General features: G+C 42.7%; 1 long non-coding RNA gene across 2 annotated transcripts; it reads left to right on the top strand.

Annotated features, from left to right (window-relative positions):
• The first annotated feature begins 31,681 nt into the window (after positions 1–31,681).
• LOC147370102 (uncharacterized) lies at positions 31,682–68,173 on the top strand. Of its 2 annotated transcripts, XR_015168446.1 has the most exons (4): positions 31,682–39,448; positions 41,007–41,410; positions 48,468–48,590; positions 60,081–68,173. It is a non-coding gene; the product is annotated as an uncharacterized LOC147370102 (long non-coding RNA). The 2 variants fall into 2 exon arrangements; XR_015168445.1 differs by lacking the exon at positions 60,081–68,173 and having other exon boundaries at positions 48,468–48,722.
• Positions 68,174–72,089: the final 3,916 nt, after the last annotated feature.

Here is a 72,089-nt window from a genome sequence, read left to right as displayed (position 1 = left end):
GTCTAGGTTGGTCATAACTTTCCTTCCAATGAGTAAGTATCTTTTAATTTCATGGCTGCAATCACCATCTGCAGTGATTTTGGGGATTCTTTACTGCTAGGTAAATAGGTGACCAGGGAAGGCTTTTATTACTTAGGTAAAATATACCAGCTCTAGGAAAATAGATCTGATTTCCTATTAATACAGAAAAATAATGTTGTATATGTGAGCATATAGTGGTAATATGGCAAGTAATATGCTCACTGTCTCATTTAAATTTTAATTCTCACATCAAAATGTCAGCTAAATCATGGTATGTTACTTCTATTTTTACATTTGAGAAATTAAATTATTGGCTCAAAATTGCACATTTTATAAGTAGAACAGTCTAGACTTGATCTTAAGTCTGTCCGATTCTAAATTGTACATCTGATCTGAAGCAGAATGACTGAGAGATGACAGATGAGAGGAGAATAGTTCTAAACAGGTGGTCAGTATTTAACATAGATCACAGCACAGGGTTAAGGGAAGCAGGTCATAGGCACATAAAGCAATTCCCCTTTGTAGAGATGCATGCCAGGGACTTGAGGTCAGGGCTAGTGTGTGTGTGTGTGTGTGTGTGTGTATGTGTACCTGCTTCCACTCCCACCAAGTTCACAACTCAGTGGTTTTTACAAAAGGCTGTCTGGTAAATATGCACTGATTAAACATTAGTGTCGCTGAATGTAGGGAGTTTGGGAAGAGGCTGACACTTGATTGGGAGTGCACACGTAACTCATCAGTGGCTTTAGAGCATCTAGAGAGGCAGGTCCGGGGGCAGCCATCTGGTCAGAGGAAGGAGTCTGTTTTGAACCGGCACTTGCATGGAAAGAACATGGTTGACTGCATTGACCTGGACTGATATAGGGGCTGCTGGAAATCAAGAAGGGTGCGCATGTTCCGAGCCCATTGTCCCTCGCTAGTGACCAAAAAGGAAGAGCAATGGGAGAATGACAGGGCGTGAGGGGTAGGGTGGACGGCCTCACGACAGCATGGAGACAGCTTTCGGATGAGCAATAAGGAGGTCAGACTGATGCTGGAAGAAGGATGCAGTGGATATTGTGAGGGAGATGGACAGGCGTGACAAGGTCTGGACAGACCACTGGTATTGTCTTTGGGGATGCGGTGAAGGAGGAAGCAGAGCACACCATGGTTGGTTGGCAGTGAGGATCACACCGCTGGAGGGTGGCCTGGGGTACTGGGTCTGACAAGGACTCTCACAGAGACGGATAGCAGCCCTGCACAGCACAGAGATCTGAGAAGTGCTGGGGTGAAGACACAGCTAAAGGGAAATCTGGCAAAGCATACATCAGTCCTGAGTGGATGAAGCAGCACCTGTGGGAAGTATGTTATCTTGTTTTCTCAAAGAAATACCCAGAGTTCCAAACAAGAACAAGGAGAGATGAGAAAGCCTTCCTCGGTGATCAGTGCAAAGAAATAGAGGAAAACAATACAATGGGAAAGACTAGAGATCTCTTTAAGAAAATTAGAGATACCAAGGGAACATTTCATGCAAAGATGGGCTCGATAAAGGACAGAAATGGTATGGACCTAACAGAAGCAGAAGATATTAACAAGAGGTGGCAAGAATACACAGAAGAACTGTACAAAAAAGATCTTCATGACCCAGATAATCACAATGATGTGATCACTCACCTAGAGACAGACATCCTGGAATGTGAAGTCAAGTGGGCCTTAGGAAGCATCACTACAAACAAAGCTAGTGGAGGTGATGGAATTCCAGTTGAGCTATTTCAAATCCTAAAAGATGATGCTGTAAAAGTGCTGCACTCAATATGCCAGCAAATTTGGAAAATTCAGCCGTGGCCACAGGACTGGAAAATATCAGTTTTTATTCCAATCCCAAAGAATGTTCAAACTACCACACAATTGCACTCATTTCACACGCTAGCAAAGTAATGCTCAAAATTCGCCAAGCCAAGCTTCAACAGTACGTGAACCATGAACTTCCAGATGTTCAAACTGGATTTAGAAAAGTCAGGGGAACCAGAGATCAAATTGCCAACATTCATTGGATTATTGAAAAGGCAAGAGAATTCCAGAAAAACATCTACTTCTGCTTTATTGACTGTCCCAAAGCCTTTAACTGTGTAAAGCACAACAAACTATGGAAAATTCTGAAAGAGACGGGAATACCAGACCACCTGACCTGTCTCCTCAGAAACCTGTATGCAGGTCAAGAAGCAATAGTTAGAACCAAACATGGGAAAACTGACTGGTTCCAAATTGGGAAAGAAGTACATCAAGGCTGTATATTGTCACCCTGCTTATTTAACTTATATGCAGAGTATATCATGCGAAATGCCAAGCTGGATGAAGCACAAGCTGAAATCAAGATTGCTGGGAGAAATATCAATAACCTCAGATACGCACATGACACCACCCTTATGGCAGAAAGTGAAGAGGAACTAAAGAGCCTCTTGATGAAAGTGAAAGAGGAGAGTGAAAAAGCTGGCTTAAAACTCAACATTTGAAAAACCAAGATCATGGCATCTGGTCCCATCACTTCATGGCAAATAGATGGGGAAAAAATGGAAACAGTGAGAGACTTTATTTGGAGGGGGCTCCAAAATCACTGCAGATGATGACTGCAGCTATGAAATTAAAAGATGCTTGCTCCTTGGAAGAAAAGCTATGACCAACCTAGACAGAGTATTAAAAAGCAGATACATTAGTTTGCCAACAAGGGTCCATCTAGTCAAAGCTATGGTTTTTCCAGTAGTCAAGTATAAATGTGAGAGTTGGACTATCAAGAAAGCTGAGCACCAAAGAACTGATGTTTTTGAGCTGTGGTGTTTGAAAGACTCTTGAAAGTCCCTTGGATTGCAAGGAGACCAATCTAGTCCATCCTAAAAGAAATCAGTCCTAAATATTCATTGGAAGGACTGATGCTGAAGCTGAAGCTCCAGTACTTTGGCCACCTGATGCGAAGAACTGACTCATTTGAGAAGACCCTGATGCTGGGAAAGATTGAGGGCAGGAGGAGAAGAGGATGACAGAGGATGAAACGGTTGGATGGCATCACCGACTCAATGGACATGAGTTTGGGTAGACTCTGGGAGTTGGTGATGGACAGGGAGGCCCGGGGTCGCAAAGAGTCGGACATGACTGAGCGACTGAACTGCTACTATTATTGTTCTCAATGAGATTGAGACAGAAAGAACTTAATCTTTTCTTTTCTTTATGCCCCATTATTTTCTTAACAAAATTTATCCTAACCCCCTTCCCTCAAAACAGTGTTTAAATCAATCAGTACAAACATTTCAGATTTTCTGTGAATTCGTTATCTCCCCAAAAGATTAAGGATGTTTTCTGTAATTCAAAAACAAACAAACAAAAAAGCTTATTTTACTAAAGTTTTGAAACAAGTTTGGAGCAAAGTTAAGAAACAGGAGGTGAGACGCTCTTAAGGGTTATTCTCATTTGCATGTCACCATTGTTCAGTTTACAAGAATTCAGCTTTACACCTTCCTCAGGAAGTATCTTTATTCCTGCCGACAGTAGAATTAATGGCTGTGCTCAGAAGAAAATCAACTGTCAAAAAAGTTTAATTCTTATAGTAATTGTCTTCCCTTTCTTTGTGCTGTGTAAGTGTTTTTTTTGTTTTTTTTCTTTTCTTTTCTGCATTAAATGATGTATTATTCAGGGTTCTTCATGGCAGACCACAGGAGCTGCTAGATTAAGCAGAATGGGATTGATTAAAGGACGTAGGTAGTTCACAGAATTTTTGGAGGGCTAAAGAAACAGTCTTTAGTCTGAGCCTGAAGAAATACACCCCATGTTGACTTTGCTGTATGACTGAGGGAACTCAAAGCGGGGGTCGATCACAGCCTAGAAGTGTGGGATGGGGAGGGCGGTGGGAGGGAGGTTCCGGTGGGAGGAGACATGAATACACCTATGGCTGAGTCATGCTCATGTTTGGTAGAAACCAACACAATACTATTAAGCAATTAGCCTTCAGTTTAAAAGAAATTAGTTAATTAAAAAAATACAGTTAATTAAAAAGAAGGTCTTTTCCAACGAGTCAGTTCTTCGCATCAGGTGGCCAAAGGATTGGAGCTTCAGCTTCAGCATTGGTCCTTCCAGTGAATATTCAGGACTGAATTCCTTTAAGATTGACAGTCCAACAGACTCTCAAGAGTTCCCAACACCACAGTTCAAAAGCATCAATTCTTCGGCACTGAGCCTTCTTTATGGTCCGAACTGCAGGGTGGGCACTGAGACGCTGCTGCTTCTGCCACACCAGAGCCACTGCTGTTACTGCCAACACCAGAGCCACGCAGCTTCTGTTGCTGTTTTATCATTTGTTTGCATACTTATTTATTCATGACCCACAGAGCTATGTGGGTACGTAGATATGGCCTTTCCGTTACGTGGACATTCTGAGACTATCATGTCTTGTATTTTTTACAACCTCAGTAAGCATGCAGCTCACAACCAAACCTAACCAAGGTAAGTGGTATGTGGCATCTGGGCTCAGGGATGTGAAGTGACCTGTGCTGTCTCGTCTGGATCGAGAAGCAGGGCCAGCCATGACTGTGGCAGGAGCTGCAGCTTCTGCTCCAGTCTCCAACCCCAGCTTCCCCGGGCACCCCAGGACCTGAAGGCAACCTTCCTGGGACGTCTGGGGTCCGTGACTCACAGAAGGCACTGTGTTAGAAGGCGGCATGACAGCTTTATGCCACAATAGCTTTGAAATAAGGATTAAGAACAATACACACCCATTCCTTCTCAAGGGAGAATAAGGCTTATTTTTAGAATAAGTTACTGTTTACTACAGTAAAATCCATTTCCTGAGGGGTAAAAGTCAAAATAATTAACATAAATCCGAAAGAAAAACAATGTCATGAAAGCTAACCCAGAAGGTGTCGCTTGTTTCAGCCACTTAACCTCCATATCATTAGGCTAAATGAACGATTAATGACCCATCCCAAACAAAATCACAGTTATAACTTTGGTTCACATAAAAGAGTCTATTTTTAACTGACTATACATTTATAGAGTACTTCTTAAGAACATATGGTCTGTATCTTTAAGGAACTTTATCTCTTTGGAGGGAAATAAGACTAACAAAAAAGAAAATCTTAGCAAAGAAGAAGTGATTGTAGTTCAATTACTGGGAGAGCCCGAGTGGTAAGCAACAGGCAAAACTTGACATTATACGGCATATTTGGGTTGGAAATCAGATTGCAATGTACTGAATTCAGTTTCTCAAAGACTAGCATTTTCTCTCTTAGGAAAGCATGTTCATAAAGCAGAGTCATTCAGAGAAGACTTTTTTGAATATTTATGGATTGTACTCATGGTACAAATAAATTTCCAAGGTTGGAAAAAAAGAGGGGTAGAAGGAAAGAGAGACCACTCATTTGTTACCCTCACTACGGCTGCCATCTTCATAATGACAGCAGCAACTACCAGAAACCTCAGCAAATACGTTCTTCAAACAGGGACTTTGATCCCAAGTACCATTTATAAGTGAGAAGTCTCTACCTGGTGGCCTGACATCATAGGAATGTTTTGTATCTCTAAAGGAAGACACATGGTCCTTTTTCAAAGACATAAAACAGCAATGCAGGTATAAATATGCTTGCTTTTGCAGGTGGGCATTTTTTCGTGTTGTACGTGTGTTGCAAATTGTGTCTAGTAAAGAACATGAATTATACTAAAGAAAAACTGACACGACCTCTTGATTATGCAAAGTCTTTGCGTTTTCAAATAACTTTCCACTGATTTAAGTGTCTTTTTATTTCCATTTTTGTCAATTTTCTTAAAGAGACGTCTCTATGTTCTATGAGGACATTTTCATAAGTGCTTATTCTGGCTTCACAGATACTCTAGTGTCTTACTGCTACTATAACAAATTACAAAAAGTGTAGTGTCTTGAAACAACACAGATTTATTATGCTACACTTCTGGAAGTCAGAAGACCAAAATCAGTCTCAAGGGGCTAGAATCACTGAATTAGAATATAGATATCTTAAGCAGGGTGGGGGAGATATTCAGCCTACCACAATGGGAACCACCAATTATTTCTGAACTGGGTGTTTTTCTTACAGAAGTTTGTTACATACCTTAGTAACAATTTTAGTGTTAATTTTTTAGTGTCAGCCTAAGTTGCTTAGTTGCTAAGTCGTGTCCAACTCTTCGCAACCCCGTGGACTGCAGCCCGCCAGGCCTCTCTGTCCATGAAAGTTTTCAGGCAAGAACGCTGGAGCGGGTTGCTATTTCTCACTCCAGGGAATCGTCCCAAAGCAGGGATCAAACCTGCATCTCTTATACCTGCTGCACTGTATGCAGGTTCTTATCACCAGCGCCATCTGCAAAGCCCCTACTCTAGCAGTGGTCGTGGGCAGGAAACAAGGGAGAGGTGGGACAAAAGCAAATGAGCAAATGGGGTCTAATTAAACTGAAAAGCTTTCCACAGCAAAGGAAACTATCAAGAAAACAAAAAGATAACCCACAGAATGGTAGAAAATATCTGCAAATGATGGAACTGACAAGTGGTTAATATTCAAAATTCACAAATGGTTCATACAACTCAATATTAAAAAAAAAACCAAGTTATTCAATCAAAAATCAGGCAGAAGAGTTGAACATTTTTCCACACAAGACAGACAGATGGCCAACAGGCTCAAGAAAGACGCTCAACATTCTAATTACTAGAGAATGTGAATCAAAGCCACAATGAGGTATCACTGCATACCTATATCAGAATGTCAAAAAGTCTACGAATAATAAGTGCTGGGGAGGATCTGGGGGAAAGGGAACCCTTCCTGCATTGTTGGTGGGAATGTAAATCTATGCAATCACTGCAGAAATCACTATGGAGTTTTCTTAAAAAACTAAAAAGAATCACCACATTATCCAGCAGTTCTACTTCTAGGTTTACATCCAGAAAATACAGAAACACTAATTCAAAAAGATACTTGCACCCAATGCTTATGGCGGCATTAATTATAATAACTAAAATGTGGAAACCACCCAAGTGCCCATCAACAGACAACTGGCCTAAGAAGATGCGGTGTGGGTGTGGTGTGAGCACGTGTATATTACACATATGCACGTATAGATACTGTGTGCATATAGAGTTGTAGTACATAAGTACATATATGCATATGGGTGGTGTATATACACATCTATGTGGATGTGGTGTGTGTGTATGTACCTGTGTGTACATGTATATGCAGTATAGATACAAAGATGTAGTATATGTGTATGTAGACGTGTGTATATGTGCACCTGTGTGTGTATATATGTATGTGTGGTATATATACAGATGCAGCATATGTACATATACGTGTGTAGTATATATATGTATATGTGGGGTATGTGTATATATACACATATATATACATAGATCAGATCAGATCAGTCCCTCAGTCGCGTCCGACTCTTTGGCGACCCCATGAACCGCAGCACGCCAGACCTCCCTGTCCAACACCAACTCCCGGAGTTCACTGAGACTCACGTCCATCGAGTCAGTGATGCCATCCAGCCATCTCATCCCCTGTCGTCCCCTTCTCCTCCTACCCCCAATCCCTCCCAGCATCAGAGTCCTTTCCAATGAGTCAACTCTTCGCATGAGGTGGCCAAAGTACTGAAGTTTCAGCTTCAGCATCATTCCTTCCAAAGAACACCCAGGACTGATCTCCTTTAGAATGGACTGGTTGGATCTCCTTGCAGTCAAAGGGACTCTCAAGAGTCTTCTCTAACACCACAGTTCAAAAGCATCAATTCTTTGGCGCTCAGCCTTCTTCACAGTCCAACTCTCACATCCATACATGACCACGGGAAAAACCATAGCCTTGACTAGACGAATCTTTGTTGGCAAAGTAATGTCTCTGCTTTTGAATATGCTATCTAGGTTGGTCATAACTTTCCTTCCAAGGAGTAAGTGTCTTTTAATTTCATGGCTGCAGTCACCATCTGCAGTGACTTTGGAGCCCAGAAAAATAAAGTCTGACACTGTTTCCACTGTTTCCCCATCTATTTCCCATGAAGTGATGGGACTGGATGCCATGATCTTCGTTTTCTGAATGTTGAGCTTTAAGCCAACTCTTTCACTCTCCTCTTTCACTTTCATCAAGAGGCTTTTTAGTTCCTTTTCACTTTCTTCCATAAGGGTGGTGTCATCTGCATATCTGAGGTTATTGATATTTCTCCTGGCAATCTTGATTCCAGCTTGTGTTTCTTCTAGTCCAGCGTTTCTCATGATGTACTCTGCATATAAGTTAAATAAACAGGGTGACAGTATACAGCCTTAAAGTACTCCTTTTCCCATTTGGAACCAGTCTGTTGTTCCATGTCCAGTTCTAACTGTTGCTTCCTGACCTGCATACAGATTTCTCAAGAGGCAGGTCAGGTGGTCTGGTATTCCCATCTCTTTCAGAATTTTCCAAGTTTATTGTGATCCACACAGTCAAAGGCTTTGGCATAGTCAATAAAGCAGAAATAGATGTTTTTCTGGAACTCTCTTGCTTTTTCCATGATCCAGCAGATGTTGGCAATTTGATCTCTGGTTCCTCTGCCTTTTCTAAAACCAGCTTGAACATCAGGAAGTTCACGGTTCACATATTGCTGAACCCTGGCTTGGAGAATTTTGAGCATTACTTTACTAGCATGTGAGATGAGAGCAATTGTGTAGTAGTTTGAGCATTCTTTGGCATTGCCTTTCTTTGGGATTGGAATGAAAACTGACCTTTTCCAGTCCTGTGGCCACTGCTGAGTTTTCCAAATTTGCTGGCATATTGAGTGCAGCACTTTCACAGCATCATCTTTCAGGATTTGGAACAGCTCAACTGGAATTCCGTCACCTCCACTAGCTTTGTTCCTAATAATGCTTTCTAAGGCCCACTTGACTTCACATTCCAGGATGTCTGGCTCTAGGTCAGTGATCACACCATCGTGATTATCTGGGTCATGAAGATCTTTTTTGTACAGTGCTTCTGTGTATTCTTGCCATCTCTTCTTAATATCTTCTGCTTCTGTTAGGTCCATACCATTTCTGTCCTTTATCGAGCCCATCTTTGCATGAAGTGTTCCTTTGGTATCTCTGATTTTCTTGAAGAGATCTCTAGTCTTTCCCATTCTGTTGTTTTCCTCTATTTCTTTGCATTGATCGCTGAAGAAGGCTTTCTTATCTCTTCTTGCTATTCTTTGGAACTCTGCATTCAGATGTTTATATCTTTCCTTTTCTCCTTTGCTTTTCACTTCTCTTCTTTTCACAGCTATTGTAAGGCCTCCCCAGACAGCCATTTTGCTTTTTTGCATTTCTTTTCCAAGGGGATGGTCTTGATCCCTGTCTCCTGTACAATGTCACGACTCTCATTCCATAGTTCATCAGGCACTCTATCTATCAGATCTAGGCCCTTAAATGTATTTCTCACTTCCACTGTATAATCATAAGGGATTTGATTTAGGTCATACCTGAATGGTCTAGTGGTTTTCCCTACTTTCTTCAATTTCAGTCTGAATTTGGCAATAAGGAGTTCATCGTCTGAGCCACAGTCAGCTCCTGGTCTTGTTTTTGCTGACTGTATAGAGCTTCTCCATCTTTGGCTGATTTCAATCTGATTTCGGTGTTCACCATCTGGTGATGTCCATGTATAGAGTCTTCTCTTGTGTTGTTGGAAGAGGGTGTTTGTTATGACCAGTGCATTTTCTTGGCAAAACTCCATTAGTCTTTGCCCTGCTTCATTCCGTATTCCAAGGCCAAATTTGCCTGTTACTCCAGGTGTTTCTTGACTTCCTACTTTTGCATTCCAGTCCCCTATAATGAAAAGGACATTTTTGGGGGGTGTTAGTTCTAAAAGGTCTTGTAGGTCTTCATAGAACCATTCAACTTCCATTCAACTTCAGTAGAACCGTTCAATATATACATATATACACATATACAAAAATATGAATGTAGTATATATATGTACACATATAGATGTGGTTGTATATATAGATATGTGATTGTGTGTGTATACACACACAATGGAATATTATCTAGCCATTTTCAGCAATGTGGATGGACCTAGAGAGTAGCATGGTTAGTGAAATAAGTCAGAGAAAGACAAATACTGTAAGATCTCACATACAGAATCTTAAAAATAATACAAATGAACCTAACACAAAAGAGAAACTGACTCACAGAGACAGAAACCAAGCTCACAGCCACCAAAGGGTGAGGGAGGGGAGGAGGGCCATACTAGGGGTTTGGGAAAAACAGAAAAAAACTCTATGGTTGAATCTATGTCCATACATAAACAGATAAGCAACAAGGACTTATTGTGTAGCACAGGAATTATATCCAATATCTTATCCTATAATGGAATCTGAAAAATAAAAAAACCCGAATCATTATGTTGTATACCTGACTAAAAAACATTGTATATCAACTACACTTTAGTTATAAAAATACAGGGACAGGTACTGATGTTAGCTGAAGCTGGGGAATAAGGTAACTTGAAAATGGTTTTAATAAGATGCTTGGAGATAATTTGTGAATTTCATTTACTAGACTGCACCTGGTCCCTTTTCTGTAAAAACTGACAGTCTGTGGAAATCCCCAGCCTCTCCTATGGTGAACTATGCTCACCCGAGGTGGCAAGTTATTGAGAAGAGAAGAGACTATCAATAATAGTTTTATATTTTTAAAACAATAATTTCCTCTTGGTTCAGACAGAAGCAACATGCTGTGCAAAATTATATATCATGTAGAAACAGCTGAGAAGCCAACATATATCACTATCAATGCTGCTTCTATGAAAGCAAAAAAATCACCATATCCAACAATAATTTTTACTTTAATAGAGAGAAAAGGGGACACAAAAGGAAAACGAACTTATTCTTATAAATGATTGGTTTAACACACAGTGAACAAACTGATGTATAAATTGGCTTTGATGAATGCTTGTGTTAAATGTAGTTATTTATTATGAGTTCCATTACATAAATTGGTTTCAAAATTATAACAAATGTTCTTTATTAATCTTACCTTCTCTGTGGCTAGAGAATGACTCAAGGCAATTATCTGTCATGGACTTCAGCGTCATTAGTGCTGATGTACTGAGGAGGGCAGACAAATTCTAATAATGCACAGACAAGAGAAGCGTGTCTTTTCTTTGCTTCTTACATGAGAGGCATTTTTCTCAGTACAGTTTTCTTCAACTCTAGTGAAACCACTCAAGTCGTTAGATTCTGGTATTTTTGCAGTAACAGCAGCTGTAGATGTAAGAAATATCTTCCATATTATGTTCTTTATGGTATGGCATTTGAGATTTAAGCAGATGGCATAGATTCTGGTCTTAAGGAACTTAGAATTTATCCACGATGGCACCAGTGTGCTCAGGCCACATTCAGCTACATGGCAGAGCTCGGAGCGCTTGCTCTGTGGTCCAGTGACAGGTCGCAGAGCTGTCTTATTGCTTCCCTCTTCAGCTTGGGATATATAAATAACTGGAAGATAGTAACCTTCTGGGAAAGAAAAGAAGCTATTTCTTCCAAGATCTCTTTTATGGCCCAATATTCAATAAAAACAGAAGCAAAGAGTTAAAGAGTTAACCCAGCAGATGACCTCGAGCCACCTTTTAGTTGTCAGAGGCCATTTTTTCCTGTTATGAGCATTTTCTGTTCCCTGATTGTCTTTTTCCTCTCCCCTGTAGACATGTTCTTGCCTTTTCAGCTCTTCTTACATTTCTAAGAGAGGAAAAACCAGAAGGAAAGAAGAATAATTCATTCTGCTAACTACGTATCTCTGACTGAAGACTGAAGGTGGGGTTCAGTGGCGCAGCTAAAGAGGTGCCTATAAGTCATGATAATATAAAAGAGTGTAACAAAAATAGGCAGGCAGATTCATAGTCTGGAGAAGTCACAGTCAGTTGGTATGCCTGCATTTTTCATTTTTGGATATATGGTGAGTGCCATATTGAATACACGTGTGAGCCCCCGAGGTGGGAGCTGGGTGCTAAAGGGTGAGGGAACGAGAGAGGGAGAAGTCTACAGTAGCAGACACACTCACTGGCAGGCTGGCACCTGAAAACGTGCTGCGTCGTGATGCCACTCATTCAAAATTGATATGAGTGCCTATAAAACTTGTAAGTTAGCACTAGTTTCAGCAGTGAGAGGATATCCAGCAAATTAAACGCACGTGAAGCTATCTGATCTGATTTTTTTCTCTCCAGTGCATATTTGTTTAGGTTGCCAAGTGCTTGTCTGGGGTCTCTTCTGTATTGCGGTGCTGCCGGGTATGTGGCCTCTTCTCCTCAATTCACTTCATGGTGCAAGGTGGTTGTGTCAGCTGCAGATTTCACGCCTGCATCTGAGTCAGCAGAACACGGAACAGGATGCAGAAGGGCGGGTTCCCTGACACTTTAGAAATGTTTGCTGGAAGCGTTAGCTGTAGGAGAGGCCAGGAAATGGAGCCTTGGTTCCAGCAGCTTACATGCCCAGCTAACGACTGTGTGTTCTGCTACTGCTCGGGATGTAGCAGTAGAATGTCATAAGGAGCATCACTCCTGCACTTAATAATAGCAGCAGCCATGGCAGAAATGCCAAACAATCCAAAAACTCATAACTTTTCCTGAGCCCAGGAGAGAACCGATCATCACCAATTAACCTAGAACCTGACAAAAGCACATCTAAGAAGAATTAGGACATGAGAACTTGCTCTCCTGGGAGAGATGCTATCACAGGTAAGAATTCAACTTAATATTTTAATAAAGCACTAAAGACCAGCTTTGGGCTGACAAAAGAATGTGAACCCCAGGACACAAACACAGAAGACCTTACACCCATCTCAGGTTTATCTGCCAAGAAGCAGGTACTAACGCAAAAGATCAGCAACAATCCTAAAAATGTCTTCCTTGTGTTGCAGGCTTGAAGCAGCGACAGCACTGGAGGGGAGCACAGACCATTCTCCCCTTCCATTTCACAGAAGGTTTAAATCCTTGGAGGGAGGGAAGCAAAACCTGATGCCCTGAAAGTGAAAGTGTTAGTCGCTCAGTCGTGTCTGATTCTTTGTGATCCGATGGACCGCAGCCCGCCAGGCTCTTCTTCTGTCCATGCAATTCTCCAGGCCAGAATACTGGAGTGGGTTGCCATTTCCTTCTCCAGGGGATCTTCCTGACTCAGGGATCAAACTCAGGTCTCCCACATTGCAGGTGAATTCTTTATCTTCTGAGCCACCAAGGAAGCCTATGATGCTCTTGCTGCTGCTGCTGCAAAGTCGAGTCAGTTGTGTCCAACTCTGTGCGACCCCATGGACGGCAGTCCACCACGCTCCTCTGTCCCTGGGATTCTCCAGGCAAGAACAACTCACTGATTCTGAGAGAAAGGAACAAAACCTTTTCCATCAGAATAAAGAGTCCAGATCTACGGCTGGGAGTGGGGTAGAATCACCAAGCCCATGACTCAGGAACAGAGTGCCTAAGACTGAGACACACAGGACAACAGGAAATGTCACCCCTTCTGCCAGGCTAGTTGGCATCAAGTAACAAGTGACAGTGCTTGACTGCTTGCAGAGGGGCCAGAACATGCAGAGGTCTTCCACGAGACACAGAACAAAGGGAAGACGTAAGGTTGAAGATGCAGCTGACATTGAAGAAAAGCCCTCTGGTAAACCAGCCCACATGCTAGGCAGAAGTAACACTAGATGATTTGAAGTCTATCTTATACTGAGTGATCATAGCAACTACTCCAAACTCCAGTTAAATTCCTAACAATTAGGACCCTACCACTCCCTCCACACAGACAGAGACACACACCACACTAAGCCTAGCAGAAGAGATATGTCTATTTCCAGCCCTAAACATTTTTATTTTTTTAACTTCAGTCTCTACTGTCCTCCACAAGAAGACAAAGGTTGCCTTGTCTTATTTTTTAATTTGTCATAACAGAGAAATGATTCTCTAAAGTAAAAATAATAACAATGCATTGTGTATTTACAGAATACATAAAAGTAAAATATATGACAATCATAGCACAGAAAATGAAAGGAAGAAATTGACAATATACTGGTATAAAAGCTTTTTAATATTGTGGAGTGGTAATAAATTATTTGATATATATTGTAAATTCTCGGAGAAGGCAATGGCACCCCACTCCAGTACTCTTGCCTGGAAAATCCCATGGATGGAGGAGCCTGGTGGGCTCCAGTCCATGGGGTGGCTAAGAGTCGGACACGACTGAGCGACTTCACTTTCACTTTTCACTTTCATGCATTGGAGAAGGAAATGGCAACCCACTCCAGTGTTCTTGCCTGGAGAATCCCAGGGACAGCGGAGCCTGATGGGCTGCTGTCATGGGGTGGCACAGAGTTGGACACAACTGAAGCGACTTAGCAGCAGCAGCAGCAGCAGTAAATTCTAGGGCAACCACCAAAATATTAAAAAGAGGTATAAAGATTAGCTAATTGTGATAAAATAGGAACATTAAAAAATTTTTAAAAAGGCACAAAAGGAAGGAAGGAAAAAGAACAAAGAATAGATGTAACAAAAAACAGCTTAATGGATAGTAGTCTTTAATCCAAACATATCAGTAATTACATTAAATGTAAACTGCCTAAAAACATGAATTAAAAGTTAAAAAATTGTTACAACAGTAAAAAAGCAAGTTACAATTCTATGCTATCTATGGTAAATCAATTTTAGTTATAAAAAATAAAAGCAAAAATGAAGAAAAGATATTACCATGTAAATATTAATCAAAAGAAAGCTAAAGTAATTGTATTAACAGCAGCAGGAGTGCCTGGCCTCACATCTCTGGATTTGCCCTGGTGTCTCTTAGTTTATAGTCTATGGGAACTTGAATAGAATTTGTATCCTACTCTTGTGTGAAAACTGTATAAATCTTAATTACGCCCAATTGGTTCATAATGCTTTTCAGATGCTATATTCTTTCTACTTTTCAGATGCTATATTCTTCTACTTCTCTGTACACTCATGCTATTAATTTCTGAGAGTTTGATATTGAAACTCCAACTAAAAATCTTAATTTATCGACTTAAAACAAACAATTGCCATATACAGTGGAACTATATGTAACTTTGTTCTGTATTTTCCAAGTCTCCTGTGAATGTGTTATACTATTTTCATAATTTAAAAAATAAATAATATTAAAAGATATTTTAAATAGCTTAAAAAGAACTATTACCCAGAACAAAGAGATACATAATATAATGACAAAGAGGTCAATACTTCAAGAACTGCATATATGCCTAATAACAAAGCTACAAAATATATGAGGCAAAATCTGATGAAGTTGAAAGGAGAAAAAGACAAATCCAGAACTATAGTTGAATACATCAGTACTTTTCTTTTTGCAGTTGCTAGAACAAGTAGTCAGGAAGTCAGTAAGGATATAGGAGATCTGAAGAACACTACTAACCAACTTCACCTAGCTGATATTTCTAGAGCGTTTTACCCAATTATAGCAGAATACACATTTTTTTTACAAGCGCACATGGAACATTCCTCAAAATAGACCATGTTCTGCACGGAAAATTTTAAAAAGTGAAATTAGTCAAAGTGTGTTCCGAACTACAAAACAGAATTAACTCGAAATCAACGAGAAAACCATCCAGAAAATCACAAGATATGTGGAGAGTGAACAACTCACCTTTGAATATTAGATATCCCACTGTTATTGAAAGAGAGAAAATGTGATATCAGGGGCAACAAACAACCTTTTCTAGATACAGTCATAGAAATGCAGTAATTGACAGAGTGGCTCCATGTTAGATCGCTGAAACAAAAGCATTTAATGTCATTGTTATGGGCTGAATTTGTATCTCACAAATTCATATGTTGAAGTCACTTAATTTGGAGATGGGGCCTTTGGGAGGCAACTGGGTTTGGATGAGGTCATGAGTGTGGGGCCCACAGGGTGGGCTTAAAAAGGGGGAAGAAAGACTGGAGCTCTCTCCCCATAGTATGAGGACCCAGTGGGAAGGCAGTTGGAAGCAAGCAAGCCAGGAAGCAGGTTCTCACCGAGAACTGAGTCTGCTGGCGCTTTACCCTTGGATTTCCCAGCCTCCAGAATGGGAGAAATAAATGTCTGCTGTTTAAGTCCCTGGGTCTATGGTACTTTGTTAAAGCAGCCTGGATTAACTAAGATGGAAGTTCCTATTACTGAGATGGAGAGAATGGCCACTTAAGTTTTATTCAGTCCATCACACCATGTCCGTGTATTCTTTTAAAAAGGTGCTGGAGTTCTTAACTTTGTCTTGCTCTTTCTGTTCACTGGCTCATTTATCAAGATTTTGACTCCTTCATGTATGCACCACCATAAACAAATGAAAAGATAAGCCACAGAATGGGAGAAAATATTTGCAAATAAAGTGATCAGAAAGGTATTAATCTCCAAAATGTGCAAACAGCTCATGCAGTTCTATGTCAGAAAAACCAGACTACGCAGTCAAAAAATGGGCAGAAGATGCAAACAGACATTTCTCCAAATACAGGCCAAAAGCACATGGAAAGATTCTCAACATCACTGCTTACCAGAGAAATGCAGATCGAGACAATGAGAGATCACTTCCCACACTGGTCGGAAGGGCCATCATCAGAAAGTCTACAAGTAATAAATGCTTGAGAGGATGCGGAGAAAAGGGAACCCTCTTACTCTGTTTGTGGGAATAGAAATGGGTACAGCCACAATGGAGAATAGTGCGGAGGTTCCTCAGAAAACTAGAAATAGAACTATCATATGACCCAGCAATCCCACATTTGGGCATATTATCCGGACAAAACGATAAGCTGAAAAGCCACATGTGCCCCAGTGTTCACCGCAGCTCTATTTACTTACAGCAGCAAGACACGCGGGCCACCTAAGTGCCTGTCAGCGCATGCTGCTCAGCATGCCGGCTCCTCGCGTTTCCGTCCTCCACCCACCAACACTTGGACATTTGCTTTCCGACTGTGCCCCTGCCCAGGCTCCTCAGAGTCCGCCCCAGTAATCCCCGTGCTTCTGTGACAAGTGCAGCACCATCTGCACACTTTCATCTTGACTTAATGTTTAAATATCTTGATCAAGACATGCTCTTCCTCAGAAAAAAACAATTCCTTCTAATTACACCAAGTCAATAGATTCTACGTTTGCCAAGAAAATATACTATGTACAATATTCTTAAATATGCTTGAGCACATAGTTTTAATTTTTTCCCAAAACCTCTAACCAAAATCATTTCATTCTTATTATTTAACGTGAGATCTGAGCGTTCTCCAGCACACACACCTCTTTTCCAATTGATGCTATTACTTATTTGTCACTGAGTAATATTTTTTTGTTCCAATTGGATGATAAGCTGTATAAAGGCATGGATAGTCACATTTTTTCCTGCTCATTTTATTCCCAGTATCTCAATATACTCAATTATCCCCAGTATAATCCCCAGTATTCCCACATTGGTGCAGTAAGTATTGGTTTCATGAATGAATGAATGCAGGATCCATCCCACGGATGTTTCTCTTCACACACACACACACACACTTAATCGTATGGGAATCTCAGACTTCTTTGCTAACAGACATGCCCCAGGCTTTCTCTAGCAGGATTTGAGACAGTTACTACGGTTAGCTCATCATAGCCATCAGATATGCCCATGCTTATTAGCTTCAGGCATACTTGAAAGCTTTGGAACTGTGGTGCTGGAGAAGACTCTTGAGAGTCCCTTGGACATCCAGGAAATCAAACCAGTCCATCCTAAAGGAAATCAATCCTGAATATTCATTGGAAGGACTGATGCTGAAGCTGAAGCTCCAATACTTTGGCCACCTGATGTGAAGAGCTGACTCATTGGAAAAGACCCTGATGTTGCAAAGATTGGGGGCAGGAGGAGAAGGGGACGACAGAGGATGAGATGGTTGGATGGCATCATGAGTTTGAGTAAATTCCGGGAGTTGGTGGTGGACAGGGAGGCCTGGCGTGCTGCAGTCTGTGCTGTTGCAGAGAGTCAGACGTGACTGAGCGACTGAACAACAGCAACATACTTACAGGCAATGCAGCAAGGAAGAAAAAAGTCATTCCTGCCATGATAGTTTATGGCAAAACAGAGGGATAAAAAAAAAAAAAAGCACCTAGTGCTACATGTACACCAGCTAGTAAACAAACCAAAGGTCTAAAGTGCGGTGCATCACCGTGACAGCAGTGTCTTGAAGATATTCCGTGGGCTCTAACTCCTGTCAGAGGCAATGAATGCCCATGGTGTGTGTTGCAGTAACAGCGCTGGGCAGAACTGTGGCCAGTTCTTTAAGACTGTTACCATGCAAATAACTGCTGAATCCTCCCAAAGGTGAGCATTGCCAGTCTTCAAAACCTCTGCTCTAGTCAAAGTCATGGCCTGTGTACTATCACAAAGAACATTATTCCTAAAATATTGCATGATCAAAACACTGGATTTTAAGAGGAATTCAGGGTCCAGCAGATTAGACGGAAGTTTGCTCATAACTAGCTTTTTGTATCCACAGAGTTACTTTGTTTGCCCCAGGGGGTAGGGGTGAGGCACTCACAGGGAAGGTCTCAGTACTCCCTGGGCCATTTACTACCCATTATTTGGTCTTGTCCACGTCAACATTTTCCTTAGAGGCCAAAAAAAAAAAAAAAGACATGCTGGGGTGTAAAAAGAATGTGAGAGAGATAACATCGGACATGTTGGATTCAGCTCAGAATCTCTGTGCAAGATATGTGATCTGGGGCAGGGCTGCAACGCTAAGTCAAGGTTGGCCCATCCCCAGAGAGCAGGAGGAGAAGGCAATGGCACCCCACTCTAGTACTCTTGCCTGGAAAATCCCATGAATGGAGGAGCCTGGAGGGCTGCAGTCCATGGGTTTGCTGAGGGTCAGACACGACTGAGCAACTTCACTTTCACTTTCATGCATTGGAGAAGGAAATGGCAACCCCCTCTAGTGTTCTTGCCTGGAGAATCCCAGGGACGGTGGAGCCCGGTGGGCTGCCGTCTATGGGGTCCCACAGAGTGGGACACGGCTGAAGCGACTTAGCATAGCATAGCAGAGGGCAGGAATAAAGGGTCACTCTGAAAAGCATACGAGGTGGCAGGCTACGATGTCCTCCAAACCTTCTCAAGTGCAGGGCTCAGAGAAAACACTTTTAGCCAAAAATCCTATCATTTCTCCTACTAGGCAGTCCTCTCCTGCAGAAATGGCAATCTACTCCAGCACTCTTGCCTGAAAAATTCCATTGACAGAGGGGTCTGGTGGGCTGCAGTCCATGGCATTGCAAAGATTTGAACATGACTGAGCAACTTTCACTTTCAGTTTCTCCTGTAGAAGGATGACACGTTTAAACCCGACAGTTCTCTTCTTACCTCCTGATGTTTAACAGAGATACAATGGCGTGAAATGTGGAAGTAGCCAGGAAAGCAAGGAAGAGACTAAGCAGTTTAAGACATCAGATCAGATCAGTTGCTCAGTTGTATCCGACTCTTTGCGACCCCATGAATCACAGCACGCCAGGCCTCCCTGTCCATCACCAACTCCCGGAGTTCACTCAGACTCACGTCCATTGAGTCAGTGATGCCATCCAGCCATCTCATCCTCTGTCGTCCCCTTCTCCTCCTGCCCCCAATCCCTCCCGGCATCACAGTCTTTTCCAGTGACTCAACTCTTCACATGAGGTGGCCAAAGTACTGGAGTTTCAGCTTTAGCATCATTCCTTCCAAAGAAATCCCAGGGCTGATCTCCTTCAGAATGGACTGGTTGGATCTCCTTGCAGTCCAAGGGACTCTCAAGAGTCTTCTCCAACACCACACTTCAAAGGCATCAATTCTTCGGCACTCAGCCTTCTTCACAGTCCAATTCTCACATCCATACATGACCATAGCCTTGACTAGATGGACCTTTGTTGGCAAAGTAATGTCTCTGCTTTTGAATATGCCATCTAGGTTGGTCATAACTTTCCTTCCAAGGAGTAAGAGTCTTTTAATTTCATGGCTGCAGTCACCATCTGTAGTGATTTTGGAGCCCAGAAAAAATAAAGTCAGCCACTGTTTCCTCATCTATTTCCCATGAAGTGATGGGACCGGATGCCATGATCTTCGTTTTCTGAATGTTGAGCTTTAAGCCAACTTTTTCACGCTCCTCTTTCACCTTCATCAAGAGGCTTTTTAGTTCCTCTTCACTTTCTGCCATAAGGGGGGTGTCATCTGCATATCTGAGGTTATTGATATTTCTCCCGGCAATCTTGATTCCAGCTTGTGTTTCTTCCAGTCCAGCTTTTCTCATGATGTACTCTGCATAGAAGTTAAATAAGCAGGGTGACAATATACAGCCTTGGCGAACTACTTTTCCTATTTGGAACCAGTCTGTTGTTCCATGTCCAGTTCTAACTGTTGCTTCCTGACCTGCATACAGATTTCTCAAGAGGCAGATCAGGTGGTCTGGTATTCTAATCTCTTTCAGAATTTTCCACAGTTCATTGTGATCCACACAGTCAAAAGCTTTGGCATAGTCAATAAAGCAGAAATAGATGCTTTTCTGGAACTCTCTTGCTTTTTCCATGATCCAGCGGATGTTGGCAATTTGATCTCTGGTTCCTCTGCTTTTTCTAAAACCAGCTTGAACATCTGGAAGTTCACGGTTCACATATTGCTGAAGCCTGGCTTGGAGAATTTTGAGCATTACTTGACTAGCGTGTGAGATGAGTGCAATTGTGCGGTAGTTTGAGCATTCTTTGGCATTGCCTTTCTTTGGGATTCGAATGAAAACTGACCTTTTCCAGTCCTGTGGCCACTGCTGAGTTTTCCAAATTTGCTGGCATATTGAGTGCAGCACTTTCACAGCATCATCTTTCAGGATTTGGAATAGCTCAACTGGAATTCCATCACCTCCACTAGCTTTGTTCATAGTGATGCTTTCTAAGGCCCACTTGACTTCACATTCCAGGATGTCTGGCTCTAGGTGAGTGATCACACCATCGTGATTATCTGGGTCATGAAGATCTTTTCTGTACAGTTCTTCTGTGTATTCTTGCCATCTCTTCTTAATATCTTCTGCTTCTGTTAGGTCCATACCATTTCTGTCCTTTATCGAGCCCATCTTTGCATGAAGTGTTCCTTTGGTATCTCTGATTTTCTTGAAGAGATCCCTAGTCTTTCCCATTCTGTTGTTTTCCTCTATTTCTTTGCATTGATCACTGAGGAAGGCTTTCTTATCTCTTCTTGCTATTCTTTGGAACTCTGCATTCAGATGCTTATATCTTTCCTTTTCTCCTTTGCTTTTCACTTCTCTTCTTTTCACAGCTATTGTAAGGTCTCCCCAGACAGCCATTTTGCTTTTTTGCATTTTTTTTCCATGGGGATGGTCTTGACCCTATCTCCTGTACAATGTCACGACTCTCATTCCATAGTTCATCAGGCACTCTATCTATCAGATCTAGGCCCTTAAATGTATTTCTCACTTCCACTGTATAATCATAAGGGATTTGATTTAGGTCATACCTGAATGGTCTAGTGGTTTTCCCTACTTTCTTCAATTTCAGTCTGAATTTGGCAATAAGGAGTTCATGGTCTGAGCCACAGCCAACTCCTGGTCTTGTTTTTGCTGACTGTATAGAGCTTCTCCATCTTTGGCTGAAACTTCAGCTTCTTCAGCATTACTGGTTGGGGGATAGACTTGGATTACTGTGATATTGAATGGTTTGCCTTGGAAACGAACAGAGATAATTCTGTCATTTTTGAGATTGCATCCAAGTACTGCATTTTGTACTCTTTTGTTGACCATGATGGCTGCTCCATTTCTTCTGAAGGATTCCTGCCAGCAGTAGTAGATATAATGGTCATCTGAGTTAAATTCACCCATTCCAGTCCATTTCAGTTCGCTGATTCCTAGATAGAATGTCGACATTGACTCTTGCCATCTCTTGTTTGACCACTTCCAATTTGCCTTGATTCATGGACATGACATTCCAGGTTCCTATGCAATATTGCTCTTTACAGCATCGGACCTTGCTTTCATCACCAGTCACATCCACGGCTGGGTATTCTTTTTGCTTTGGCTCCATCCCTTCATTCTTTCTGGAGTTATTTCTCCACTGATCTCCAGTAGCATATTGGGCACCTACTGACCTGGGGAGTTTCTCTTTCAGTATCCTATCATTTTGCCTTTTCATACTGTTCATGGGGTTCTCAAGGCAAGAATACTGAAGTGGTTTGCCATTCCCTTCTCCAGTGGACCACATTCTGTCAGTTTAAGACATAGAAAGCTCAGTTGTCTATGGGAACAGCCAGGGAAGAGCAGTCATCTCTTATTTCTTATTGTTTCCCCAAGGACAGCAGATGAGATTTTGCAGGTCAGTCCATCTCTCACAGGATGAATCTGTCTCTGAAGTATACAAATGTACCAGAGTTGTCAGTGGTTTTGGGGGCAGGATCATCTTAGCCGACACTTATTCCATGCTGGATTTGGACAGGTCTGACCTGCGCTTTATCCTATCGGCATTTTATCATGAATTTCACTGTGGCAATGGAAAGGATGAGCCTGAACTTTCCAGCAGTGACAGCCAGTGGCCCATTTATTCCTACTGTCACTCTTCCTGAGCTCCAGGAAAAGCAGGGTAATCTCCATCCCTGACAGATACTAGCATTTTGCAAAGAGTCTGATTCTTGCCCAATTTATAGTACATCCAGTCCTTTGAAAGACTTATTTTAATGCAAGGTCATGTTTGTGTGCAACTGATGTTGAATTTTTATGGCAGCTGAGCTTCATTTCAGAATCCAATGCCATTGTTAAAACAAACTTCACTTTTATTTCAGCACAAAGTTTGCATCCAGAGTTATCAAGTGCCTTGAGTTTGTTTCCAAAGAGAGTGTTTTCAAACTCATTATCCTGTGACCAGGGACTCTGAGCATTCTTTTCAGTCACATATCGGTCTGGTCTCTGATGGTGTTAAGAAAAACACATGATGCATCAAACTGGATCTCACCCTCTGGCAGGTCTTGACCATCTTTTTCTTTTTTTTTTTTTTTTAATGTTTTTGATGTTAAACAGTCTTCTGCTTTGGGATTTTTTCCATCCCCTCCTTTACAGCTCTCTCCATCAAAAGTAAGCTCATGCTACACTTTGTCTCATTCAGTATGACAATAGCCATCCCAAATCACTGCCATCCTTGAATCCCTTGCTGATCTTCACTGCATAGGCCATCCTCTGCTTTTGCCTGCCCCATCCATACTGCCCATGCACTACTTCAACTATTACTGCCTGGAAGTCCTGGCTCTTATTTTTATGTTCCCTTAATAAAACTATTGTTTACATGGTCTTCTCCCACTTTGTGTAAGATCCTCCTTCTATGAAAGTAAAAGCCAAGTAGGGAGGTGAAGAAGGCTACCTGGACTTGCAACTTGTGACTGAGAGATGCAGTGACGCTTGCCCATATGTTCAGTGCTTGGAACCAGAAGACAATGGTCAAAGCCCATCTCAGAGGAGGTTCCAAAAGTTAAATTTGCGATGGGCCGGGCAAAAGTCCCTCAGAGCAAAGGAATCTGACCTAGAGGTCCAAGAAGATGCTGAGCAGTTAGAGTGTAAAAGGGATCAGTTGAAAATCTGATCCAAAAATGGGAACCCAAGGAGAATGAGCAGAGTGTGGGCTGTAGGGTGCGGCTGGGTTTTCATAAGCATATGGAAGGATGACTTCCTAATTCTTATGGATATTTTCATTTATTAATGGAGACCATCTGTAAAATGAAAGGCAGTGGAGTTTTTAACCTACCCTTTCCACTTTAATAGTGAGATAAATGAAATCACTTTGGACTGGTGGGTTTAATCCAGATCTGTAAATATTTAAAGAGGAGGAGGAAGATGAAGAAAAAGAGCATGGCTTTCCCTGCCTTGCCCCCCACGCCCACCCCCAGGCTTAGGAGGAATCCTATAGGCATATGGAAACAAGAAGCATAATTAAAGGAACGTTGCTCTAAGCTATCCAGTCTCTTGTGATTCTTTTCTGTCTCTGTTTTGAACATGATTGTTGATTGATTTGCTGGTGACGTTGCTGTTCTGCTGGCGTGGGGATCGAGGAGAAAAGGAGAGGGTGCGAGACAGCTGAGAGAAAAGAGAAAATGAGGCAGAAAGAGGAGACCACTGAAGACTTCTGAGACAGCTGAGATCTTGCAACCTAATGGCTCTGTGCCAGACTTTTCTTTTGAGCATCCTTACTCACCCTCCAAAGGCAGAGCAGGGCAGCCTATGACTTCTGATGGTGTACACGGGCTGCGTTCCGACCTCTGAATAGACTATCTTTTCAGTGGGACCTTTTCATGACATTCTGAGGATATGTCTAATGATTCCTCAGATGCTTTGCTGCATTCCAAACCACTCTTGTTTGGGGGCAGGGAGGCATATATCTCATTCTCTGAAAAGCAGAACCAGATTGGTTTGTCCTCTGGCAGCTGTTGACACCTGTATGGTAACCCATCAGGCGATGCTGAAAGAGGCTCCCTCCCACCTGCTCCATCCCAGGGAAGTGCTGGGATCACAGAAGGCCTCCAGCCGACTGTGTGCTTGATCTGCAGACCTAAAGAGGGACTAAGCCAGATGCGCTTTCCTTCTGTACAGGGACATATTTGCCAGTCACCTTAACCGAAAAGTGAAAAAACGAAGCAGCAGTCATTTTCATATCCAGTATTCCTTATCTACTTTAATTAAAATGGATATCTATCTAAATTATTCAAAGAAGGTAGCTCTTTGATCATGACTGCTTATTGCCAAAGACTGAAGACAGCAGAACTCAGCCTCCTCAAGTCCTAATTAAAGGTGATACCTTGCATTAGCATGTAACTACTTACTGTGTGTGTTGCTTCACTAGTAAAAGTAGTTTCATTGCTCTTATTTTTCTTGCTTAAAGAGATTGCTCCCGCACAAGCAAACCCATCTCTCCCTTTCCAGAAAAGGCTAGTGGATCTTGTTGCAGTCTGGAGGGTTCCTGAGGCATACACACGGCAGTAATTACTTAGAAACAAAACAGAAACCGCTTCAGAATTCCCCAAGCATTTTAAAACTCTTTCTCATTCTAGTCTTTGCTGAAGACTGATTATTTGAAATTTGACATCACCCACTAATTTCTAAAACAGCTGTATGCCTCTTGCTAGATTTATTATTGTTGCGCAGTCGCTAAGTCATGTCCAACTCTTTGTGACCCCATGGACTGCAACACTCCAGGCTTCCGTCTCCTTCACTAACCCCCTGAGTTTGCTCAAACTCAGATCCATTGAGTCTGTGATGCCATCCAACCATCTCATCCTCTCCGCCCCCTTCTCCTCCTGCCCTCAATCTTTCCCATTACCAAGTTCTTTTCAAATGAGTTGGATCTTCACATCAGGTGGCTAAAGTATTCGAGCTTCAGCATCAGTCCTTCCAATGAATATTCAGGTTTGATTTTCTTTCAGGTGGACTGGTTTGATCTCCTTGCAGTCCAAGGGACTCTCAAGAGTCTTCACCGGCACCACAATTTGAAAGCATCAATTCTTCAGCATTCAGCCTTTTTTATGATTCAACTCTCACATCCATACATGAGTACTGGAAAAACTACAGCTTTGACTATATGGATCTTTGTCGGCAAAGTGATGTCTCTGTTTTGAATATGCTGTCTAGTTTTGTCATAGCTTTCATTCTAAGGAGGAAGTGTCTAATTTTGTGGCTGCAGTCACCATCTGTGGTGATTTTGGAGCCCAAGAAAAGAAAATCTGCCAGTGCTTTTACTTTTCCCCCATCTCTTTGCCATGAAGTGATGGGATAGAATGCCATGATCTTAGTTTTTTGACGGTTGAGTTTTAAGCCAGCTTTTTCACTCTCCTCTTTCACCCTGATCAAGAGGCTCTTTAATTCCTCTTTGCTTTCTGCCATTAGTGTGATATCATCTACATATCTGATGTTGTTGATATTTTCCCCAGCAATCTTGATTCCAGCTTGTGATTCATCCAGCTCAGCATTTCTCAGGATATATTCTGCATATAAGTTAAATAAGCAGGGTGACAATATATAGCCTTGATGTACTCCTTTCCCAATTTTGAACCAGTCTGTTGTTCCATGTCCAGTTCTAACTGTTGTTTCTTGATCTGCATACAGGTCTCTAAGGAGACAGATAAGATGGTCTGGTATTCCCATCTCTTGAAGAATTTTCCAGTTTTTTGTGATCCACGCAGTCAAAGGCTTTCACATAATGAAGCAGAATTAGCTGTTTTTCTGGAATTTCCTTGTTTTATCTATGATCCAATGGATATTGGAAACTTGGTCTCTGATTCCTCTGCCTTTTTTAAATCCAGCTGGTACATCTGGAAGTTCTAAGTTCACATACTGTTGAAGGCTAGTTTGAAGGATTTTGAGAAATAACTTGTTAGCTTGTGAAATTAGCACAATTGTACAGAAGTGCTGGGAAAGATTGAAGGCAGGAGATAAAGGGCAGGATAGAGGATGACATGGTTTGATGGTATCACCAACTCAATGGCCATGAGTTTGAGCAAGCTCTGGGAGTTGGTGATGGACAGGGAAGCCTGAAGTGCTGCAGTCCATGGGGTCGCAGAGAGTCAGATACAACTGAGCGACTGAACTGAATTTGAGCATTCTTTGGTATTGCCCTTCTTTGGGATTGGAATGAAAACTGACTTTTTCCAGTTCTGTGGCCACTGTTGAATCTTCCAAGTTTGCTGGCATATTGAGTGAAGCACTTTAAGAACATCATCTTTTCAGGTTTTAAATAGCTCAACGAGAATCCCATCACCTCCACTAGCTTTGTTCATACTAATGCTTTCTAAGGCCCATTTGACTTCCCACTCTAGGATGTCTGGCTCTAGGTGAGTGACCACATCATCGTGGTTATCAGGTCATTAATAGCTTTTCTATATAGTTCTTCTGTGTATTCTTGCCACCTCTTCTTAATCTCCCCTGGAAAAGGGAATGGCAGACCACTCCAGTGAACCCCAATGAACAGTATGAAGCAGAAGTAGATGTCTTTTTTTTTTTTCCCTAGAATTCCCTTGCTTTCTCTAGGATCCAAAGAATGTTGGCAATTTGATCTCTGGTTCCTTTCTTGCTATCTAGGCGCCACTGAAATTTGTAATTTCTTTCTGAAATAGCAAGTAAGTGGGCGGGAAACAACTTCTGAAAGAATGACATACCTCAGAGACACAACATAAGCCAACTAGAATCAAATGGATCCAGGATTAGCAGACAAGCTAATTTCACCAGACCTTGATCCTCAGTCAGCAAGCTCAATGAAACACTCAGAGGTGCCAGGACAGTTCCAAGGCACTGTCAAAAGACCAAAAAGTAGGCAGTGGCTCAATTCCTGGAAATCTGCACCCCTTCCCCAAACTAGTTGGAACAATCCTTCCACTCATTAGCCAATGAAATTACCCAACCCATAAAAACTTCAAAAGATTGAAGGCAGGAGGAAAAGGAGACAGCAGAGGACAAGATGGTTGGAGGGCATCACTGACTCAATGTGCATGAGTCTGAGCAAGCTCTGGGAGACGGTGAAGAACAGGGAAGCCTGGCGTGCTGCAGTCCACGGGGTCACAAAGAGTCAGACAAGGCTGAGTGACTGAACAACAGCAACAGCCTTCATGGCAATGTATGGCAAAAACCACTACGATATTGTAAAGTGATTAGCCTCCAATTAAAATAAATTAATTAATTAAAAACATATTTAAAACAATAGAAGGCAACAAACAGCAAAAAAAAAGCTAGCCAGGCCACATTCACAGCCCCACTTGTCCTCTGCAATGGCCCACACTCTGTCTGTGGCGGGTGCTTCCCTCCGAATCTGAATAAATCCTCTTCTTACCTTTCAATTTGTCTCTCACTGAATTCTTTCTTGATTAAGACATCAAGAAGCTGAGTTTCATTAAGTCTGGAAACCAGGTACTATGGGTTTCGGCTGGGTTCGAGTCCTGGGCATGTTAGAGTCCCAAACTAGATTTTGGATGGGTTTGAATCCTGGGACATGGGTTCAAGTCCAAATCTGAGGTAAATCCTAACGAATCATTATTTGAGGACTTAAAAAGAGAAAAAAAGTTAAGACTGATTCAGATTTTTTTTATTACTCCCTTACAATTACAAACAAGGAGATCAGCTATCCCACAGCATGATGTAACCTCATGGGAACTGTGATTTGATAGGGTGTATCCAAGGGAAGATGACAGTTGTGAGAAGCAGGAGTTTCTCTAGAAGCTCTTGAAATAGAATCCCATGGTGAGTCAAAGTTCCTGAGATATTACTGAATTATGCAAAGGACTCAGAGAGCAAGAAGTTTTTGTCTCCTTTGTATGCTTTTGTTTGGCCTTGATCTTCCACACACACACACCACACCCACCTCCAAACCTAGACATCAACAGTTCTTTCAGTTCAGTCGCTCAGTCATGTCTGGCTCTTTGCAACCCCGTGGAATGCAGCATGCCAGGCCTCCCTGTCCATCACCAACTCCCAGAGCTTGCTGAAACTCATGTCCATCGAGTCGGTGATGCCATCCAAACATCTCATCCTCTGTCGTCCCCTTCTCCTCCTGCCTTCAATCTTGCCCAGCGCCAGGGTCTTTTCCAATGAGTCAGTTCTTCACATCAGGTGGCCAAAGTATTGGAGTTTCAGCTTCAGCATCAGTCCTTCCAATGAATATTCAGGACTGATTTCCTTTAGGATTGACTGGTTGGATCTCCTTGCAGTCCAAAGGACTCAAGAGTCTTCTCCAACACCACAATTCAAAAGCATAGATTCTTTGGTGCTCAACTTTCTTTTTTTGTTGCTGTTTGTTTTATTTATTTTTTAAGTTTATTTTTATATTGAAGAATAATTGTTTTACAGAGTTTTGTTGTTTTCTGTAAACCTCAACATAAATCAGCCATAGGTATACCTATAACCCCTCCCTTCTGAACCTCCCTCTTATTCCCTCTCCACCCTGGAGGTTGATGCAGAGCCCCTGTTTGAGTTTCCTGAGCCACAGCACAAATCCCCCTGACTATCTGTTTTACATATGGTAATAGAAGTCTCCATGCTACTCTTTCTATGCCTCTCACCCTCGCTTCCCCTCTCCCCATATCCAGAAGTCTATTTTCTATGTCAGTTTCTCCATTGCTGCCCTGTAATTAAATTCTTCAGTATCATTTTTCTAAATGTTGGCGATTTGATCTCTGGTTCCTCTGCCTTTTCTAAATCCAGATTGAACATCTGGAAGTTCACAGTTCACATACTGCTGAAGCCTGGCTTGGAGAATTTTGAACATTACTTTACTAGCACGTGAGATGAGTGCAATTCTGCAGTGGTCTGAGCAGTCTTTGGCATTGCCTTTCTTTGGGATTGGAATGAAAACTGACCTTTTCCAGTCCTGTGGCCACTGCTGAGTTTTCCAAAATTGCTGGCATATTGAGTGCAGCACTTTCACAGCATCATCTTCCAGGATTTGAAATAGCTCAACTGGAATTCCATCACCTCCAATACCTTTGTTTATAGTGATGCTTCCTAAGGCCCACTTGACCTCACATTGCAGGATGTCTGGTTCTAATCAAGTGATCACACAATCTGTGGTTATCTGGGTCATGAAGATCTTTTTTGTATAGTTCTTCTGTGTATTCTTGCCATCTCTTTTTAATATCTTCTGCTTCTGTTAGGTCCATACCATTTCTGTCCTTTATTATGCCCATTTTTGCATGAAATGTTCCCTTGGTATCTCTAATTTTCTTGAAGAGACCTCTAGTCTTTCCCATTCTATTATTTTCCTCTATTTCTTTGCATTGATCACTTAGAAAGGCTTTCTTATCACTCCTTGATATTCTTTGGAACTCTGCCTTCAGATGGGTATATCTTTCCTTTTCTCCTTTGCCTTTAGTGTCTCTTCTTTTCTCAGCTATTTGTAAGGCCTCCTCAGACAATCATTTTGCCTTTTTGCATTTCTTTTTCTTAGGGATGGTCTTGATCACTGCCTCCTGTACAGTGTCATGAATATCCATTCATATTTCTTCAAGCACTCTGTCTATCAGATCTAATCCTTTGAATCTATTTGTCACTTCCACTATATAATCGTAAGAGATTTGATTTAGGTCATACCTAAATGGTCTAGTGGTTTTCCCTACTTTGTTCAATTTCAGTTTGAGTTTGGCAATAAGGAATTCATAATCTGATCCACAGTCAACTCCCGGTCTTGTTTTTGCTGACTGTATAGAGCTTCTCCAACTTTAGCTCCAGAGAATATAATCAACCTGATTTCAGGATTGACCATCTGGTGATGTCTATATGTAGAGTCATCTATTGTGCTATTGGAAGAGGGTGTTTGTTATGACCAGGGCGTTCTCTTGGTGAAACTCTGTTAGCCTTTGCCCTGCTTCATTCTGTACCCCAAGGTCAAATTTGCCTGGTACTCTGAGTGTCTTTTGACTTCCTATTTTTGCATTCTAGTCTCCTGTGATGCAAAAGACATCTTTTTTGGGTGTTAGTTCTAGAAGGTTTGGTAGGTCTTCATAGAACCATTCAACTTCAGCTTCTTCAGCATTACTGGTCAGGGCATAGACTTGGATTACTGTGATATCGAATGGTTTGCCTTGGAAACAAACAGAGATCATTCTGTTGTTTTTGAGATTGCATCCAAGTACTGCATTTCGGACTCTTGTTGACTATGATGGCTACTCCATTTCTTCTAATGGATTCTTGCCCTCAGTAGTAGATATAATGGTCATCTGAGTTAAATTCACCCTTTCCAGTCCATTTTAGTTCACTGATTCCTAAAATGTCGATGTTCACTCTTGCCATCTCCTGTTTGACCACTTCCAATTTGCCTTGATTCATGGACCTAACATTACAGGTTCCTATGCAATATTGCTCTTTACAACATTGGACTTTCCTTCCATCACCAGTCACATCAACAACTGGGTATTGTTTTTGCTTTGGCACCATCTCTTCATTCTTTCTGGAGTTATTTCTCCACTCTTATCAAGTAGCATATTGGGCATCTACAGACCTGGGGAGTTCATCTTTCTGTGTCATATCTTTTTGCCTTTTCATATTGTTCATGGGTTTCTCAAAGCAAGAATACTGAAGTGGTTTGCCATTCCCTTCTCCAGTGGACCACGTTTTGTCAGACCTCTCCACATGACCCATCTTGGGTGGCCCTATATGGCATGGCTCATAGTTTCATTGAGTTAGGCAAGGCTGTGGTCCATGTGATCAATTTGATTAGTTTTCTGTGATTGTGGTTTTCATTCTGTCTGCCCTCTGAAGGATAAGGATAAAATCCTTATGGAAGCTTCCTGATGGGAGAGACTGACTGTGGGGGAAACTGTGAGGAAACTGTGGGGGAAATGCTTCTTTACTTCTTCCCATCATTGTGCTAAGTTGTGTCCAACTCTGTGTGACCCTATGGACTGTAGCCTCTCTGTCCCTGGGATTCTCCAGGCAAGAACACTGGAGTGGGTTGCCATTTTCTCCTCCAGATGATTTTCCCTTCCAGGGACTGAACCTGTGTCTCTTGTCTCCTGCATTGGCAGGCGGGTTCTTTACCACGAGCACCACCTGGCAAGCCCCCCTGCCCGTCATTACTCCTTTTCATATGATAACAGCCTCTACCCTCTGGAAATAGGGAGTGACCATGAACCAGGCCAGAGCAACATCCTTCAGGACAGAATGGTCAGCACAGGACATGTTATCAAAGTAAGCCAAATTGTGGTGCTCCCTGGGAATGTTTTAAATTGTAGCTGCCAGAGAAATGCTCATTTCTTTCCAAATGTGCAGCTAAAAGTGAGCCAAGAATAGTAGAAAAGTATGCTCCTTCTGCTTAGATGAGCTGAAGATAAAAGAGCCACAAAGCAGAGAAAAACATCATAATTGTAACTGAGGTCGGAATTTCAGTTCTTTCAAAGGTCAGCTGCCCCCTCCTCTTTCCATTGTCCAATCCTATGAGCCAGTACAATTCTCCTTTGTTTAAGAAGTTAGTTTTTGCCACTTGCAACCAAAGTTCAGTTCAGTTCAGTTCAGTCTCTCAGTCGTATCTGACTTTTTGTGGCTCCATAGTTTGCAGCAAGCCGGGCTTCCCTGTTCATCACCAACTCCCGGAGCTTGCTTAAGCTCATGTCCATTGAGTTGGTGATGCCATCTCATCCTCTGTCATCCCCTTCTCCTGCCTTCAATCTTTCCCAGAATCAGGGTCTTTACAAATGAGTCAGTTCTTCACAAAAGGTAACCAAAGTATTGGAGTTTCAGCTTCATCAGTCCTTCCAATGAACATTCAGGATTAATTTCCTTTAGGATGGACTGGTTTGATCTCCTTGCTGTCCAAGGGACTTCAAGAGTCTTCTCCAACATCACAATTCAAAAACACCAATTCTTCGGTGCTCAGCTCTCTTTATAGTCCAACTCTCACATCCATACGTGACTACTAGAATAACCATAGCTTTGATGAGACAGACCTTTGTTAGCAAAGTAATGTCTCTGCTTTGTAATATGCTGTCTAGGTTGGTGATAGCTTTTCTTCCAAGGAGCAATCATCTTTTAACTTCATGGTTGCAGTCACCATCTGTAGTAATTTTGGAGCCCAAGAAAATAAAATCTGTCGTGGTTTACATTGTTTCCCTATCTATTTACCATGAAGTGATGGGACCGGATGCCATGATCTTAGTTTTCTGAATGTTGACTTTATGCAAACTTTTTTCACTCTCCTCTTTCACTTTCATGAAGAGGCTCTTTAGTTCTTCACTTTCTGCCATAAGGGTGGTGTCATCTGCGTATCTGAGGTTATTGATATTTCTCCTGGAAATTTTGATTCCAGCTTGTGCTTCACCCAGCCCAGCATTTTGCATGATGTACTCTGCATATAAGTTAAATAAGCAGGGTGACAATATATAGCCTTGACATACTCCTTTCCCAATTTGGAATCGGTCTGTTGTTCCATGTCCGGTTCTAACTGTTGCTTCTCGACCTGCATACAGATTTCTCAGGAGGTATCTCAGGTGGTCTGGTATTCCCATCTCTTTAAGAATTTTCTAGTTTGTTATGATCTACACAGTCAAAGGCTTCAGTGTAGTCAATAAAGCAGAAGTAGATGTTTTTCTGGAACTCTTGTGCTTTTTCGATGGTCCAGCATATGTTGGCAATTTGGTTCCTCTGCCTTTTCTAATCCAGATGAACTGGTGAAAGTTTACAATTCACATGCTGTTGAAAGCTTGCTTGGAGAATTTTGAGCATTACTTTGCTAGTGTGTTAGATGAGTGTTATTGTGCAGTAGTTTGAACATTTTTTGGCATTTGGGATTGGAATGAAAACTGACCTTTTCCAGTCCTATGGCTACTGCTGAGTTTTCCAAATTTGCTGGCATATTGAGTGCAGCACTTTTACAGCATCACCTTTTTGGATTTGAAACACCTGAGCTTTACTGTCTTCTTTTCCTTCTGTACGTCTCTGTTCCACTCTTAACCAATGTTTCCTACAATTCCTAAATAATCAACTCACCCTTGGGTTCTGGTCTTAGAATTTACTTCTAGGAGAATACAACCTAAAATAAGACTCGAGTACCAGAGATAAATAATTTCTAGTCCAGAGAATGTGTTTTGAGTTTTTCAAGATAGACACACTTGAACTTATACTCCATAATCAAGGTATTTTCAGAAGATAAAGGGACAAGAAATTGTTTTATACCAGAAGTAAGCCCTTATTCCTATGGCCAAATGATTTTTGACAGAGAATATCAAGACAATTTGGTTAAAAGAATGATCTTTCCAGCAAGTGATACTTGGTCTACTAGATATCTATATGAGGAAGGACAGAAGAAAAGGAAAGAAATTGTCTTCCTACCACATACAGAAATTTATTCAACATGGGTCATAGATGTATGTGGAAGAATGAAAACTATAAAAACTTTTAGAAGGGAACAAAATTGTAAATCTTTGAGATTTCAGGTTAAGAATTGGCTTCTTAAATATAGCACTAACCTCATGCAAAGAGTTGACTCACTGGAAAAGACCCTGATGCTGGAAGGGATTGGGAGCAGGAGGAAAAGGGGACAACAGAGGATGAGATGGCTGGATGGCATCACTGACTCGATGAACGTGAGTTTGAGTGAGTTGGTGATGGACAGGGAGGCCTGGCGTGCTGCAATTTATGGGGTTGCAAAGAGTTGGACACGACTGAGCGACTGAACTGAGCTGAACTGAACTGAACATCATAAAAAATAAAATTAAAAATAGATAAATTAGACAATCAAAATTTTTAAAAAAGAAACTTGTGCTTTAAAGAACATCATCAAGAAAGTGAAAAGACAGTCTACAGAATGGGAGAAAATACTTGCATATCATATATCTGATAAACTTTTATTCAGAGTTTATAAATAATTTTTCAACCCCCAAATAAGAAAATAAATAAACTCTGCTTAAAAATGGGCAAAGGATTTCATAGCTATTTCCCCAAAACTATATACAAATGTCCAATAAGCATGTGAAAAAATGCTCAAAATTCCAACCAATGTTCAGGGCAGCATTATTTATAATTGTCAAGATGCAGAAACAATCTAACTGCCCATCAATAGACGAGTGGATAAAGAAGATGTGATACACACACACACAGAAGAATACCACTCAACCATAAAAAATAATGAAATTTTGCCATTTGCAATAAAGATATTATGTTAAGTGAAATGGTCAGACAGAGAAAGACAAATACTGTATGATATCACTTATATGTGGAATCTAAAACTAAAACAAACCAGTGAATTCAACAAAAAAAGAAAGGGACCCATAGATACAAAGAACAAGATAGTGGTTATTAATGGGGAACGGGAAAGCAGGACGGCACGAGAGCCGTAGGGGACTGAGATGTGTAAGCTACTGTGTATAAAATAAATACGCTACAGGGATCTACTCATAACACAGGGAATGTAGGCGACACTTTATAACTGTAAGTGGAGTGTAACTTTTAAAATTATGACTCACTGTACTATACATCTGAAACATAATACTGTGCACCAACTGTATCTCAATAAAATATTCCCCAAATCATTAGTCACTAGGGAACTGCAAATCAAAACAACAATGAGACACCTCTTCAAACCCAACAGGATGTCTAAAATTAAGAAGATGAACAATAAGTATGTTGATGAGGATGTGGAGAAATTAAACCCCTATTCATTGTTGGTAGAAATGTAAAATGGCTTGTGGTTTTCCACCAAATTGAAACACAGAGTTATATGCCCCAAGAATTCCATTTTCAGGTATCTACCTAGAAAAACTGTAAAGTCCACGCAAAAGCTTGCACACGCGTGTACACAAACGGCGCACAGAACCATTATCCATAATATTAAACAAATGGGAACGACCTACATGTCTACCGACTGATAAGCAGATAAACAAAATGTGACGTAGGGAACGTTACTTGTTACATGAAAGGAACAGAGTACTGACATCTGCCACGATACGGATACATTTTGAAACACAGTACGTGTAAGAATTTGGACACAAAAGACACATCTTTTGTGACGTGATTTATACGAAACGGGCAGAACTGAGTCAGAAAGCACAGTACTGGTTGTCAGGGACCAGGGTAAGGAAATGCGAGGGCTGCTCACGGGGTTTCCTGCGGGGAGAAGAAGACGTTTTGGAATTAGGTAGTGGTATGGCCACACTACTCTGTGAATAGACTCAAAACCACTGAACTGTACAGTTTTCAAGGGGAGACTTTATTGTGTGTGAATCACACATCAACAAAGTTGTTATTAAAAAATAACAACAACTAAAGAAGTAGCTTGGGCTTTATAATCCCAAAAGCAAATTTTAAGATAGAGTTTTTTCTGTTTTCCTTTTTTAAAATTCATTGGTTTATTTTTTAACACAGCCAGTTCAAAAGAGGAAAAATATTGTTAAGACAGAGCTCTGAGAATTTGTAAAGAAACTGTCTAGATAAATAATTAGCAGCTGATCAATTTTGTTTTTAAATGAGAGAAGCTGTATGAGTAGATTAAATTTCCTGCAGAGACTTCAAAGTAATTCCACAAGGAAAGAGGATCCTAGGTCTGCAGTCATCCTACAGGACCAGAACTAATCTGAGCATGGGAGCGGGCGTGCTCAGTCGTGTCAAGCTAAGCCAGCCCGGCTTCAAGTCCTACTACGCCATTTAGGCTTTATAGACACAACAGAGCTGCTGTCCAGCAACCTGCGTGCCCTCGAGGGGTGCCCGAGGCAGCGTGATCTGGGTGTGACATCCTCTCCACTTTAGCCACCTGGATGACCGGCAGACAAATGGCCGCTCCCTCCCTTTCCACTCCATGCAAATTCCTCGCCGCGGGTAGACTCTGTCAAACGAGGGAAAGCTTCTTGGAAGAGAAACATGTAGGAGCTGCTCTGGCCTCCCTACCAGCAGCTCTGTTAATGGGTGTACCTTGTGCCATGTTGTGCGAAATGTGTGCTTTCTCTTTTTCGAGTAAAATCGATCAGCCTGACTTGTACCAAAGGGCCTGATGCTTTCAATCTGCTAAGGCTGGGCATCTGGGTCACGTGGGAGACGGAAGCACTATCAGAGCAGCTCTCAGGCACGGCGGGCAACGCCCCAGGAAATGGGATCGCAGGCGAGAGTCCAGTCCACTTCTGAACCCGCCCCTGTTTCTTGGCGCTACTTGCGGGGGTAGGCCGCTCTCACCTGGAGGGCCAATGTCCTCCCTGACTCGGCTTGCCATGCCATCAGTCAAAAAGCGAAGCGCAGTCCCTACTGCCCCTGCTCTAATGCGTCAGGCCTGAGGGGAGGGGACAGTGACACGTGCTGACAAGTAGAAAACGGAAAGCCCCTTTTCCCCTTATGTCCAGCATACGAGGAGTGGTTTTGCCTTTCTAGCTCCTAGCCACCCCTCTCCAAGGGAAGACTGATTTACTCATTTTTGCTTTCGCTGAGGTTGTGAGTCAGGAGTGAGAGCTACTATTCTGGCTTTGTCATCTCTTCTTATTTAATGCTCCATCAACTGTCAGACAACAGAAACAAATCTACATATTATTGTGAGTATCAGGAAACTGGAGATTATGAATCCGGGAGGAGGTGATGAGGAATAAGATGAATTAGTTTAACCTATTAAAGCTCAACATTCAGAAAACGAAGATCATGGCATCCGGTCCCATCACTTCATGGCAAATAGATGGGGAAACAGTGGAAACAGTGTCAGACTATTTTTCTGGGCTCCAAAATCACTGCAGATGGTGACTGCAGCCATGAAATTAAAAGACACTTACTCCTTGGAAGGAAAGTTATGACCAACCTAGATAGCATATTCAAAAGCAGAGACATTACTTTGCCAACAAAGGTTTGTCTAATCAAGGCTATGGTTTTTCCAGTGGTCATGTATGGATGTGAGAGTTGGACTGTGAAGAAGGCTGAGTGCCAAAGAATTGATGCTTTTGAGCTGTGGTGTTGGAGAAGACTCTTGAGAGTCCCTTGGACTGTGAGGAGATCCAACCAGTCCATTCTGAAGGAGATCAACCCTGGGATATCTTTGGAAGAAATGATGCTGAAGCTGAAACTCCAGTACTTTGGCCACCTGATGTGAAGAATTGACTCATTGGAAAAGACTCTGATGCCGGGAGGGATTGGGGGCAGGAGGAGAAGGGGACGACAGGGGATGAGATGGCTGGATGGCATCACTGACTCGATGGACATGAGTCTGGGTGAACTCCGGGAGCTGGTGATGGACAGGGAGGCCTGGCGTGCTGCAATTCATGGGGTCGCAAAGAGTCGGACACGACTGAGCGACTGATCTGATCTGATAACTGCACAAAGAAGCACACGGTTTGGAAACTGTGGCTTGGAAAATCCTAACTCCTTTAAAGAATGAATCTGAAATGAACGTTCCATGCTGCATATGGCATTTAGAACCAAGATTAGCCAGTTATGACTACTTGGTGAGATTGGATCTTAATCATATTTATTTATCAACACCCAAAAATGTACATACGACCAAAGTTTCTGAGAAATACGCTCTTAGAGTGTTTGGTTCTGTGTGAAACTGTGTTTCATCACAGCACAGCAGTGTAGATGGCATAGGCTGACTTTCCAATATGACTGGAATGCGACTGTGCTGGTCATATTTCACTAAGCTTTTAGCCGCATACGTGACAGCTGCTGGTGAGGGAGAGTTTAGTGAAAGGTTGTTTTCCAGGGATGGGCTTAGGTAATGAAGGTAGAGAGAGTCTGCCTACGTGTTTTCCAAGCTAGTTTTAGCCTCCCTTTCTACAGAAGCCCTCTGCAATCACGAATGGTTAATGAGCCCAGTTCTTCCTTGACTGAGCATGGTCCACAGCGTGGCCCACCGGCACAGAGAAGCAAGTCAGCTCTGGGCTCTGTTCAGGTTATTAGAAGCATCTCATCTGAGCTTCTACCATATCCTCAAAGTGACCTTTCTTGTGACTTATATTTGAAACAACTTATGAAAACTGTTCCATATGTCAAACTTCATTTCATTCAATTTTCTCCTAGTTGAAAATTGACACTAAAGATGTTTTGTCTTTCAGAGCATTTTCCTTTGTGAATCAAAGGCCTGATGATGTATAATCCTTCCTGAAGGTTTTATGGCAGGGCTTCACAAAGCAAACATTTCCCCCCCTTATTTTATATCACCCTGACAAACAGAAATGCTGAGCCATTTAACTACAGAGCCTGCCTGACACATCCAGAGAGTCAGATACTCTGGTGGCATCTAGCTGAAGGGGAAAAATGCGCTGAATTCCCAGAGCTTCTTGTCAAGAGAATGACACCAAGGAAACCAGTGAATGATCTGGAGGGCCCAGTGGTGAGCACTACCCTGTACCAGAGTGCTCCCCGTGGCTCTGAGTCCGCACCACTAGCCCTGCAGCATCTCATCCCATGACGGTTCAGGATGAGCAGACAGGAGATGACAGGGAAAGAGGGGGGAAAAACAAAGGTCCAGCCACAGCCCCGTACGCCAGGAGCCGGTCTCAGCTTCACAGAAACTTTCAGATGCAGAGCTTGCACTCTTAATTCTCTAACTCACAAAAAAGAATCTGCACAGATGCAACTGAATAGCCCTCCCTCAAACTTCAAGGTGTGTGTGACGAATGGTCCCAGGCCCATGTGTGAGTGCACAAAATTACTATGTCCTGTATTGTTTCAAAGCTCCAACACATAATCAAAATGTGTCAACTTACTTTTGTTTAATGCCCCTTCTTCCCTGTAGAATAGTTAATCCCTGTGATAATTTCCAGTCCATTTTACAGTAACTAATGTATGAAAGTCAGTCTTTTGAATAGTTTTTGTTTGCATGCTTTTAATTTTTCTTTTTGTTTTCTGTCAACCATACAGCAGAAGGAAAAAGAAAAAGAAATACACCTAATATGAGGCAGGCACTGGGATTGAGCGGTGGAAACACAGCCAAGGCCACTGCCGTCAAGGAGGTGACATTCAAGTTGAGAGCTGGGCAACAACATAAATACGTAAAAAGAGGAGATTGTTGTGAGGTTGTAAGTGTTCTGAAGAAACTAGTTTACAGAATGATATAGAATAGTCATAGAGATGACAGACTTCCCCAGGATGACCAGGGAAGTTCACTTTGAAGTGATGGTTTTTGATTTGAGATGTGAAGGATGGAAATGATGGAAGGAGGCAGCCATGAAAGATTTGGGTGAAGAACGTTGAGGGAAAAAGGGATAACGTGCAAATGTCCTGAGACAGAACTGAGAGCAGACGAGCTTTACAGAAGGAAAGGTTGTGAATCAGGCAGCAGTGAATGAAGAGCGGAGCAGACAGAGCTGACACTGGGGGAGTGTTCAGAGGTCAGATCAAAAATGCATTGTAGGCATATATCTAGAAAGGGAAGAAGTACAACTGTCTTTACTTACAAACTCTGCGATCCTGTATGCATAATACTCTAAAGCATTCACCCTAAACCCACTGGAGTCCATAACCAAACTCGAGGAGATATAGAATGCAAGATGAGTGGATATTACATTTCTGTATACTAGAAAAAAATCCAAATATTCAATTAAGAAAATTATGTTCAAAGTCACATCAAAAGAATTTAAGTGCTTCTGAAAATTTTGAACAAAAAAGTGTAAAACCTGTGCATTGAAAGCTATAAAATATTTCTGAAGGAAAATTTTGAAGATTTATAGAAATTGAGAAGCATACCATATTAGAGAACAGGAAGACCAAATATTGTAAGATCACATACACCTATTAAAGGCCAATCTATAGGTACAGGTATCGGTCCTGGGTTTCGGCAGACAAGCACCTTTGGCTTCCCAGGTGGCTCAGTAGGTAAAGAATCTGCCTGCAATGTGGGAGACCTGGGTTTGATCTCCGATTGGGAAGATCCCCTGGAGGAAGGCATGGCAACCCCCTCCAGTGTTCTTGCCTGGAGAATCCCATGGACAGAGGAGCCTGGGGGGCTACAGTCCACGGGGTCACAAAGAGTCAGACATGCCTGAGCAACTTTCACAGTACAGTATAGATATAGAAAGTTGATTAACGATTGTCTGGGGCTGATGGTATGAGCATAAATTGACTAAAAACGTGGATAAGGGAGATTTTAAGGTGAGAAAAATGTTCTAAAACAGGATTATGTGCATAATTATACTGCTATGTAAATTTACTCAAATTTGTCTAAGTGTACATTCATAACGGGCAAATTCTGTGACATGCCAATTTTACCTCTATGAAGCTGTTAAAAAAAAAAGTCACAATGGTTTTATTACCTGAAGTTATAATTATAACATAAATGTTAAGTATTAATTAAATTATTTTCATCAATTTTAGTTGCATTTTCCAAGATTAAATCCCAATTAAACATTTTGTCTTTATTCACCGTGATGTTGATGCCCATGCTATATATGGGTTCACATCAACTGGCCTTTTTCAGCACCAATTATCCTCAAATCATGAAGAAGTTTTATATGTACATATTACTTCATAGTGTGCTGTACCCGTTAGGAATAGTTTAAAATACAAGTAACATAAAACCCAATTTTCAGCACTGTAAGATAAAATAGGCCTTTTTTGTTGGTTTGTTTCATGCAACAGGAAGTCTGGAAGAGGGTAGCTAGCAGGTTCAGAGGCTCAGCATGAAGCCAGACCAGGCACTCATCTCAGCTCCCAGCTCACCACGTGAATGTTTAAAAGAGCAATACGAGGGGACAGAGAAGCACAGAAGGAAAGAAAAACTTCCCCAGGTCACTCCACTGGACTTTCCGTTACGTTTCATTAATCAGATTCGGATGACTTAGCCACCTCTGGCTACAGAGGAGGCTGAAGACAAGGATGCGGTTTCCCAGACTAAGATGAAGATGCAAATGGAGCAGAAGACTCAAAGCGTGTCAGCTCAGGGAGAAGACAGGAGTAGCAGTTGTGTTACTTAGAGACCACCAGAGTGGGTGCTACCGGACGAGGGCCAGCTCTCAGGACAGAGCACGCTATCGGTAACGCAGGTAAGAGATGAAGTAAGAAGAACTCCTTTCCTATCACCTCTGTCTTCAGAAACACTATTACATTGGAAACCAGCGCCCCAGTGTTAGTATCACTTCAGTTCAGTTCAGTCGCTCAGTCGTGTCGGACTCTTTGCGACCCCATGAATCGCAGCACTCCAGGCCTCCCTGTCCAACACCAACTCCTGGAGTTCACTGAGACTCATGTCCATCGACTCAGTGATGCCATCCAGCCATCTCATCCTCTGTCGTCCCCTTCTCCTTCTGCCCCCAATCCCTCCCAGCATCAGAGTCTTTTCCAATGAGTCAACTCTTCGCATGAGGTGGCCAAAGTACTGGAGTTTCAGCTTTACCATCATTCCTTCCAAAGAAATCCCAGGGCTGATCTCCTTCAGAATGGACTGGTTGGATCTCCTTGCAGTCCCAGGGACTCTCAAGAGTCTTCTCCAACACCACACTTCAAAAGCATCAATTCTTCTGCACTCAGCTTTCTTCACAGTCCAACTCTCACATCCATACATGACTATTGGAAAAACCATAGCCTTGACTAGATGGACCTTTGTTGGCAAAGTAATGTCTCTGCTTTTGAATATTCTATCTAGGTTGGTCATAACTTTCCTTCCAAGGAGTAAGCGTCTTTTAATTTCATGGCTGCAATCACCATGTGCAGTGATTTTGGAGCCCAAAAAATAAAGTCTGACACTGCTTCCACTCTTTCCCCATCTGTTTCCCATGAAGTGGTGGGACCGAATGCCATGATCTTTGTTTTCTGAATGTTGAGCTTTAAGCCAACTTTTTCACTCTCCACTTTCACTTTCATCAAGAGGCTTTTGAGTTCCTCTTCACTTTCTGCCATAAGGGTGGTGTCATCTGCATATCTGAGGTTATTGATATTTCTCCCAGCAATCTTGATTCCAGCTTGTGCTTCTTCCAGCCCAGCATTTCTCATGATGTACTCTGCATAGAAGTTAAATAAGCAGGGTGACAGTATACAGCCTTGACGAACTCCTTTTCCTATTTGGAACCAGTCTGTTGTTCCATGTCCAGTTCTAACTGTTGCTTCCTGACCTGCATACAAATTTCTCAAGAGGCAGGTCAGGTGGTCTGGTATTCCCATCTCTTTCAGAATTTTCCACAGTTTATTGTGATCCACACCTTCAAAGGCTTTGGCATAGTCAAAAAAGCAGAAATAGATGTTTTTCTGGAACTCTCTTGCTTTTTTGATGATCCAGCAGATGTTGGCAATTTGATCTCTGGTTCCTCTGCCTTTTCTAAAACCAGCTTGAACATCTGGAAGTTCATGGTTCACATATCACTGAAGCCTGGCTTGGAGAATTTTGAGCATTACTTTACTAGCATGTGAGATGAGTGCCATTGTGCTGTAGTTTGAGAATTCTTTGGCATTGCCTTTCTTCGGGATTGGAATGAAAACTGACCTTTTTCAGTCCTGTGGCCACTGCTGAATTTTCCAAATTTGCTGGCATATTGAGTGCAGCACTTTCACAGCATCATCTTTCGGGATTTGAAATAGCTCAACTGGAATTCCATCACCTCCACTAGCTTTGTTTGTAGTGATCCTTCCTAAGGCCCAGTTGACTTCCCATTCCAGGATGTCTGACTCTAGGTGAGTGATCACACCATCATGATTATCTGGGTCATGAAGATCTTTTTTGTACAGTTCTTCTGTGTATTCTTGCCACCTCTTGTTAATATCTTCTGCTTCTGTTAGGTCCGTACCGTTTCTGTCCTTTATTGAGCCCATCTTTGCATGAAATATTCCCTTGGTATCTCTAATTTTCTTGAAGAGATCTCTAGTCTTTCCTGTTCTGTTGTTTTCCTCTATTTCTTTGCATTGATCGCTGAGGAAGGCTTTCTTATCTCTCCTTGCTATCCTTTGGAACTCTGCATTCAGATGTTTATATCTTTCCTTTTCTCCTTTGCTTTTCACTTCTCTTCTTTTCACAGCTATTTGTAAGGCCTCCCCAGACAGCCATTTTGCTTTTTTGCATTTCTTTTCCATGGGGATGATCTTGATCCCTGTCTCCTGTACAATGTCACGAACCTCCGTCCATAGTTCATCAGGCACTCTATCTATCAAATCTAGTCCCTTAAATCTATTTCTCACTTCCACTGTATAATCATAAGGGATTTGATTTAGGTCATACCTGAATGGTCTAGTGGTTTTCCCTACTTTCTTCAATTTCAGTCTGAATTTGGCAATAAGGAGTTCATGGTCTGAGCCACAGTCAGCTCCCGGTCTTGTTTTCGCTGACTGTATACAGCTTCTCCATCTCTGGCTGCAAAGAATATAATCAATCTGATTTTGGTGTCGACCATCTGGTGATGTCCATGTGTAGAGTCTTCTCTTGTGTTGTTGGAAGAGGGTGTTTGCTATGACCAGTGCATTCTCTTGGAAAAACTCTCTTAGCCTTTGCCCTGCTTCATTCCGTACTCCAAGGCCAAATTTGCCTGTTACTCCAGGTGTTTCTTGACTTCCTACTTTTGCATTCCAGCCCCCTATAATGAAAAGGATATCTTTTTTGGGTGTTAGTTCTAAAAAGTCTTATAGGTCTTCACAGAACCATGCAACTTCAGCTTCTTCAGCGTTACTGGTTGGGGCATAGACTTGGATTACTGTGATACTGAATGGTTTGCCTTGGAAATTAACAGAGATCATTCTGTCATTTTTGAGATTGCATCCAAGTACTGCATTTCGGACTCTTTTGTTGACCATGATGGCTACTCCATTTCTTCTAAGGGATTCCTGCCCGCAGTAGTAGATATAATGGTCATCTGAGTTAAATTCACCCATTCCAGTCCATTTCAGTTCGCTGATTCCTAGAATGTCGACATTCACTCTTGCCATCTCCTGTTTGACCACTTCCAATTTGCCTGGATTCATGGACCTGACATTCCAGGTTCCTATGCAATATTGGTCTTTATAGCATCAGATCTTGCTTCTATCACCAGTCACATCCACAACTGGGTGTTGTTTTTGCTTTGGCTCCATCCCTTGATTCTTTCTGGAATTATTTCTCCACTGATCTCCCGTAGCATATTGGGCACCTACCAACCTGGGGAGTTCCTATTTCAGTATCCTATTTTTTTTGCCTTTTCATACTGTTCATGGGGTTTTCAAGGCAAGAATACTGAAGTGGTTTGCCATTCCCTTCTCCAGTGGACCACATTCTGCCAGACCTCTCCGCCCCACAGGGCATGGCTTAGTTTCACTGAGTTAGACAAGGCTGTGGTCCGTGTGATCAGATTGGCTAGTTTTCTGTGAGTATGGTTTCAGTGTGTCTGCCTTCTGATGCCCTCTTGCAACACCTAGTGTCTTACTTGGGTTTCTCTTACCTTGGATGTGGGGTATCTCTTCACGGCCAGTCCAGCAAAGCGCAGCCGCTGCTCCTTACCTTGGACGAGGGGTATCTCCTCACTGGCCGCCCCTCCTGACCTTGAATGTGGAGTAGCTCCTCTCGGCCCTCCTGAGCCCCGCGCAGCCTCTGCTCCTTGGACGTGGGGTTGCTCCTGTCAGCCGCTGCCCCGACCTTTGGTGTGGGCTAACTGCTCTTGGCTGCCGCCCCAACCTCGGGCATGGGGTAGCTCCTCTCAGCCGCTCCTGGGCTGTCGCAGCCTGGCACTCTTGGCCACTGCCCCTGACCTTGGGTGAGGGGGCACGCTTCTGCGCGGTCTGTCGCAGCCGGTGTAACACCTTAATTTTGTATATGAGGCATGTGCAGTCCAGAGAGGGACATGATTTGCCAAAAGTGAAAGTGGCATGTTTGTTGCTCAGTCGTGTCTGGCTCTTTGCAGCCCATGGACTGCAGCCCGCTGGGCTCCTCTCTGACTCTTTGCAGCCCCATGGACTGCAGCCCGCTGGGCTCCTCTCTCCGTGGGGATTGTCCAGGAAAGAATACTGGAGTGGGCAGCACCCAGAAAACCTAGCACCACCCAAAGACCCACCCCTGTGTCTGAAATCCCAGTTTGAGGTTCTCACTCTCAGGGTACAGTAACTCTGCTCCTTGTTAATCTCTGACTGCTTTCATCCTGTGTTTCACTCCTAAACAGTAAGGGAATGACTTTCTCTAGCTTTTGTAGACTCCCCGATTTGCAGCCACAGTTTTGAGCACAAATATCCTCAGCAAGTATTTAGCTGAGTCATCATGTTGTAAAGACAGCAAGAACGCCCCACGAGTTCATGAAATGTATGAAACGCATAGTAGCTAGTTTCAATCTTTATATGGAAATATTCCATGATCTACTGGATGGTGTTCACGGAGACAATTCAAGTCCGGGGGATAGCAGGTCTTGCTGAGAGCCCTGGAAGTCTCCTGATGCTCACAGTTGGAGAGGTCCATTTGCAGAGCATCTTGTGTGTCTGACCTGACTTGCTGTTCTTATTCAGGGCAGCCTCAAGTTCAGAGCAAAGAGGCCACTCTGCCTTGGGAAAGAATGAATGTGAGTGAGTCACTCAGGCAAGTCAGCCTACGTACAGTAGCGTGCCTTCATCTTTACAGTCCCTGTGGTCTTGGTACAGCCACGCAACATGGCACCTGGAACTGAAGCCTGTTTCTGTCAAGTGACAGAGAACCGATCATGGAGTTCTTGTAAAGAAAGAATGAGCAATGCAAGCCAAGGCCTAGGAGCCTGGCTTTAAAGAGCAGATGCACTGGGAGAACTGCCTGCGTTTGCAGATGAAACTTGGACCAGCTCGCAGGTCTACTGCAGCAGTTTGGTGAGACAGGAATCTGGTGGGCGCAGTGTAGCCAAGGACTCAACACTTTGGCACCAAGCCAGCATTGAAACCGTGCAATTCAAGTGATCTTCCTGTTTTTGATTCAGAATTCAAACACCCACATTACCTTTCACTGAAATACTCCCTAATAACAGTAACGATTTCATATGTTTCATGAGATAATTACTAAAATCTCATAAGTGTTGGAAATAATATAAATGGTTTAAGTTCATAAACACCTGAGAGATACCAATATCCCATACCAATCATGTAATTTCTTTGTTGCCGTAAAGCATCACTGATCTGTAATATCAACATTAAAAATGTCATCTCACACTAAAGACAAAAATACAAAGAAAGATCAGGCTCATAGAAACAGAAGACAAGTCAGTACCTCAGGCTAACAATTCCCACTTCTATCTGCACACTAACTCAGTCACTGGAACTGGAATCATCAATTGTACAGAGAAGACTAAACATTTCATATATCATCATGAACTGAGCACATTCTTGAAGGAACAGTAAAAAAAAAAAAAAAAAAAGTGGAGTAGACAGAGACACACACAATCCTTCTGAATGTCAGGGCTAGGGCTTGCTTTAATTGGGGGGTAATGAAATAGCTCTCTAACTTATTATATTCCATGCTATGTAAATGTTATTTATGCCAAAGCCTTTGACTGTGTAGATCACAATAAACTGTGAAAGATTTTCAAAGAGATGGGAATACCATACCACCTGACCTGCCTCTTGAGAAATCTGTATGCAGGTCAGGAAGCAACAGTTAGAACTGGACATGGAACAACAGACTAAGTCCAAATAGGAAAAGGAGTACGTCAAGGCTGTATATTGTCACCCTGCTTATGTAACTTACATGCAGACTACATCATGAGGAACGCTGGGCTGGAGGAAGCACGAGCTGGAATCAAGATTGCTGGGAGAAATATCAATAACCTCAGATATGCAGATTACACCACTTTTATGGCAGAAAGTGAAGAAGAACTGAAGAGCCTCTTGATGAAAGTGAAAGAGGAGAGTGAAAAAGTTGGCTTAAAACTCAACATTCAGAAAACTAAGATCATGGCATCTGATCCCATCGCTTCATGGCAAATAGATGGGGAAACAATGGAAACAATGGCTGACTTTATTTTGGGGGGCTCCAACATCACTGCAATTGGTGACTGCAATTAAATGAAATTAAAAGACACTTACTTCTTGGAAAAAAAGCTATGACCAACCTAGAAAGCATATTAAAAAGCAGAGGCATTACTTTGCCAACAAAGGTCTGTCTCATCAAGGCTAATATGGATGTGAGAGTTGGACTATAAAGAAAGCTGAGCACTGAAGAATTGATGCTTTTGAACTGTGGTGTCAGAGAAGACTCTTGAGAGTTCCTTGGACTGCAAGATCCAAGCAGTCCATCCTAAAGGAGATCAGTCCTGAGTGTTTACTGGAAGCTGAAATTCCAACACTTTGGCCACCTGATGAGAAGAGCTGACTCATTTGAAAAGACCCTGATGCTGGGAAAGATTGAAGGCAGGAGGAGAAGGGGATGACAGAGGATGAGATGGTTGGATGGCATCACCGACTCAATAGACATGAGTTTGAGTAAGCTCCAGGAGTTGGTGATGGACAGGGAGGCCTGGCAAGCTGCAGTCCACGGGGTCACAAAGAGTCGGACATGACTGAGCAACTGAACTGAACTGAACTCAATGTAGATGATCCACTGATAGAATCCTATAATCATAACTAAAAGTCATAAGTGTAAAAGTATGAATTCCCAGCAGGCACTCTGAAGCTTTCAGGGCATACTAAAAAGCTGCTGTCTTGGTTTATCCCTTGGCTCAGAAAATTATTCAGAGAATTATTCCCGGGAACATTTATTACCACCTATTGAGCACTTCTGGGTGATCACACAGGGTCCTTACTTCAGTCTTTCAACTTGAGAACCACCCTTCCCCTTCTTATGTTGGTCTTTACAGACAGAGAGAGCCAGGTTTATGTCATCAGCTCTGTGGGTCAGTCATGAACTTTATTGGATGTTGCTACTATCTCTCCCTCAAACTCCTTAGACTTGAGGAGATACTGTAACGTCTAGGGTTCTGCTCGCCTAGATCCCTTCTCTCTCTTACACTGGTAATAACCCTTCCAAGCTTTGAGGAACTTTCTCTCCCCTATTTTTTGTGGCCACGATGGAAATTCCCATGATTATATTTCTCCTCTCTTAAAGAACATCACAGGACGGTGACTGGCATGCTAGTAGAATTATCTCCCGATGCTTTATACAGGGTATTAGAAAGGAGGTGCTTGATTTCTCTTTTCCACCAGATCAGGAACTGTGGAGGTATGTTACCAGAGCTGGGAAGCCTGACTACACCAGTTTTTGGCCACATCGAGTGTTTGGGATGACACGGAGCAGCTGGACGTTTTATGCACGACTGATGATAAATGGTAAAACTTCTTTGGGAAATATTTTTCAGTTTCTTTAAAAGTGAAACATATGCCTACAATATGACATTGACATTTCATTCCTGGGTATTTATTCAAGAGAAATAAAAGCCTGTGTGCACATAAAAACTTGTACACAAATATTCACAATATCTTTACTGGTAATACCCTAAAACTAGAAATAATCCAAATGTCCACAAAATGGTGAATGGATGAATTGTGATACATACACACACAGAGACACACACAGAAACACACGGAATTACTTACTACTCACCCATTGAAAGACCTATTAATATTCAAATGGATAAATCTGAAATATTTATGCTGAGTAAAAGAAGTCAGATATAAAACAGTCATTGTGTGACATTTTCACCAATTCTAGAAAATTCCAGTTATACATTCCATACCAATAAACAGCCAATCTGCCTGTGATGAAAGTCAAAGTAGGCTGGAGAAGCAGGTCTGTAGCGAGTTGTGCCAGTGACAGATAAGGGAGATCAGTAGCAGGAGGGCTGTGCCATCCATCTGCGTGAGATGCCAAGGGGCTGGACCTCTCAACCCTTCCTGGAGAACAGCAGGGACGCCCAATACCTTAAAAGCACTGTAGCAGAGTCCAAGGCGCTGCAAGGCAGGATTACAGTTTCTTCTGAGGAAGTTAGTCCCTGCAAATTGACAAATGCAATCTCTAGGGCTCTAAAGGAAGGTTAGGAAGCAGGCAGCCCACACGCTCGGGGCCGGTCAAGCAGGTGGGAATGTCACAAGTTTTGAGACTTCTCTCACTTCGCTTTCACTTTGGCTTAAAAATCTAGGTTCCTTCATGTTCCTTCGCTAACAAGTGAGTGTCTTAATGGGCATTTGATCACTTGCTGTGAACCTGAATAATTTCTTGTAGAAGAACAACAGAAACCATACTAATGCTTCCAAGAGAGCAGCGTGGACATTTATTCTGGTGCTGCCCATCGATTCCATTTCTCAGTATGTGAGCTGCATGGAAGACACTTTTTTCCAAGACAAATGCTGAGAAAAGCTGCACTGATTCACGCAGGCTTCCAGAACAGCAAGCAGAATAGTTACAGACGAAGGAAAACGCTTGTGGAAACACTGGACTTGGGGCCTTAGAGAAGTTTCCAGACATGGGGCAAAGGCCACACTAGATAAGACGGTACGCACTTTTGGAAGCCGGTCTTTTCACCTCCACCTCTGCTACATATCTCAGATCTATCCATTCTCTTCACCTTCCAACCCCCTTCAGCTTTTAGCTGGATTAGTGGCAACTGATTCAACTGATTCCGCTTTTGTCCGCCAGCATCCATTTGCCACAAAGAAACCAGAGAGCGCTTCCCTGCTGACAGCATTCAAATGGCTTATCAATACATTTGGAATGAAATCTTAACTTCTAATCAGGACTTCTGATGCCCAAACCATTAGACCCGACATTACCCTCCATCTCGGCCCTTATCATTCTTCTCTGAGCTAAGTCTACCCCAACCACAGTGGGCTGCTATCTGTTCCTTGATTACAAGTTCCTACACGAGGGCCTGCTGTCCCCAAGAAACAGGTTTCCTCATATCCTCAGGTAGCTGATTCCTACTTATGAATCAGCATTCGGCTCAAGTATTTGCTCTCGCAGAAGCCTTTGCTGAGCACTCACTGTCCAGTACTCATGGTCACATGACTGCGTAACTGGATTCCCAGCACCCATCACGATCTGAGACTGACCTTTATTTGTTTGCTTATTTTTTGCCCGTTGCCCTTACCAGAATTAAACTGTTTGAGAGCAGGAATCTTGTCCACTTCAATTACCATTGCATCTCCAGCATCTACAACAGTGTCTCTAATTCACTATCAGTTCAGTTCAGTCGCTCAGTTGTGTCTGACTCTTTGCATCCACATGGACAGCAGCACGCCAGGCCTCCCTGTCTATCACCAACTCCTGGAGTTTACCCAAACTCAAGTACATTGAGTCGGTGATGCCATCCAACCATCTCATCCTCTGTTAAGCCCTTCTCCTCCTGCCCTCAATCTTTCCCAGCATCAGGGTCCTTTTTAATGAGTCAGTTCTTCGCATCAGGTGGCCAAAGTATTGGAGTTTCAGCTTCAACATCAGTCCTTCCAATGAATACTCAGGACTGATCTCCTTTAGGATGGGCTAATTATAGAATTCATAAATAAATGAAAAGCACAAAGAAGACTGAATCCCAGCTGCATTAAGCATTACCTGGAAGTCCACTTGATATGGGAATAGCATTTACTTCTTTGCAGCCTCCTTTGCAGAATGATTGCTCCTGACACTCAGTGTCAAACCACTAATGACGCTTAACAGATTATCCGAAATCAAATATTTCAATGCATGCCCTTAGGTTGCTCTAACGTGTGCTAAGTCACTTCAGTCACGTTCAACTCTTTGAGACCCCATGGACTGTAGCCCACTAGACTCCTCTGTCCATGGGATTCTCCAGGTAAGAATACAGGAATGGGTAGCCATTCCCTTTCTCCAGGAAATCTTCCCAACCCAGAGATTGAACCTGTGTTTCCTACATTGCAGGCTGATTCCTTACAGTCTTAACCACCAGGGAAGCCCAGGCTGACCCACTGCTTTTCATCAAGTGCAAGTGCTGGCTTATCATAATTAAATATCAGTGCTGAAGGAGATCTTTTGTTTGTTTGTTTTAGTTGCTAATCATGTCTAGTCATGTCTTTTGCGACACATGGACTATAGCCCACCAGGCTCCTCTGTCCTTGGGATTTCCCAGGCAAGAATACGGGAGTTGTTTGCCATTTCCTTCTGCAGAGGATCTTCCCAACCCAGGGATCGAGCCCACATTTTCTGCTTGGTGGGCAGACTCTTTACTGCTGAGCTACTTGAGAAAGAGATCTTAGGTATACATACTTGAAATGTGACATTAACAGCAACAAAAATGACATTAGGTAACATTTACTGGTGGCTGGATGGCATCACTCACTTGATGGATGTGAGTCTGAGTGAACTCCAGGAGTTGGTGATGGACTGCCGGGAGCAGGAGCTCCGCCTCTGGCAAAGGTCATGAGGAAGGAGGCTTGGCATATGCAAAGGCGGGATCGAGCCTCAGGAGTTCCCCTGGAAATTCTGAAGCATCTACCCCCTAAACCAGGGTCTGCCTACTTTCTGCTTTGTGCTCTCACCTACACCTCTGACTTTATGGGGGGCTGTCCCCCACTACCTCTCTCTGAAAAAAGAGTTAACTTACAGCTCCAGTTAATAATTCCTGGGTGTGACAGTGTTTCAACCTACAAACTCCTTTGGAAGTCCTCTCGCCTTCCTGAATAGGTTTTTCCGGCCACATGTGATTGTTCAGAGCTTCCCAACTGTGAGAGGCAGGAGATGTTCTAAACTGTCTAAATACAGATTCCTTTGAGCAGTTAAAAGATTGATTAGAAATTGTATTGGCCAATGTTTGCTGCTAAGTCTCCATATCCCTTACCTGCTGTGTCCCTGGGAGTGTATTGATTAATATAATTGGTGTAAGTAGTAGCTTTAATGTTTGTAACCTTGGACCCTTGAGTTAATTCTTTTTCTTGTTGTAGCCCACCACACCTTTGCCTGTAGGAATGCAACTTTAATGCTTTTGGAGGGTGGCGCCTGACTAATCACCTTTAGAGAAAAATAAGTTTTCTGAAGAAAGGGTCTTAAAATGTTAACAGGCCTCTGGGCCAGAAGGTGATGCAAATCACCTAAACTTTTGCATATGATAAGTTTGCAGGGAGAAAGCCTGGCTTACTGCATGACTCTACCCCTTCCCCCATTATCCTCTATGCATAACTTAAGGTATAAAAACTACTTTGGAAAATAAAGTGCGGGCCTTGTTCACCGAAACTTGGTCTCCCCATGTCGTTCTTTCTCTCACCTTCTGGCTGAATTATTCAGCCTCTTTTCTCCACTGAATTTCCTGCTGAGCTATCCTTATTCTATTACTCTTTATATCCTTAATTAACGTTTAATTAAGCTGTTGTTTCCTGATCGCCCATGCCGTCTCCCCTTCGAATTCCCGGGATCCACCAGGGCTGGACCCCGGCAATGGACAGGGAGGCCTGGTGTGCTGCGATTCAAGGGGCCGCAAAGAGTTGGACATGACTGAGCAACTGAACTGAACTGAACTGGGTGTATACCAGGATCCAGTCACTGTACTAAGTGCTTTGTATGGATCATCATATTTAATTCTCATTTCAACTTTGCAAAGTAGATATTAATATTATACTCATTTACAGATGAGAAAATCAATTTAGTAATTTGTCCATGGCCACACACCTAGTAAGAACACAGCTGGTATATGCACAACCCTCAATTTGCAAACTCATCCTTCCACCCAGACAACAGACATCGTATTCATTTTTGAGCCAAAGTGCGGCCTCCCAACTTTTAAAAATACCATGTTCCAGACAGGACCTGCCAACAGAGTGGTATTGGTACCAAGAGAAATCCTCACCCATTCTATTCTTAGAGATGATCTGTTCCAAGTTGCACAGATAAAGAAATAAATGTCCAAGTAAAGTAATTTTTCTGAGGTCACATAGTGTCAGGACAGAACCCAGTGAGTCATTCTGCTCTTTGCAAAGCTCCACAAGAAGTCATCTGGGAATGGTAAACATTCGAGCGAGAGTATTGATTTGGGGTTAGAAAGAGTCACACTCACTGTGAAAGGGTGACCCTGGCCTGGTGCGGTGTGCTGCTCTGCTAAAGATGCCTCGAGTCCCCCGAGCCACTACTGCAGAGCTCCGACTCAGGTGACTTTGTCTTGTTTTCACTGGTACACAGGAAAATAGCACCGCTGAGTAAAGTATAAATATTTACTGAACCCTACATGCCCAGCGCCCTACTAGGTGGTGGGATGAGCTCGAATGAAAGCAGGTGAGATGAAAATTGGTCCCTGATCTCCTGCAAGGCAAAGCGGAATGGTTTTCTCCTGCCAAGCAGAGAAGATAAATGCAGCAAATAGGAAGTGGGGATATTATCCTTCCAGGAACTGGTAATGGCCTTCAGTCACACAGGCAGCTGTGCATAAGCTTTCCAGATGAATCGCTTAAAAACTGCTTAGGATGTATCTTCTTTTCCTCTTTTGTTCCTTTATTTTCTATTCTCCTGTTACCTTTTGGAAATCATTAAGAGAAAAGAGCAAATCAAAGCGGGTAGGCTCTATTTGAGTTCAGTTTCACAGTCAGCAAGATGAGCAGGAATGCATTTAGGGTGGAGCTTGTGAGGTACAGCAGGCGACCTCTGCTTTTTCTCCCCTGGAATCTTCAAGGCAGCCCACGCCTACCTGCCAGGGCCTGAAGACGAGACTCCTGAGGGATTCTAGAAGCTGATCTGCAACAGCTGCTGACTACAATGGCAAAGGAGAATTAAATATCTGCTAAAGCTCCAAAGACCAGGAAGCTTTTTCTGCTTACTTCATGCTATATTTCCAAAACTAACTGTAAAGAAAAATCTTGGCTTCATTTACTGGATCCTTAACAATTATTTATTGGATGAATGTATAGATCAGTTGTACCTTTATAGGAGCCACCATTAAACCAAAAAGTCCATGAAGTGCGTCTAAACTCTACAGAGGTTTTCTTTTTTTTTTTGTAAATAATTTCCTCTGCAGCAAATGGCCACATCGCTGTAGAGCACCAGCTTAAAATAAATCCCCATCGAAGTTGATTTCCCTATTCTCTTATAACAGAGGGGAGTAAAATGAAGCCTGAAAAAAATGTTGTAACTCTCTGACTCCAATGAAGAGAAGAGGAAGCCCAGATTGCCCCTTTGTTATTTTTTTAAACTGAATAGACCTGTTTTTCAAATTTATAGCAAGTTGCCAAGTTTGACAGAACGGCTTCTTGCCTTATCCCTGCCAAAGTTTCTAACCCACAGCAGTGTGAGTTACAAGGCAGACAGGAAGAGGACAAAACTGATTATCATTCCTTTGTAACTTGGAAAACTGAAACTCAAAGACAGAGTAATGATTTTTAAACTAGGAGTTTTGTATTGGCTGTCATGACTACCATTGTCTTCTTAAGCCTGAGACCTTTTCTTCATTCAGTCAACAAGCATTTTCTGAACAGCTACCATGGGCCAGGCATTGCATTAGGCTCTCGGGGATGCAGAGATAAATACATCATGGCATTTGGCCTTGAGGAGTTCAAAACCTGGTAAAGAGAAGGACCTAAAAACGACTAATTACAACACATTGTGATAAATACACCGAAGAAATATACTCTTCTAACACAGGACGCTTTTGGAACATAGATTAAAAAGCTGCAAATTCTGCAAGCTGAGCATATTTGTTTTTGAATATGTAGAGGGATTTGGAATCTTTCATAAGAAAAACACTTCTGTATCAAAATTGTTGATCTAATTAGGAGTGATTATTAATAATTAGGAATAACCTGGAGCCCCTGAGGGTTGTCAGGTTAATATTAGTGACTTGTATTGGTGACCAAATACCTTGCTCATGGTTAAGCTCTCCATTTTGCCCATGAGGAAGTTGAGGCTGAGAATTTAATAAGGCCTTGTAAACAAATTGTCTTTACATTAAACTTCTTCAGGGGAACTCAAGACATTCAAACTTTGGAAACATACAAAGGGATTAATTTCTGAAACGGTCATGGAAAAGGAGAGCTAAGACAAACCAGAGAGGAGCAGAGGCTGCCACCCACCCAGAGAGCGTGAAGAGTCTGAGGGCAGGGTCAGCAGTTACCGTCAGCCCTGAGGCCAGCTGCGCTGCAAGCACTGGGAGACGGTGCTCCCGCCTATCCCAGCTGCTTCTCCAGACCCAGTCTGAAGAGGAGAAGGCAGGAATGGAAAATGAAAGGAAAGGAGCGGCTGGATTCCACCAACTGCCGTACCCTGGTGTCTTAAAGATCTGTAAGAGGGCGTCTTTGTTCCACCTCGGCTCAACCAGCTGGGTCACAGGGTGACCACTCACAGCACAGGTTCCACAGCACTTGGACCAGCGGTGGTTAAATGAGCAACGATAGCTTGGTTGGTCATCTCAAGGCCCAGTGAGTCAGTCAGATAAGTGAGGTGCATTCAAGGAATTTCCTAAGTCTTTCTCTTGAGAATCTCTTGGGTTCTTTTGGAAGCATATTACCCAGTGACCTGTGTTTTTTTTTTTTTTTTGCCATTATGATATTGCAATGTTCTTTTCTATGATTTAGAATAAGCATTAGAGTCTACATTTTCAGTCACATGTTAAAGAAAGCTTTTTGAAATTCCCAAAGAGATAATAGTATCAAAACCAATTGTCTCAAGGAGCCGTATGTAAGTGGGATTCAGAATGGCCCTGGGAGTCAGAGGCCTGTCCTGCCACTGCCCAGCTGAGCCACCTTGACCGTTGTCTTCACTCTTTTGTCTCTTAATTTCCTTAACTATGAAATCGGGGTTTGGACTAGCTCAATGTTCTCCAAATACAAACTCATGAAACAGTTGGACATGGGTAATTTAAGAAATTCCCAAGCTATACTGGGTGCTGGTGAGTTCCAAGATGCTGTTTTTTTTCCTAACTCCCTACAAAAGGTAGGATGTACAGCTGGTTTGGAAAACCCTGAAGTTTCTTTCACCTTTGTCAAGCAATGTTTCAATGAGGTAGACAAGCATGAAAAAGGATCTAGGAAGAAAGTATTTTTCAAAGTGTTAAGTCTGCATTCAAGCATAAACAGCGGCAAACAACTTACACAGAATGTCGTGGATATTTCTCTAATAAGTGGTAGGCGTGAGAGTTAGTTAGATTTTAGAAGTTTTTTTTTTTTCATTTTAAATGAGGTATTAATAGCTAAAATAATACCTTTTTTGCTCATAGACAAAACAAAAGGCAAACCCAGCAATGGAGAACAAGGCAATTAAGTGGGGGCTTATGATGAAGAAAGAGCTTTATAAAGCCAAAGGCATTCCCAACCGATGAAGCAGGTGCCTTGATCAGCAAGCATAGTTAAGAAAGAAAATTGAATTCTTTGAAAACAATCTGGAAAGGAACTTGGAAGCCATATCCAAACAATGCTCTGGGGCTGACATTTCAAAAATGTGTTTGCTCTTTATTCTAATCACTGTGGTGCTTTGATCAAAGCAAAGGCATGACATATGGAGCAGGAGATATGCAGTGAGATGAGGGAGGAGTCAGACACAAGTGGTTGGAAGAGACCCAGAGATTACAATCTGGTTCCCCTTATACATCCAGTCTCAGCTCCCTGAGACTCGGAACAGCTGCCGTTCATGGAGAGCCTCTGCTAGAACAGGCTGCCGAGCTTTCCACAGCCCTCAAAGGAACGTGGGGGAGACTGAGGCCCAGAAGGATACCTGTGTCACACAAGGTCTCAGACCGGCTAAGAGATGGAACTGGGATTCGAACTCAATCTGAACTTCCTGCTGCTTCTGAATTCAATTCCCCACTGACGTTATCCAAATACTATTTCTGTCCTGTTGAAGCCAGAGAGGCAAGTGGCAGAATGTTGAGTGTCTTCTCAGTACGTTTCAGAGATTTACAGATGGAGTTTCTCTGGAACAGTTTAGCATCAATAAGGGACTGTTATTGAAGGATGCTCTCTCCTGTCTTTATTATTGTTGCTATTGCTTGTTTTCTCTGATATCCAATACAGTTCCCATTATTTCTGATTGCCTATGCTTTATGAGATGAACACCACGCTGGAAAATAAGAAAACAATATTTTCTTAAAACCTGATCTTTTCTTCAGGCTGTTGTTCAGTTGCTCAGTCATGTCTGACTCTTTGCAGCCCTGTGGACTGCAGCATGCTAGGTTTCCCTGTCCTTTGCCATCTCCCAGAGCTTGCTCAAACTCATATCCATCAAGTTGGTGATAACATCCAACCATATCATCATCTGTTGTCCCACTCTCCTCCTGCCTTCAGTCTTTCCCAGCATCAGGTTCTTTTCTAATAAGTCGGTTCTTTGCATCAGGTGGCCAAAGTATTGGAGCTACAGCTTCAGCATCGGTCCTTTCAATGGATATTCAGGACTGATCTCCTTTAGGATTGACTGGTTGTATCTCCTTGCAATCCACGGGGCACTCAAGAGTCTTCTCCAACACCACAGTTCAAAAGCATCAATTCTTTGTTTCTCAGCCCTCTTTATGGTCCAATTCTCACATCTATACTTGAAGTCAAGTGGGCCTCAGGAAGCATCACTATGAACAAAGCTAGTGGAGGTGATGGAATTCCAGTTGAGCTATTTCAAATCCTGAAAGATGATGCTGTGAAAGTGCTGCACTCAATATGTCAGCAAATTTGGAAAAGTCGGCAGTGGCCACAGGACTGGAAAAGGTCAGTTTTCATTCCAATCCCAAAGAAAGGCAATGCCAAGGAATGCTCAAACTACCACACAATTGCACTCATCTCACATGCTAATAAAGTAATGCTGAAAATTCTCCAAGCTTGGCTTCAACAGTACATGAACTGTAAACTTCCAGATGTTCAAGCTGGTTTTAGAAAAGGCAGAGGAACCAGAGATCAAATTGCCAACACCTGCTGGATCATCCAAAAAGCAAGAGAGTTCCAGAAAAAAGATCTATTTCTGCTTTATTGACTATGCCAAAGCCTTTGACTGTGTGGATCACAACAAACTCTGGAAAATTCTGAAAGAGATGGGAATACAAGACCACCTGGCCTGCCTCTTGAGAAACCTATATGCAGTTCAAGAAGCAACAGTTAGAACTGGACTTGGGAAAACAGACTGGTTCCAAATAGGAAAAGGAGTTCGTCAAGGCTGTATATTGTCACCCTGCTTATTTAACTTACACGCAGAGTACATCATGAGAAATGCTGGGCTGGAGGAAGCACAAGCTGGAATCAAGATTACCAGGAGAAATATCAATAACCTCAGATATACAGATGACACCACCCTTCTGGCAGAAAGTGAAAAAGAACTAAAGATCCTCTTGATGAAAGTGAAAGAGGAGAGTGAAAAAGTTGGCTTAAAGTTCAACATTCAGAAAACGAAGATCATGGCATCCGGTCCCATCACTTCATGGGAAACAGATGGGGAAACAGTGGAAACAGTGTCAGACTTTATTTTTAAGGGCTCCAAAATCACTGCAGATGGTGACTGCAGCCATGAAATTAAAAGACACTTGCTCCTTGGAAGAAAAGTTATGACCAACCTAGACAGCATATTGAAAAGCAGAGACATTACTTTGCCAACAAAGGTCCGTCTAGTCAAGGCTATGGTTTTTCCAGTAGTCATGTATGGATGTGAGAGTTGGACTATAAAGAAAGCTGAGTGCCGAAGAATTGATGCTTTTGAACTGTAATGTTGGAAAAGACTCTAGAGAGTCCCTTGGACTACAAGGAGATCCAACCCGTCTATCCTAAAGGAAATCAGTCCTGAATATTCATTGGAAGTACTGATGTTGAAGCTGAAACTCCAATACTTTGGCCACCTGATGTGAAGAACTGTTTCATTGGAAAAGACCCTGATCCTGGGAAAGATTGAGGGCAGAAGGAGAAGGGGATGACAGAGGATGAGATGGTTGGATGGCATCACCAACTCAATGGACATGAGTCTGAGTGAACTCTGGGAGTTGGTGATGGACAGGGAGGCCTGGCATGCTGCAGTCCACGGGGTCACAAAGAGTCGGACACGACTGAGGGACTGAACTGAACTGAACTGAAACTTGACAACTAGAAAAACCATAGCTTTGACTAGACGGACCTTTGTCAGCAAAGTAGTGTCTCTGTCTTTTAATACGCTGTCTAGGTTGGTCTTAACTTTCCTTCCAAGGAGTAAGCATCTTTTAATTTCATGGCTGCAGTCACCATCTGCAGTGATTTTGGAGCCCAGGAAAATAAAGTCTGTCACTGTTTCCATCGTTTCCCCATCTATTTCCCATGAAGTGATGGGACCGGATGCCATGATCTTCGATTTTTGAATGTTGAGTGTTAAGCCAGTTTTTAAAATTCTCCTCTTTCACTTTCATCAAGAGGCTCTTTTGTTCCTCTTCCCTTTCTGCCATAAGGGTGGTGTTATCTGCACATCTGAGGTTATTGATATTTCTCCAGGCAATCTTGATTCCAGCTTGGGCTTGAGGCTGTACTATGTGTTAAAATCTGTTGCATTTACACACAGAGTCAACCAATCAAAACTCAGCAATAAGCTACTTGAGCCTGAAATGGTCCTTGCTCACTGAAATACAAACAGCTGAGAGTTACTTTACATGTAAATCAGACTCATCTTGTGTTTATGAACGGCATGGACTAGAACATCCAATGGCTCAAAGCAGAAAGCTGGTGGGAGGAGAGGAACTGAACCCATTGCTTTTGTCTTTATGTCAACCACTCCTTTTTCAGGAGGGGAAACAAACCCCTTTAAATAGATCATTGATTCCATAGAATATGGATCAAAATCAGAAAAACCGCAGTTAAAAAATGCATAATATCCATCAATTGAGAATGAATTTGGAATTAGTCCCTGATGCTTGGATCTCCCTGGCAGAGCACTGGAATCTACCGTATATTTCTTTTCCCTAGCAGATGAATTCTGGATCTGCTACACCCTATGCTTCATCACACGGGAGTTAAGATTGGCACTGGGCAGAGGAACAGACAGTTGGATGGCACCACTGACTCAATGGACATGAGTTTGGGAAAATTCTGGAAGATGGTGAAGGACAGAGAAGTCTGGCTTGCTGCAGGTCACAGGGCCGCAGAGAGTTGCACACACTGAGCGACTGAGAAGCCGAGGAGCCCGGGCCGGCTGCGGCCACCTTTTCTCAGAGCCTTGGGGCTAGGCTTTGCCTGCCTCTGAAACCCAACCAACGCCTTTCCCGAAGGCTTGTCTCTGGTGTCAAGCATGATCCTTGGTGCCACCAGGGCCACAGGAGCATGTGGCCCCCCTCCACCCACCACCCCCACCCACCGCACCTCCCCACCAAGGCCGTGGGACCCGTGCTCTGGAGAAGCCTGCACCCCGCCAGTCTCCGATGCCAGTTCCTTTTATTTCTGTGAAGCTGCTTAATGAGATTCTTCATGCATAAAATTAATTTTTGCCCTCTCCTCTCAGCTTTTACCACTAAAGGATTTACTTACAATTTTGTCAGATTTTATTTATATGTGCAATAAAGGGGACCCAAACCATAATGAAGGCTTTTATGGATAATGATGGGAGATACAGAGGGAAGCGGAGAGAGGGCAGCCGGCCAGGCCCCCTTTGGAGACCAGGATGCATTATGCATGAGGCAGCCCTGCTGAAACCCACGCGAGGCCCTGCCTTCCCAGGGCGGTACCTCAAGTCAGATCCTAGTGTTTTGCTGGGAGAGAGGAGAGGAAGGGCTATGAGTAAACAGTGCTAATAAGCAGGCTTTCAGGGAATTTGGCTGCTTTCACACACACTGGATTTTTCTCCAGCCCTTTATACACGTGTCCTGAGCTGCTGCTTGGAAGCCAGGGGGCTGCGGCCTCGCTTGCCCCCAGGAAGCTCTCTGGAGCTGGAAGGGGAGCAGAGTTGGGCGACCTGCTCCTTGATGATGGCAGGCCCTGCTCACGGAGCATCATCCCCAAGCCAGTGCTGTGGCAGGCCCTGTCTGACATGATGTCACCTCACCTGCAAACAGTTGGGAGTGTGGCTGTTATCATCCGTACTTCAAAGATAAGGAAACCAAGGTCCAGAGAGACTCCATAGCTGCCTACGGTCAGATGCTAGAGTTTGTGGAGTTCTCCCTGTCTCCACCTCCATTTGGGTAGTGGGGAAGCTGACTCTTTTCTTTCCCAGTCCATGCTCAGCCATGAACACTCCTCCAGGCTAGAACATTCAGCCCAAGGCATCCAGATCAAGCCCTAGACGGGGGTCAGGAGATCCGGCCTCTGGTTTTGCTCCCGTTTTTACTACTCGATGATCTGTGTCCTCGGGCAATCACTGCCCTTTGCTGGCTGTTACCTTCTTCCCTTGAAAAACATGATGATGATCTCAGGGAGCCCGTAGAGAGCTGGTGTTCCTATTCTGGGACACGCTGTCCGCAAAGCCGACGAGAGAGTGTGTGCAAAGTGCCTGTGTTGACTCGGCAGGGACGGAGCTCAGTTTTTAGACTAAAGCACTTGGAGCTAGGCCACGGCACAGGCAGAGCTGGGATGGCCTCCGGATTTCCTGAGCTGGGGTGACTGCCAAGCTGCCGTGGAACATGAGAGACTTTTCTCTTACCCACTCGTCTCGTGCCAACACTAGAAGAATCAGAAAGGTGACAGAAATGAAAGTCGCATCAGATGGCTACGGGCTGACCATTGGCATGAAGAACAGAGCGCGGTGCAGCCCTTTCCAGGATGAAGACCTTGCTGTGGAGCCCTGAGGCCAGGCAGGGACTTCGTTTTCAGGAAAACTTGTTCATACTGGCAGCTCGTCTGTCCAGTAAGAAAGAGATGTAACTGGGTAACTGGGAACGTGAATCAAGTGAGGAATTTTTGTGACGGTGTGGCCTTCTCCCCTGCCCTGGGTTCTGTCTTTGACACTTCAACAGAGTGATCAGAGCCACAAAGCTTTATCCATCCAACCCACACTTGCTGATTCTACTGCTCTAAACAGCTACGTGCTCCAAGCTCATGCTAGACATCAAGGGTAAAAAGGAAAGGAAGACACAGCACATTTCCTGAATGTGCTCACATTCTCAGTGAGGACTGTGGCAAAGAGGGTGTTGTAGGTTTGGAGCTAAAGAGGAGTGGGCCGTGGAGAAAAGTCTTTACTGGAGTGAAGGCAGGAAAAAGTAATTCTCAAGAAGATAGGTGTTTGAACTGAATCTTGAAGGATGGGTAGAGTCTAGCCAGGTAGTTGGACAAGGGGAAGGTGTTCCCGCAGAGAACACTAGATGCCTCTTCACCGATCATGCCACATCTAATAGGAGAAAGGCATTGATTAAACAGAGTCAGGACAGTCTTCTCTCAGTGGGGTTTTCAGGAGCTGCAGCATGGAATATCTGAGTCTCTAATGCACATTTTCCCTTTCTAAATGGGCAGCTGTTGTCCATCTCCTTCCTAGGAGACTGACTGAAATCTCTTTCCAGCAATCTCACTGTGAATGTTCTTTAATGAGAATGGATGTAGCAAGGTTCTCTTTGCAAAAGGCAAAGAGGAAAAAAGGACGGGAGAGAGAAGAATCAGGTCCGGTGAAGCCCCAGCCACACCCAGATGCTTCATATAGTGGGGGACCACGTTCAATAAAGCCAAGGATCAATTCCCAAAGAGAGACTCAGGGGTGGAGAAGGCAGACAAGTTGCTTACCAGGCCAGCAACACTCCCCAAGCAACTCACAGCCCAGATGTTGAGTCAGCAGTGGAAACAGAAAAATGTAAGGAGGAGAGAAAAGGCATCTTTGCTGTCTTCTAAATTGTTAAGAAATAAACACGAGAGACAGGACACTGGTTGCCATGAGCTAATGGCTAGACCAGGCCGAACTGCTATGGTAGCTCGAGCAGCATTTCCAGCACATTTTGGTGATGGGAGGAAGAAGCAGGGTTGCTGACACCCGGACTAGAGATGACGGCGGAGGCGGGGAGGGCGTGGGAAGGCACCTGGCTCTCCTCCTTCAGCTCCAGGGCCAGCCACGAAATGTTCCTTGAGCAGAAGGGGGAGGGTAAAAAGCACAGTAGAGTGTCTAGAGTAGCAATCAAGGCTACAAAGTTGGAAGACGTATTTCGGACTTCTTTGGTGACAAATAACATCTTTCTTTTTCCCTCCATGAGCTGTCTTATCTTAAGAGTAGAAGCAGAGGTGATGAATGAGGTGAGGCCATGTAAAAGAGATGTGATGGAAATAAGAACAACAAAGCATTGAGCAATTTCTGGTGACTCACACGCAGAGAGAGAATGTTTTCGTGGAGGAGAGCCAGAGATAGCCTCACGGGAAGCATTGTAAGCTTTTCTTTTGCAATCCCATTATGACTTTAATAGCCTTTTCTGATTACTACAGTGATGGAGGTTCTTTGTATGATATTTAGAAAGTACACAAAAGCACACAAAAGAAAATAAAAATCATTCACTATCTTAAAGAAAAGAACTATTAGCATTTTAACTCTTAAAGATCAAAAAATTTTTTAGAGAAAAACAAGAAAGAGGTGGCAACAAGCTGTGAGAACTTGGAGGGAATTCTGTGGCGGTCCAGGAGGTAGGATTCTTCATTTCCAAGGCCAGCGCCCAGGTTAGGTCCCTGGTGGGAGATCTATGATCCTGCAACCTGCGTGGTGCAGCAAGAGATAAAAAGCTATGAGAACTTTGAACTCTCAATAGATAGCAAATAATTTAGTGACATAAAGCATGATTTCTATTAATCATGTATTGAAGCACATAAATTCTTGTTAGGAACTTCATGGCTGAAAATAAAAAGAATTGAGACAAGGGTATTTTGACATGACGGTCATTTACATCAAAACATTGATACAGCTTCACAATCAACTGTTGCACAGAGTGGAGGTCCCCACCATCGCACCCCTGAGTCTCACTCTCTCTCCTCTATTGTGTCCATCACGCTTTCCCTTTGGGAATGACCCTAACTTGGCAAGGCCCAAGGTAAAGTGAGTATCAGGAAAGGATGAGGATGAGCACCAAGAATGACTTCCAGGCAGATTAAAGCTTAAAGTAAGTACTATTCTCGGCGCCCTTCTTATCCAGGCAGAGATGAGCAGAACTAGAGAGCCTCTCTTTTGTCTTACCAGGACAGATTCTTTTCTGGTGACTTCCATGCTCCCCTCTGACACTCAAGTTGAGGATGCTGTTGCCTGTTGATAAGACAGGCTACCTCCTCCCCTACCATCGTGATCTGCACCTGATAACACAGATTTTTCCACTGGCCCTGGTCCAGGCAGCACCTCCCCTGCCCACTCACAGGTTGACAACTGGATTAAGCTGTGCCCAGATCTGGGCCTTGGGTTGTCTACAGAAAGTTCAGAGAGAAGGATTGCCATTGCTTCCCCTCACTGACTGCCACAAGTTCTAACCAGCTATACCCTCATCAGACTTCATGTCCTAGAGGGTTTCCTGGTAGCGAGGTTACTATAATCCAGGGAAGGACTGGAAACCACAGTGACTCCAGAGTTCCTGGAGAGTGCTAAGTGCAATCAAGCCTGGGAAAGAGTCCCGCTCTCCACAACTGTGTCACCTGAAGACTGTTGTCCGTAATATGGGTTCACTGGTAGGAACCTTGTAAGCAAGACCGAACAAAGTAACGTAAGAAGGTTATCAAGAAGTTCAAGATTTTCTCCTTCATGAGGGTATCAATTTTTACAGATTTCTAGCCTATGGCATAGGGAAATCAGATACTGTCTTTTCAATTTCCAGCCAAGTTTGGAAGACAAACTTTGCAAGACAAAAATTTCTTAACTATTCAGGATTCACACTGTACTAGAGTGCTGACCCCATGACATGTGCTCATTTGTTCATTATTTATTCATATATACCCATTCATTCATTCATTTAGTAAATATTTATTGATTGTATGACATGGCCTGCTGGGGCTTCCCAGGTGGCTCAGTGCTAAAAACCTGCCTGCCGATGCAGGAGATGCAAGAGATGTAGGTCCGATCCCTGGGTGGGGAAGATCCCCTGGAGGAGGAAATGGCAACCCACTCCAGTACTCTTGCCTAGGAAGTCCCATGGACAGAGGAGCCTGGTGGGCTGCAGTCCACGGGGTCTCAAAGAGTCAGACATGACTGAGCTCACACACATGATGAATACCCAGCTAGCTACCAAAATTAATAAGGAAAATTGCTTTTTAAAATAAAACTCAAAAGTTAATGGAGAAAACTCTTATGTATCAGTAACAGCAATGATGCTAACTGACCTTCATTGAACACTTATTATGTGTAAAGCATTACTCCCATGCTTTGTGTGATTTAACTCATCCTTTCCTTATAACAAGCCCATAAGGTATGTAATATTATTGGGTTGACCAAAAAGTTGGTCAGGTTTTTCCATAACATCTTATGGAAAAACTCAAATGAATGCTTTGGCCAACCCAATATTATCACCCTTTTAAGATCAGAAAACTGAGGCCCGTAAACATTAACTTGCCCAAGATCACCAGATAAAACAGGGAGATCTCAAGAGCCTATGATCTTGTTAGTATGCTGCTGCTGCTGAGTCACTTCAGTCGTGTCCGACTCTGTGCGACCCCAGAGATGGCAACCCACCAGGCTCCCCCGTCCCTGGGATTCTCCAGGCAAGAACACTGGAGTGGGTTGCCATTTCCTTCTCCAATGCATGAAGTGAAAAGTGAAAGTGAAGTCCCTCAGTCGTGTCCGGCCAGGCTCCTCTGTCCATGGGATTTTCCAGGCAAGAGTACTGGAGTGGGGTGCCATTGCCTTCTCCGTGTTAGTATGCAGTGTGAAGTAAGTTCTGTGAGCACACAGGGAGGACTCATTCCTTTTTAACTCAATGTCCAGGCTTTGTCTCAAGGATTGAGATGAGAATCTTGTGCAGCAGATACACACCCTTAATCACCGTAGACTTTAACTCCCACTGGCCATGCTGAGGGTACATTCAGGCCTGTGTGTGGGAGGCAAGAAGGCATGATTCCATGCTTGATATTGGGAACAGATGTGTCCCCAGACGACTCTGACTCAGAATTCCGCTTGCCAAGAGAATGAGTCTGAATTGTTTGTCCAATCAACAGATAATATGCTTAAGAAGAAAGCAAGGTTATTCAAGAAGAAGCTTTTCTCCGAGTCATTTCTGGGGATCTGAAATCTTTGACAGAGTGATTCCAATGAATGAACTGGCCCCAAAGCCCGTTAGATGGTGCCCCCAACCCGAACAGGACAGTATCTTACCTATTGCTTTGAAGTCACAGCAAGCCTTAAGGAATTAAAGTAATTTTTTAAAAAGTTTTTTGTAATATCGAATTTTCTAATCCAGAAGCCCAACTTAAAAATTTCAAACAAAATCCACAAAATTCATGTTGGGCACTGGGGTTATCAGATAAAATCGATATTTTCTACAAGGAAGGCAATGTATTTGGGGCTATCTTCTGCTCCCTCTTTCTCTTTAATAGAACACTTCCTCTTGTAGCTTAAGTCTTGATTTATTTATTTTTTCTTTTAGGATCCCTTAAAGACCATCAGTCTACCTGTTTTACTTCCAGCAAAATGCAAATAGTATATACATATATTTAGAATAACTAAGTAAATAATTTATAACCTGAACAGTAAATTATTTATTTACTCCAGGAATACATATTTAGAATATGAACTTAAATATTTTACAGTCTGTGCCACCACTAACGAAGAGTGAAATCAGCCTGCTCGCAGCTCTGGTTTGCAATGTACCTTCTCAACAGCATCAAGGACCTCGCGCAACCTCACCCTCTCCACTGTCCGTCACTCGCTGTACCTGCAGGGTCTCCCGAAACAGTCTTTGAAGTCTGTTTCAGCCTGCCTGCTTCACACGCCACCTTCTTGCTCTCGCTCACCCCTTCCCCTTCCTTGATCTTTCTCTCATCTGGTAAGGGTCTGATCAACAAATATTTATTGAGCACTGACCATATTTAACGCTTGCTAAGAATTGTGGAGGAATAAAGGGGAGGGAAGTTAACTGCGGGCCTTCTTGGGAGTCGATATTCTGGCTAAGTTAAACACATACTCTGAGAACAAGCAAGCAAACACGAGGAACGACAGAGCACTTTGCATAACTGCTGTGGGCACTTTCGAAAAGGGGTAGCACTTGAGCGAACCACCTGGACGTGGTTTGGCAGCTGCGGGAATTCGTAAAACTGAAAATACACACAGGGAAGGATTCACGATCTCTGAATAAAACGGCTTCTTCTGAATTTTAGAACTACTCAAAAACCTTCCTGCACTTATCATCCAGCAGCAACTGCCATTATTATGCTCAGAAAATAGAATGCAACTGTGGAAAGTCCAGAATGGGAAAATGATGATGACTGAAGCGCCAGGAACAGAACCTTTCAGAATTAAGTATTTGATATTGATATTATTGACTGTAAAGCATAGGAGAGAAGCAGAAAAAAGAAAAAAAAACACGAAAATTGTATAAAACCTTAAAAATTAGGGACAAATTGAACATAAGGTCATTTCACAAATCCTCGGTACGATAGAACAGCTTTAGAAAAGGCCTCCCCTTTGACACCCGGGTGAGGCAGTGCTAGGCTAACGTACAGATGCCGTTTCCTCAGCAGGTGCTGACACGTGCTCACAGCAGTCCTCCCGACAGCCTCACCAGATGACTGCTGTTGGCATCATCCTAAAGGCGAGGGAATGGGGACTCAGAGTTTAAACGCAAACCCAAATCGCAGAAGCCAGCAAATGACAGACCAGTACATGGCTACTTTTACACTTTCATCTGTTTTTGAAAAAAGTGAGCCATCTATATTTGTTGGGTGGAAATGTCTTCAAGTGTTTATTATTTCCAGTTTATTAGCTATATTTTAAATTTTTTTCTATTTTCTTACATATTTATTTTGTCTGCTTGATCTTTCGGTTTCTGTGAGGGGTATGTTAAAAATATCTCTCAGTTAAAGAGTATACTTGAACATTTCTCTTGAATATTTCCTCTGAAAATTCTGTCACTTTGGGGTTTAAAAATATGAAATGGGATTAATAAGTTAATAAAAAATTTAAATTGTTATATATTCCTGGTGAACTAATTCTTTTATCATTATGAAGTGACTCTCTTTATCTCTATCAATGAGTTTATTATAGGCTATTTTTTTCTGAAATTAATGTGACTCTCTAAAATATCTTTTATTAGTGTTTTTATAATATACTCAGGTCTTTTAGACATTTTTAATGGGAAATGAATTCCCATTATTCCCACCATGTTGCAAATCCAGAATGCCATGGTTTATTTTTATTAAAAGATGACCACTTGGATTATTTTTTATTAGTATTTTTCTGATATTTCCTTTCTGACCTTCTTACATTACTGCTATCCCAATAAAGGTGTTGTAGAATATTTTCTAGTTTGGGTGATTATCAGCTGTAACCTATAACTCTGCGGTTAGCGTGGCAAGAAATGTTTGCAGTGACTATAGGTGCACACACAGGCGCAGTCTGCTTTCCCTTTCCGATGGGTGAAGAACGCTTCTTGTCCATATTTTATTTATGGAGATTTCTAGTGTTTTCTCTGCACTAAACTTAAAACATCTTAAACTATACTGTTAAATTTAGAATTATCTCAAGATCCCTAAGAAGTCAGTGATGCCAAAATAAAAACAAAATTTTGAGCCAAGCAAACAGAGCCAGCCAAAAAAAAAAAAAGAATCAAAGAAGTGAACTGAGCTGCCCAGAGAACTTGTCCACTCTCTACTTTCAGGTTTTTCCCTCCTGTGCTGGCTCCACTAAGACAGGTCCTTGCCAAGTAGGTCTCCATTTCAGCCAGAATTAGAACTCAACCTGGCACTGCTAAGACTCTCCAGCATGGAGATCTTCAGCCATCATTTCCCACCCCCCTTTTCTTTAACATAATTGCACCCCTTCGGCATTCCATATTTAGTTTGTTTCCTATATGAGATGGAAAACAACAGCAGCCTCACCAGGATGTTGAAGGAACTGTGAAAAAAAATTACAGTTTCTGTAAATAGCAGAGAACAAATTACTACTTACAGACTGACTCGGAATCAAACTTCAGCTCTCAGTATCTCTCCTGATTCCCCTTCTAGGGAGGGGTTAGATCACTGAGACTCCAAATCCTCAGGACTCATTTTGCAAACAGCTAGCACGCTTTCTAGTTCGTCTTTCAAGTTAGATGAGTCCTTACCAGGTTTGCAATCATGTACAAATACGCAGACAATATATTCACTCAAGTGCACACATACCCATGTGTAGCCCACCAACCACAGTAAGCACCGTGGTGGGATATACTGCGCTGTCATTCAGGCATTAAGAGCGAAGTCTGTGCCCCAACACCAATTCCAAGGAAGCTGAAGTTGAATGGTTCTCTAATGACTAACAAGACCTCCTAGAACTAACACCAGAAAAAGATGGATGTTTCAACACAGGGGACTGGAATCCAAAAGTGGGAATTCAAGAGATACCTGGAATAACAGGCAAGTTTGGCCTTGGAGTACAAAATGAAGCAGGGCAAAGGCTAACAGAGGTTTACCAAAGGTCAATAGAGTTTTACCACTGGTCATAGCAAACACCCTCTTCCAACAACATGAGACGACTCTACACATGGACATCACCAGATGGTTAACACTGAACTCAGATTGATTATATTCTTTGCAGCTGAAGATGGAGAAGCTCTATACAGGCAGCAAAAACAAGACTGGGAGCTGACTGTGGCTCAGATCATGAACTCCTTATTGCCAAATTCAGACTTCACTTGAAGAAAGCGGGGAAAACCACTGGACCAGTCACTTCAGTTCAGTCGCTCAGTTGTGTCTGACTGTTTGTGAACCCATGAGCTGCAGCACGCCAGGCCTCCCTGTCCATCACCAACTCCTGGAGCTTGCTCAAACTCATGTCCATGGAGTTGGTGATGCCATCCAACCATCTTATCATCTGTCATCCCCTTCTCCTCCTGTCTTCAATCTTTCCCAGCATCAGGGTCTTTTCAAATGAGTCAGCTCTTTGCATCAGAGGGCCAAAGTATTGGAGTTTCAGCTTCAGCATCAGTCATTCCAATGAATATACAGGACTGATTTCCATCCTTGATAGCTCAGATTTAGGTATGACCTAAATCAAATTCCTTACGATTATACAGTGGAAGTGACAAATAGATCCAAGGGATTAGATCAGATAGACAGAGTGCCTGAAGAACTATGGACAGAGGTTCGTAACATTGTACAGGTGGCCATAATCAAAACCACTCCCAGGAAAAAGAATGCAAAGTGGTTATCTGAGGAAGCCTTACAAATAGCTGAGAAGAGAAGAGAAGTGAAAGGTAAAGGAGAAAAGGAAAGATATACCCCTCTGAATGCAGAGTTCCAAAGAGTAGCAAAGAGAGATGAGAAAGCCTTCCTCAGTGATCAGTGCAAAGAGATAGAGGAAAATAATACAATGGGAAAGACTAGAGATCTCTTCAAGAAAATTAGAGATACATAGGGAACATTTCATGCAAAGATAGTCACAATAAAGGACAGAAATGGTATGGACCTAACAGAAGCAGAGGATATTAAGAAGAGGTGGCAAGAATATTTAGAAGAACTGCACAGAAAAGATCTTCACAACCCAGATAACCACGATGGTTGTGATGACTCACTTAGAGCCAGACATCCTGGAATGGAAAGTCAACTGGGCCTTAGGAAGCATCACTAAGAACAAAGCTAGTGGAGGTGATGGAATTCCAGTTGAACTATTTCAAATCCTGAAAGATGATGCTGTGAAAATGCTGCACTCAATATGCCAGCAAATTGGCAAAACTCAGCAGTGGCCACAGGACTGGAAAAGGTCAGTTTTCATTCCAATCCCAAAGAAAGGCAATGCCAAAGAATGCTCAAGCTACTGCATAATTGCACTCATCTCACACGCTAGCAAAGTAATGTGCAAAATTCTCCAAGCCAGGCATCAATAGTACAGGAACCAAGGACTTCCAGATATTCAAGCTGGATTTAGAAAAGGCAGAAGAATCAGAGCTCAAATTGCCAACATATCTGCTGGATCAATTAAAAAGCATAAGAATTCCAGAAATACATCTACTTCTGCTTCATTGACTATGCTAAAGCCTTTGACTGTGTGGATTACAACAAACTGTGGAAAATTCTGAAAGAGATGGGAATACCAGACCAACTGACCTGCCTCCTGAGAAATCTGTATGCAGGTCAAGAAGCAACAGTTAGAACCAGACATGGAAAAACTGGTTCTAAATTGGGAAAGGAGTACATCAAGGCTGTATATTGTCACCCTGCTTATTTAACTTACATGCAGAGTACATCAGGTGAAATGCCAGGCTGGATGAAGCACAGGCTGGAATCAAGATTTCTGAGAGAAATATCAATAACCTAAGACATGGAGATGATACCACCCTTATGGCAGAAAGCAAACAGGAACTCAAGAGTCTCTTCATGAAAGTGAAAGAGGAGACTGAAAAAGCTGGTTTAAAACTCAACGTTCAAAAAACTAAGATCATGGCATCCAGTCCCATCAGTTCATGGGAAATAGATGGGGAGACAATGGAACAGGAAGAGACTTTATTTTCTTGGGCTCCAAAATCACTGCAGATGGTGACTGCAGGCATGAAAGTAAAAGACATTTGCTCCTTGAAAGAAAAGCTATGATCAACCTAGACAGCATATTAAAAAGCAGAGATATTACATTGCTGACAAAGGTCTATCTAGTCAAGGCTATGGTTTTTCCAGTGGTCATGTATGGATGTGAGAGTTGGACTATAAAGAAAGCTGAGCGCCGAAGAATTGATGCTTTTGAACTGTGGTGTTGGAGAAGACTCTTGAGAGTCCCTTGGACTGCAAGGAGGTCCAACCAGTCCATCCTAAAAGAAATCAGTCCTGAATATTCATTGGAAGGACTGATGCTGAAGCTGAAGCTCCAATACTTTGGCCACCTCATGTGAAGAGTTGACTCACTGGAAAAGACTCTGATGCTGG

Source organism: Bos grunniens, chromosome 7, assembly GCF_055505025.1.
Source record: "Bos grunniens cultivar Pamir isolate PY7600 chromosome 7, Bosgru_T2T1.0, whole genome shotgun sequence".
In the NCBI taxonomy this organism is placed as follows: domain Eukaryota; kingdom Metazoa; phylum Chordata; class Mammalia; order Artiodactyla; family Bovidae; genus Bos; species Bos grunniens.
The sequence above is the reverse complement of the archived record's forward strand: the minus strand, read 5'-3'. Positions and strand labels throughout refer to the sequence as shown.